Source organism: Rhea pennata, chromosome 7 (genome assembly GCF_028389875.1).
Source record: "Rhea pennata isolate bPtePen1 chromosome 7, bPtePen1.pri, whole genome shotgun sequence".
Lineage (NCBI taxonomy): Eukaryota > Metazoa > Chordata > Aves > Rheiformes > Rheidae > Rhea > Rhea pennata.
The window spans coordinates 11,859,031-11,930,133 of NC_084669.1; the positions used below are offsets into that span (position 1 = coordinate 11,859,031).

General features: G+C 43.8%; 1 protein-coding gene across 4 annotated transcripts; it reads left to right on the plus strand.

Annotated features, from left to right (window-relative positions):
* Positions 1-2,186: 2,186 nt before the first annotated feature.
* XPNPEP1 (X-prolyl aminopeptidase 1) lies at positions 2,187-34,225 on the plus strand. Of its 4 annotated transcripts, XM_062579687.1 has the most exons (21): positions 2,187-2,234; positions 2,715-2,814; positions 5,494-5,618; positions 11,278-11,341; positions 13,079-13,183; positions 13,476-13,568; positions 14,537-14,680; positions 15,074-15,169; positions 17,510-17,591; positions 18,545-18,755; positions 22,269-22,358; positions 23,667-23,717; positions 24,878-24,936; positions 25,647-25,724; positions 26,555-26,626; positions 28,644-28,704; positions 29,550-29,619; positions 30,757-30,930; positions 31,802-31,878; positions 32,580-32,678; positions 33,677-34,225. In XM_062579687.1, the coding sequence occupies exons 3-21, from the start codon at positions 5,502-5,504 to the stop codon at positions 33,800-33,802; spliced, it is 1,869 nt and encodes a 622-aa protein (XP_062435671.1). In that variant the 5' UTR covers positions 2,187-2,234; positions 2,715-2,814; positions 5,494-5,501; the 3' UTR covers positions 33,803-34,225. The 4 variants fall into 4 exon arrangements, with proteins under 4 accessions (XP_062435671.1, XP_062435668.1, XP_062435669.1 ...); XM_062579684.1 differs by lacking the exon at positions 2,187-2,234 and having other exon boundaries at positions 2,722-2,810; XM_062579685.1 differs by lacking the exons at positions 2,187-2,234; positions 2,715-2,814 and adding an exon at positions 8,933-9,041 and having other exon boundaries at positions 5,544-5,618.
* The last annotated feature ends 36,878 nt before the right edge of the window (positions 34,226-71,103 follow it).

Sequence of the window (71,103 nt, forward strand, 5' to 3'; positions counted from 1 at the left end):
CAGGATGCACAGCAGGCCCTGAACTAACACAGTGCTCACTGAGAGCCACGTCTTCCTCTCCTCTTCACCCTCAGCAGATTCATGGCTGGACTGGGTGTAGTGACAAAATGCTGTGTGTGAGTAGCACAGGTTGGCTGCAGCACTGTCACGGCGTGGGCCCCAGGGGGCTCTTGGGGTAGCCCTGACTGCTGCAAGCGAACCCTCTCCAGTCTGGAAGCAACTGCAAAGCAGCCTTTTTGCCTTGGTTGTAGACTCTCTTTGTGGCTACGGTCTCATTTCAGCATTTCTGTAACAGCCTCCCATTTTTGTCAACAGAGTTAACTTACAGACCACCAGTAAAAATTGCCAGGGGCAGAAGAAAGTGATGGAAAGTATTTTCATTAGGAAGAAAGCATGGAAAAATTGTCAGATTTTACAATAGTTGCACTTGGTATTTTTATGAATACAACCCTCCTCCCTCCCAAGCAGAAAACTGATGGTTATTAAGCTAGAAAAGTAGCTGGTAGTTTTTTTTCGAGGCATTCAGCAAAACAATGAGATGCTGGCATGTTTTTGGAGCTGTGCTCAACACCAGAAATAAAGCTGTGTATATCTAAAGGCCATCAGTTCATTGCTGCGAGAGCTAGTGCAAGTCCCCAGCAACTACTGAGGTGCTTTGCCAACCCTGGAGACAGCAGGCCTCCTTCTCCCTCCACTTCACACGGATCTGAAACAAGAGCAACTCCACTGATGCAAGCCGAGTTGTAGTGAAGCAAGGGAGAGAGGAGCCAGCCACATTTGCTAGGCTGCTTTCAATCCCCCTCAAGATGTATTTTTTTTTTAATTTAGAGTGAAGCAGATCAAAGAAATAGTGAACAGAAGCCAAAGCAGAGGTTTTGAGGATATTGCTCTGAATCAGTGCCAGGTGATTCGCTGAGCTCTGCTTTTTCACCTTGGGGAAGCATCCATCAGCCTTCAAACATAGACATTTCCTGCCCGTTCTAACATGCTCTGTTTTTTCCTGGGTTCACCAGAGGTTTTCTTAAACATCAGCCAAAAAACAGGAGCGTGCTCCCTCCAGATTGTCTTCAGAAGGCCCAGGCTGTCACCAGTAAAACAGATCTGGGCAACAACAGTGTTGGATGAGAAATCCCACAGGAGCAACAGTAAATGTGAAAAATGTGACAGGGTCTTCTTCTGCGCCAAACGGGCCCCACGTGCCCCCCAGTCTCTGCCACTGCTGCTGCTGCCCTGAGCAGGATTGAGGGACCACGCCAGCAGCACAGGCCTCAGGGGGCTACCAGGCACAGGAGGGTTTGGCCTGGGCAGGCAGTGTAAAGTGCACCCAAAGGATTACAGAGGCACATGGTGTGGAGAAAGCCAACTGCTACCATCACAGCACCAAAAGCAGCAGAGATGCAAACTGGCAGCAGGATAAATGAAAGCTACACCTCTTCCCTCGAGGGCACTTCAGCAGGTAAATACCCACCCAAAGTAGCTGCCTCACAACTCTGTGAGGTGGGTAGTGTGTGCAGAGGCTGGATGAAGGCATGAGGAGAGAGGGAGGCTCCCAGAGGAGGGCAGCTTTGGCAATCCCTAGAAGGACCAGGCTGGCCCACTCTGCAGAGGACACGTGCGGTCCCAATTCCACACCCTGCCTGTGGCTCCCCGCTCTCTGGGATGCATTCTGCGCACCTGGTGGCTCCTCACTCCACGAGGATGCTGGTCTGTGACTCACAGGTGTGCAAAGCTTCACCAGCCTTGCCCTGGAGGATCATTTCAAGACAGCCGACTGGTGGCGGAAGCCACCACTTGGGCAGCAGTGCTGCTCTCCTCAGGGCTGGGCACTAAGGGCTCGCCCGGCCCAGGGCACGGGAGAAGACGAGGCTGCAACACAAGGCAAGGGAAGCACTGGGGAGAGCCCAAAGGCTGGGGAGGGCTTCCGCGGACCCCCGGCTCCTCCTGGGTGTTTACACGGTGTTTACGTCTCCCTCCCGTTTCCTCTCGGAGGCCCCCGAGCCCCGCACCGCCCCCCCGGCGCCGCGCTAACGGCCGCCTCGGGCACGACACCCCGAGCCGCCCGCGCGCGCGCTCGCGCAACGTAACGCACAGCAACCGCCCCGCCCCGCGCGACTAACGGCTGCGCCGTGACGCCGCGCTGACGTCACGGCGGCCGGCTGGGCGGCCGCGGCGGCCCACGTGGGCGCGGACGTCGCGGCGCCTGCGGACGGCGGCGGCGGCGGCAGCGGCAGCAGGTGAGCGGCGGCGGCGGCGGCGGCGGCGGCGGCGGGCCCGGCCCGGCCCTGCGGGGCGCCGCGGCCGCCAGGCAGTGCGTGGCTGCTGCCCTCCCCCGCCGAAGGGGGGCGGAGGGGCCGCTGCGGCGCGGGCCGGGCCCCGGCGGCCCGAGGCGGGGGGAGGCAGCGCGGCTGCGGGCGCGGGGGCCTCTCGGGCCGCAGCGCGTCCCCCCGGCCCGCCTGGGCGGTGAGCCGAGGGGCCCTCCCAGGGCGGCGGCGCCGAGCCGGACCGGCGGCCTCGGCAGAGCGCGGTCGCGAGTGGAGGTGGGGCCGCGGGCGGCCCGCGGTGTGCCCCGCTGTGGCGAGGTTCACCCTCAGCGCGTCTCCTCTCGCCGGCGAGGCGCCAGGGCAAGGCGGCCTCAGCTCTTCGCTGCGGGATGAGGAGGTTTTGTGGGGGGCAGAGTCTGGTGTGCGCTTCAGTTGTGCCCTTTGCTTCCTCAGGCACGGTGGAGCTTTCCGAAGCCGAAGGGCGAGCTGGATGGTGTTCCGTGTGAGCAGAGGCAGGAGGAGCCCGGACGAGGGGAAGACGCTACAGAGGCAGGTAACAGGCCAGTGTGGGGGATGGCACTGCTAGATCCACTACCTTAATTTCATCTCTGCTTGGATTTAACCACTGAAGTGAGTTAATAATGATGGAGAAGCTGTTTTAACTTCATGAAGGTTTATAATTATGGCCAAGCAAGGAAAGGTCACCTGTTAAAAATTACAGGGGGACCAGACCAAATGACTGCTCAAGAGCTGGGAGGAAATAGCTCCTCTTTATGTGGAAATTAAAGGCAAATGTATTGCAAAGTTTGGGGAAGACTTAAGTGATTTCTTATGCTGTAGGAGATACCTAAAATAGAAGTCACGCTTAACATGGGTTTTATTGCTAATCTACTTTAGTGGTTTTTTTAATATTGCAAGCAAATCCTTCAACAGCAAGTGCTTTTTAATACATTTTTTTCTTTCTTCTTAAAGAGAATCCCTTCTGCTTGCTAAGAAAAACATGGCTTGTCAGCAAGTAGCTGTATTAAAAGGCAAAGCTTTATTATTCATTGCCTGTTTAAATGAAACATTCGGGCTCCTGGAGACAAAGCACAGGTCAAGAAAGGAAGCTGTGCCTTTATGAGCTTATGAAAAGGATTCTTTTCTGTTGGCTAATCACTGTGTTGTTGCTTGCTCTCCTCTGTCTGTGTGGTTATTCTTTTTTGCCTCTTCTCTCTGAACATAAATTGGCAGCAATGTAATGATTAGTTTGTTATAGAGGACCAACAAAAACAATCAAAATACAGTTAAGTTCAGTGTAGCATTCAAAAACTGTATAAACCTCTGAAATTTGTCCTGAAAGTAAATCCAAGGTGTAAGTGAAGTCATTGAAGTCAAGATAGCACTTTGAGGATGTAGGCAGGTAGTACCTTCTGAGTTTAGTTTGCTTCTTGCTTGTGTCTGTGGACAGGCAGTTTGTCACATGTAACCCCTGTGAGCTCTAAATTTTCTGTGATGAGAAGTGTGAAGGATGGTCTTGGGCTGAGATTTTTATACCTGAATGCAACAAATCTTGGTTCAGTTCCTGATTCAGTTACAGCATTGCTGTTTGACCTTGATCAAATCACATCATCTTCCTGTGGCTCTCTGAAATGCAGGCAGCCTCCTGCCTTCCTTTTCAGATGGCAGATGTTGCAGTACAGGACTGTGTCTTTTGGCATAAGACCACACTTGCTTGTGGCTTCTTGTTGTTATTGGAGTGTAAATAGAGTAAGTGCATTGATAAGCTCAAAATGTTTGAGACCTGTATGCTGTTTGTTTCTCTCATCTATAAAGTGTTTGTGGACATAGCTGGTAAGTGAACTGTGAAATGAAATGGTCAGAATAAAATATTGTACACAACTTCCACATCTTGTCCTGGAAAGTGATGACACGAAAATTGTTAGATCCCAGTGGATACTTCAAAATGTGAGAAGATGATTAGGAAAGGCATTATCCCACCTTGGGCACAAATTGGAGAGGTGGGTGAAGAAGTGATGGAGAGCACCTCTGAAGGAGTTCAGTTGCATGAGTTTCATAAGCTTTCAGGCCAGGCTTCCGCTGCAAGTTCAACATCTTTTGGACTGAGCTGGTGCCTGTAACTGCAGCCTGCATTTGCATCAGGGCAGCAGCATGGCCTTTTGTATCACTAGGTGTGCAGCTCATTATGGGCCCCCAGATATTGACAGTCACTGGGTGGTGAATTGAGAGATTGATGTTCATTGCAAAACCAAGTATATGTCCATAACAAAACCACAGCAAAAGAGTATGATTAGTCTATGCCCTTGTTTTCCCCTCTGATCTGCCATCTTTAATCCACCCTGTGCCCTTCTGCTCATCTTATCCCAACTGAGATCTGCAAAGTAGCTGCCAGAGGTCTCTCAAGAAGGGCCTGGGTGCCTCCCTTTTGGCAGTGACCTGAGAGGGCCCAATGGACTGTTCCTCCTGTACAATTGTTTTCTTGCTGTATGAAATAACATGCAGCCCAGAGGTAAATGTGCCCAGTGACCTCATATACACCCTGGGGAGCAGATTTCTTTTGTCCAAGTTAATCTAATCGCCAGTGCAGTATGAAACTTTGGATTGTAGAGAAAGCTCCATTTTTTTTGGAAAAAAAATAAAACACTCCCTCCCCCCCCTAATGCTTAACCACTCCATTTCTGAGTACCTGAAATGTATGACAAAAACAGCAGTCTATGTTCCTGCTGCATATAGGCCCCAGTATATCTGCCTCTGAAGTAAAAAGACTGAAAATTGTTTCCTGTGTGCTTAACTTATGTGGTTGCTTCTGATCTGTGGCGACTTGTATTTGAGACCTTCAACACCATGTGCGAACACCCTTTTTGGCTGCCATAGGGTTCCTCAAGCTGTGGGGAATATTTGAGGTGCTCTGCTTCTTGGTGCTGTCCATATACCTGAAGGGGTGGCATGTGTGTTAGGCTGGTGCGCATTACTGTACATGTCACTCCTTCACCGGGGGGGGGGGGGGGTGAAGTTTCTTTACAGAGTAGACCAAGCTTCTGGCCTCAGACTGATCTCAAGGAACATAAATGTCAAGCGACAAGGATGGCAAAAATTCTGTGCTGAGAGAGGTGATGCTGGCAGAGTTGTCCTCAAAGCAAGTTTCCAGAGGTGACAGCCTGCAGCTTGTGTGTGTGAGTGGCCCAGGAGGGCTGGGGAAGCTCTGAGGTTTTGTGCTTTGCTTGAATTGCAGGTACTAAGATGAGTCCGAAAATTACGACAGAGCTGCTGAAGCAACTGCGACAGGCGATGAAGAGTCCCAAATACGTCCAGGAGCCTGTCCAGGCCTACATAGTGCCCTCAGGAGATGCCCACCAGGTATGGATGGATTTTGAGAATAATTGTGCTATACTTCACAGTGAAATACAAGGCAGGAATAACTAATTTCATCCTTTGCTCATGTGTTTTAATGATCCTAGCATAAACATCAGGGTAAACTCTGAGAAACACCATATTGGAAAAAGTTTCTAGAATCCATGTAGGGGATTGAGATTTTTATGTACTTGTGAGAAATCAAGGTGGATGTTCCACCAGCAGCCTCTCCTCAGATTGTCTCCAGGGGAGCAAGAGCAATTGCCAGAGCAATTACTGTCCCTGTCTTGGCTGTTAGAGAAGATAGATTTACCGGAGGAGGAAAAAGCATTACTGGGTTTTAATTTCTCCATTAGTACCTCCCGATCAGCACATACTCTTAACTCAGGTGACACAGGATTGGCTAAGGCGCTTTCCCGTTGCCAGATCATGGCTATGTTTAGCTCTGATTGGAATTTGCTTCTTCATGCTAAAGCTCTGGAACCCCATATGGAGGAGCCTTTGGAGGGGAAGGGGAAGAGCAGGCCTCAGAGACTTTTCTCTTTCAAATGTTGCTCTGCACCGTTTAGTTCTGTGCATCCAAGAGGAGGACAGGCTAGGCTCATGGTGGTAATTTTGTTGCATACTGCTTTTAACATTAAGATTGTTGCAGTCCATGATATTAACTTTAATTTACTGAACTGCCTTTTACCTCCCCTGTCTGTTCATATGCAATTTTCACTTTTCCATTGCTCCATTGGGAGACTCAGGAACTGGCAAGGCTAGAGCAACTTTTTTGCTCCTCAGCCATTTTCAGGAAACAAGATTTGAAGCTTTCCTGGCTCACACCCAAAGCTGGCCTTTACTCCAGGGTGTGCAGGACTAAATGCAACTGAACTGGACTCTGCCCTTGGCTTGGCTTGGCACTGGGGTGAACTGGGTCCAGACTTGCTTGTGCCTGAGACCAAAAGTGCAGCATTGTGTCTCCTCTTACAGAGATCCAAACTCGGGCAGGTAGAGGGGAGGCATTTTTTTGCAGCTGCTATTGTCTGCTGCATTCCTGCCTCAAGCTGCCTCTGTCCATATATAATTCTGGTTTCATTTCACTAGACATTAAATGCTGTCATGTGAGTTGAAGAATGTGACCCTCAGGACTCCTGGGTTTTTCTGTTGCTCTCTTTTTCCTTGACAGAGTGCAGTAAAGCAGAGAGCCCTGTGTTGCTATTTCCTGCCAGGCAAGTTGGTCAGGTTTCTCTGCAGAGCAAATACATCTAAATGGGAATGATTACTAAAAGCTGCTGATTCTGGCATCTCCTGACCAGTCAGTGCAGGGTTTTGTCTGCGAGGTTTGGGAATTAGTGTAATTTTAGACATTGTAAACCGGTGGATCCCAGAACAGGCTTACTGATTGCAGGTAAATTATAATGAGCTGAGGTTTTCAACTTCCCCATGTTCCAAGAAAATTTCTTCCCTGCATGCAAATAAGAAATCTGGAGTTAAGTTTTGCTCTTAGGCAGCTCTTTCTTCCATGACTCAGAGCCATGGTTTGATGATACAAAGCTTTTGATGGCTTGAGCCATTTCTTCCCCATAGCCAAGCTATTTACTGCTGTTCTTGCCTCTCAGCTGTTCTCCATGTCAGAGAACTCATACAACAAACAGCTTTTCCCCCTGCGGTATTGACAGAGGATTTAGACTAGGGAAAACTTTATTCCCTTTTTATTTGCAAAGAAACCCCTGGATTGTACTGATGCTATGTTGCAACTTGCTGACTAACTTTTTTGTAACGTCCCTGGGAATAGAGGGTATCTTGGATATTTGAGCTCTGAGCTCTCTGATGTTTTTAATATTATTTTTCCTGCCAGAGTCTAAAGGCTTAGTTTTTTAATACTATGAGGAGGCTTCCCACCAATCATATCTCTTGCTTTCCATGTTTAATGGTGTAAGGAGCTGAAAAGACTTGCAGAGTCTGACACACACGGTCTGCTCTAACTCTGGCTTATCCAAGACTGTTAATAGCCTGGATTTGTGGCCCCTTTAGCTAGCCCTGAATGTTTGCTACTTCTGTTTTTTTATTTTTTATTTTTGGAACTTTTGATGCTGATGAAGTCATGAAGCAGTTGGAAGAAACTGCTCCCTTGGGAATCTAGGTGGTCCAAAGCCTGGTGGGCAAGAAGACCAGTCCCACTCAAAAGCGAGCTGAAATCTATGCAAAGAGTCCTGCTTACCTCTGTGGATGTTGAGGTCGATCCTGTAGCTGGAGTTATGAGAGGAACATGAAGTACTGGGTTCTTGGGAATGAGGCACCTAATTCTGTTATGATTCAGTTAAAAAGACCTGTCTAAGCATTTGGGGTATTGCAGTGGTGAACGCAGGATCCATTTTTATGTAGTGTCACCCGGTTCCCATTTAATCTGACGTTTGCTCATGTGGGGGCGTTCATAGATTGGAGGAGCTTTCCTCTTGATGGGAGGGAATGATATTTGGGTTGGAGGTTGGGTTTTGAGCCAGTCACAGCTTTACTGGGCTTGGCTCCAGCTCCTCAGGCCTTGACTCAATAGCAAAAATAAATTTGATCAAATGTGGCTGATCTTCCACATCCAGGAAACACTTGCTCAGCTCTGGGCCCCATATTTGGGTTGGCAGAGGTGCTATCTTCTGCTCATAATTGGCTGCTCTGACACACGCTTGTTCTGAGCTGCGGAATCAGTAGAGTTATAAAGCAACAGAGATGATGACTTTTGCACAGGTTGCAATGACCTGTTCCAGATCTTACTGATGCAGTTAGCTTTTTGGCAGCAAATACTGACCTCCGTCAAGTACGCAGCAGTGTTTGTTCTTTGATGGTAGGGCATCAGTGTCGTAGCTCTAAGGGCGGTGAGCTGCTCTTTTCAGTGCTGCTCTTGGTTGACACTAGAATGCCCAGAACATATTGAGCTGTGGCATGTTAATGGCCCAACCATACAAACTCCTGTGAGAAGCACTGCTGATCTATTCAGGCTCTTCCTGGCTTTGCTCAAGAGTTTCTGTGATGGAGCCCTCCAGTTTTGACTGCATGTCCCAGACTGATGGATGTGATGGAGAGCAGCCACAAAAGGCTTGGGGAGGACCTGTTAAAGGCTGTCAGGGCTGCGGCCTTGGGGAAATACCTCATTCTGATTGTGCTGTAGCCTGTGCTTTGTGTGGCGCCCACAGGTGTTCCCCTTGTAACTTTAGCCCATGCAAAATATGGACTTATCTTCACACAGTTGGAGCTGCTGTTATGGAACAGAACAGGTGGACAGGGCAGGAGGGGTGTGCAAGAATTCAGACTGATGGATGAATAAACTGTCTTCCCTCCAGATTCCTCCTAGGCCTCACTGACTCATTGTAAACTCTTAAAACAATCCCTTGTCTGTGAATGGGGCAGTGTGAGATATTTCCCACCAGATCAAGGTTCTTAGTAGTTCAGGTAAGCTTTTACCGGATATAAGACTGGTAGATTTTTTTTCTCCCTCTTTGTAGATTAAAAAATAAAAACAACACACTTTTTATAATGGCAGTGCATCATATCTCACTATTTTGTGTTGTTAATGCAGCTTGCTCAGCCTTAATTCTTCCTATGAATGTGAAATTGTTTATCTGCATAAGCAAACCAGCCTGCAGACTCTCTGCTGGGTAGATCAAGAGAAAGGGAAGAGAAGTTGCTGGTATGATTTCAGACGTACTTTATGATATGATTTACAGCAATTTCCAGCGTCTTTTAGGCATCGGACCCTGTGAGGTGGTTCCCCAATTGTGACCTGGGTGTCTGATGCAGTGTAGGGGAAGGGGAATTTTAGTGGTCAGCAGGCTGAAAATCAGTAGGAAATGCTGAAGTAGGAAATAATTCTCAAGTCTAGCCTTGCTGGGCCTTCGCATGCTGTCCTGCCGCTCTGAGATAAGCACCCGTGGGAAATTGGTGTTTGGATTTTGTTCCTGGAATAACTTTGTTCTCGTCTAGCAGCTGATGCCTCAGCTGCCCTTTAAAAGAGGGTGAGTGGTGATGGCAGTGCTGTGGTGGACTGCGATGGGTTCATCCTGTCAGAAGGAGGTGTGCAAGGGGCGGTCATCCCTTTCCAAGGTGGATATCTTGATCCCTATTCCCCCTGTGGGTGCTGAGTCGATGCTATGGCCCTGCAGGGTTTGCAGGGCTGGACAGGAAGAGCCATGGGGAACTAGACTGCTCTTGACACCTGTCCTGTTTCTGTCAATTTTCATTAGTGACTGGATAAATTAGAAGATTTGTTGGGAGCTGATCCTGGGCATCTTCCCTGGCAGCAAAGAGCAAAACCCCACTCTGCCAAGTCCTATTTTGGGCCATGGGTTTTGCTGTGCCAAGGCACAGTATCAGCAGGTTAGTGGGGAAGGGTTGGTGGCTGCTGCTTAGGGCTTCCTCTGGGATGGGAGAGACATGCCTCTTCTAGGGCAAAAGGTAGCTGTTGATCCCAGGTGACTGATAGCTACCACAATTTTTGCTTCTCATTCACTTCTGTGCTTTTAAACCGTCTTCCTTCTTTGTGAAGAGTAACAGATTTAAAAGGAGTATTTTCTAATGAGCAGGCAATTTTAAAAACAGCCATGGCCAGAGAAAGAAGTGCAGTATCCATCAGAGTAGGAACTAAAGCAATCTGAGAACTGAGATGATTTCTCAGCTCAGCCTCCAAAATGTCTCTCCTGCTGCAGCACAGCTGAACATGCACAGGGACAGACATTGGTTTGAGACCATTTGTAAGGTACTCTGCTCCAGGGGTTTTGCAGCTTGAACAGCAGTGCTGCCAGTCTAGATTAAATTGATTTGCTGAATTAATTAACAGGCCTGCTCAGCTGTCCTGGCCTCTGATCCTGTGGGAATGGATCCCATTAAAAAAGATGTGGGGACCATTTCAAGGTGTAGTTGTTATTCTTTTCATTTTGACAGCCTCTGTGGATATAGGATATCTGTGCACATTAACGCTGCAAACGGAAGTGTCCACAAACACAGGCTGTGAGGGAATTGGGATGAGGAAGGACTAGCAGTCCTTGATTCTCTCTCACCAACTGAAAAATAATCTGGTGATTTCTGGTGTAGTCTCAATTTGAGCAGGCAAGGAAGAAGTGAAAGGATCAGTATCTAATTATGAAAGGTCCTAAGGGCTTAAAGGTTTTATAGTTTTGCCACCTTGGTAGCACTCTTTTAACGTCATTGTTGTAGGAAAGTCAGAGAGGAATTCTCATAAATTCTGTTGAGGTGACTTCAGTGGAGACAGTGAATTTTACAGATTTGATATGCTGATTACCCTGGTCTCCAAGATCAAGGAGTGCTTCTGGTTTCTCTTCCTTTCACGTTGCAGCTTCAAAAGCAGTGTTTGTTTGTTGCCCAAATGGGAGGCTGAATGTGAAATAAACATCTGCAAGCTCTGAAACACTTCAGTATTTACAGAAGTCTGTGGGAGAAAAGTGCTGCAACCTTTTTAAAAAAAAAAAAAAAAAAAAACAAAAAAAGGCAGTTGGACATAAATGCAGTATAATCACAGATGATTAAATATTCCAGTGAAGTAGAGTTCAGCTTTTTAAACTCATTTATTTCTCTGCAACATCCTTTAGGAAAAAACATTATCAAAGTATTTGTCATCAGCTGAATTTTTTTTTCTGCTGCTATAAATAATTGCTGCCTCTTTTGTTTCCAGAGTGAGTACATTGCACCCTGTGATTGCAGACGGGCATTCATCTCTGGATTTGATGGCTCTGCAGGTACCTTTCCAGAACTTGGGTTCTTGCTGCTATGCATAATTTCCCTATGAAGAAAAGGTCCCTTTCATGGCACAGATGTAGGATGGAAAAGGAAACCTATCTGGTTTGCTTGGACTGTTCTCATTTCCGCATCTGCAAAATTATGTCTTGGCTACCCACTAGAATTATGTAATATCAGTGCAATAACAAGTTTTCAGAAAATGTTTGACCCCTGAATGAACCCCTCATGAAGTGAAATCCTGTTAACTCTTTCATGTGGCGCTTGTAGCCTATGTTCATTTCTTTTGATATGGAGACAGCATGATCGGCTTTTGTGTTGCCTGTTTGGCTTAGGGTGAATAGTAGATGACTTTAGCCCTTCTGTTTAAACAGACTAGACTAGAAGCACTGCATTTGGAAACAGAACTCTCTGGAAAAAGTTTGCTTATTTTGCAGAGACAGGATGTTTTCTTGGCTGTAGGATAGGTCTGCGTGTCAAGAGACCTCGTTTCTACCCTAGCTGTACCCTAAGCTCTGCAACTGATTATGCTGTGTGATTGTTGGCAAGTCACTCTAGTCTTTTTAGGCTTTTCTGTTCCCCTAGTTGTGTACTGGGATAAGTGCTGCTGTCTATCTCTTTGGAGTGTCCATTCATCAGCTCATAGGAGCTGTGGTGGGATCCCATGTGGAAGGTGATAAATTCAAGGCTGCAGGTTGCTGTTAATGGATAACATGAATCCTGAATTAATTTCATGCCTTCTACATGGCCTCTTCATAACCTTGATCTCTATTTTGGGATCTCATTCTGTACTTGGAAGGTCTGTGTTCCCAGTCCAGCACTTGATGAGTCAGTGAGGTTTCACACAGGGGCTCACCTTGTATTTCCTGATGGAAGACACTTTAGTTTCACATCTTGCAGGTTCAAGCAGCTTAAAATTGGAGTTTGCGTTGAGAATTTAGAAGGCAGTGAATTCGCGTTTGGAAATTCTGATCTGCTAAGCTGGGCTTCAGTCTCTGAACATAGATGTGGGAAAAATAGTCAAGATGCAGAGACTCAAAGACCAGAATTGAGTTTGTTTGTGCCCTGAGTTTCTTGAATAGCCAAGGACAAGGCACTTAGAGTGTGAGGAGCATTGCTGAGACTGCACCTCAGTTGTCTGCTTTCATTGCCTTGTGAGGGATATAGCTCCCACAAAAGAGTTGGTAGAATAGGACAGACACCAAAATTAGCAGAGGTTTATGTTCCTATTTCCCATTTAGCCATCTGTGCTACAGCTGCAACATTTGAGAAGGAGTGCAGCTGACAACTGGTGGTGACACCCAATGTCTGCTAGCCTAGTAAGAATTGTGGGTGACCAGAGCTTGGGCTTCCTACCTATAAGAAGGTAGGATGGAGTCTGATTGTGCTCAGTATGCGTTAGTGTGACAACAGTCAAGTGAAAACCATGATCTCTGTTAAACAAGACTTTTCAAACAGTCTTGAGTTGCATCCCTCAGAGTTGAGCTCTGTTAAGTTGAATTCATCTGAGGCAGTTCATTAAGCTGAGCCCTTGTACATGCTATACATGACGGGATTTGGAAGGTCATAGTATAAGGCAAATGGTGAATATTTCCATTGGAACTCGAGTAACATCTGAACAGTGAGCAGAGCTGCCTTCTGGGGAATTCAGGTGTTTCAAACACACTCACTGCTCTCTGTGTCTCTGGATGATGGCTGTCTGCCTCTCTCTAATCACATCTTTCTGCCTTCCTGCTTAGGTACTGCCATTGTAACTGAACAACATGCAGCCATATGGACGGATGGACGTTACTTCTTGCAAGCTGCACATCAGATGGATAACAACTGGACTCTCATGAAAATGGGTATGTAGGAGTCTGGGATACTGCTCTGCTAACACACAGACTGCAATCGTGGGCTATCTGGGTCACTTCTAACATGACACAACTTGGACTGTAGGAACACTCCATCGTGTGGGGGTTTAGGAACATCTCAGGTACAGTACTGCTCCTGCTTTAAGGTCCTGCAATTCTTCCTGCCCGTGAGTGTAGACCTACATTAGTAGACTTGTCTGAAATGTTAGCTTGGTCTTGACATTTTGGGTAGTGTGGGAACACTTCTGCGTGACTGCTGCTTTGAACTTCTTTATTCATGCAGGTCTGAAAGATACACCAACTCAGGAGGATTGGCTAGTGAGTGTCCTCCCAGAAGGTTCGAAGGTGGGAGTGGACCCTTCCATTATTCCGGCTGGTTGGTTTAACTTCATTGTATAACTCTGGGTTGGGCAACTGGATTTTACTTCCATACATCCCTGATCAAGCTATTGTGTGACACTATGCAGCTAAGAGTTGTGATGTTTCAGACCAGAGGTGATGCAGGGTGAAACTGTTGTTTATATAAACCAGTCTGGATTTTGGTTTTTAGGCATGTATCATGAGAGCTCCACAGCAACTCAGTGACATGCCCCAAAACACAAGGGGTGAGAGCTACTGTCTGGGTTTGCATTGACTTTTCCTGGTAAGCAGAGTTCCAGCCACCTCCTCCTGTCTGTACTGTGACTTGCCACAGCCACTTCAACACAAAGATGCTGAATGCATTGGCCAGCATGTGTGTGAGCCAGAACACTAAGGCAAAATTTGCCCTGCTCGGTGTGCTTGGGGAGCTCAGGATCTTGGCAGCTCTCTCTGTAGGAAGCATATTCCTGGAGAGGCACGATGTGTATCAGATAAATGTATATCCATCTGTTTGTTCATATTTTAGAACCTTTGGCTCAGTTCAGAGACCACTGGAGGCAAGGGAGGATCTTCCCTTGGCTCAGGTGGGCTGAAAATCAGACTTGTGGCTATGTGGAAGTCTACCCTAACCCTCATCTAGCTTAGGTCTTGTGTGATTCTGGATGGCCCTGAGGTGGGGGATGTCCTTACGGCAGCCTCTGGAGTGTCGTCTTCCGTGGATTTCTGTCTTCCAGCTGGGGCAGCAGCTCTGCTCAAGTGTGAGGCTTCAGGGCTGCAAGGACTCATCTTCTGTACCTGCTGCTGGCTGTAGTGGCTGCAGTTGTGGTTCTGTAGTTGCAATAGCATTTTCTTTGTTTTGAGGAGGATGGGAAGAAGGAGGGGGCTCAGATTCTTGAGGCCTCACCCCCACCGATGACTGGGACTGTTGTTCAGCCAGTGTGTTCTTTAAAGTCACGACTTTAATGACTCTTTTCCCTTTGGTAGATCAGTGGAAGAGGATGTCCAAAGCTCTGAAAAGTGCTGGCCACAATCTTGTGCCCATCAAAGAAAACCTGATCGATACAATCTGGACAGACTGTCCCCAGCGCCCCTGCAAGCCGCTCATCACACTGGACCTGAGTTACACAGGTGAGAAGCTTGAATCCCAAGAGTTGAGAGAGATTTCTACTGCCCTTTCCCTTTTGCTTTCCCATTACAAAGTAGTGAGAAAAAACATTACTGCAGCCCAGCATGATCCATTGTGATTCAGTCAAAAAGATGGTAGTACCTCTGCTAATGGCTTCTTTGTCCTCAGCTTCAAATAGCCATTTTCTGGAGGCTAGATATGTATGGATTTTTTCTGAAGCTGTCTTAGAGAGGGGAAGCTTGTTTGAGATGGTTCATATCAGTCAGTAGGCAAGAGGGAGGAGCGCAAGCCAAGCACGCTGTTTGCACACCTCCAGAATGCAATGTGTCAGTCTATGCTTCCATCACCATCCCAGTAAAGTTGGTGACTGTAGCTTTTCATGTTGTGTTTTGCAGGGGTCAGCTGGAGAGAGAAAATTGTAGCCCTCCGTTCAAAAATGGCTGAGAGGAAAGTTCTGTGGTTTGTGGTAACAGCCTTGGATGAAGTAGCATGTAAGTCTTTGCAGTTGGCCTGGGCTGCTGCATCTCCCTTCTCAGTTTTTCCTCCAAATAATGTTCCTTTCTGCCTGGGAAAGGAAGAACCCTGCCAGAGTGAGGCACTCATTACAGCCAGTGTATTTATTAGAGGTCGATTAACTTGTACCAAGTGCAGTCAAGAAATCAGGTCACAAGCAGCGAGTCTGTATTTCTGTACAGTGCCTTTTTTACACCGATGAAGCTCTTGAATACGTTTCTGGCCCAGAATATGCAACAAATCACCACCTTTGAAAAACAGCCCATGCAAAGGGAAAGGAAGGTCATTTATAAAGCCTTAGGTAGTTTGAATGAGGGGAAGAAAAAAACAAAACACAACCTGTGAGGTTTTCTGACTGTAACTTATCCAGATGCTGCCTCACCCTCTGGGATGATGGAGGCTGGGGCTGTAAACAGTGTAACATGTCACTTTATACATACATCTCTATCTGTCTGTGTGTGTGTGTGTGTATATGTGTATACATGTATGTATAAGGCGAGGGTGCGGTAAGCAGCATTCACAATCCTCTTAAATTTCATGCCTTTTAAAATCAGTCTTTACCTCTGCAGTCTGTCAAATGCTTGGTTTAAAACAAGTAAGTTAGGCCTTAGTTCGTATTTCCAGATAATTTCAGTCCAGGGGAGAAGCTGATCCAAGGGTCTGACTGGAGAGTCCCTGTGTCTGGGGCTCCAGTATAACCAGGTCTCTGCACCCTGGTTCGCTGCCCAATGTGTAGGAAGGGAGCGTAACCAGAAGAGCCAGTGGTTTACCAGGGACTGTTGTTGCTAGTTTTGTGTATTGATGCCTCTGAGTAATTTCTGTTGATTAAAGTAAACTAAGTCACCAAGGCTCAGAGTGTGGCGGTGGGAATGCCAGCACTGACCAAGTGTGTTGTTAATGCATGCACCTCATGTCTGATCTGAAATCTGAAATGGTAGAATTAAAGGTAGTGTGTTCTTAGCTCCAGCACAGCCAGCAAGGGGAGAAGCCAGCTTGCTGAGGTCTGTAGGCTCTTTTGGATCTGAGACACTGCGCACAGAACTTCTTTCATGAAAGAAGTACTTCCGAGAGCAGCAAATACAATTCCTCCCTGGGGAGGCCTGTGTGAGCAGAGATTCTGTCTTGCTCTTTCAGGCACATCTCCAATTAAATTAATGATAAATTGCTGCCCTGGTGTGGTTTCAGATTAAATGTCTCCAGCAAAGCCAAGTTTGGTTATGAATCAGGGTTTTTAAGATGGACAGGAGGAGGTCATGAGAGGAACTTACTGCCAAGTACCTGGTAGATTTCCTTTCCTAAGTTGATCAGGGAGATTTTGAATTTTATTAGATAAAATTACTATATTAAACTTTAGACAAGCTTCTAGAGACAGAAATAGAGGGCCGCAAAACTAGGCAGTTGCCCCTTTGCTGCATTGGGAAATGGATGAGTGAGGAAGTTTGTACTCGCACAGTAAAGAATTCTTTGTGGCTCTTTCCTGCTTTGTAGTGACCTACTCCTTCCCTGGGGAGGATCAAACTCTATTTTTTACTTTTGTGGCAGAATTTACACAGTTTGAATGCAGTGCTGGTTGTGATTTAGGGCATGCTGGTTCTTTTCCCAGCTGTCCTGCTGGCTGGCCTTATTGCCTCAGGTAACTCATTTCAGCTAATTGGGTACCCTGGGGTTTTTATTTGACCCTAAAATCTGAGGTTTAGAGACTCTGAACATACACTTCTCCTCTGGACTTTGCTTGGAGTTGTGAGAGAGAAAATCGTTGGAAAAAAAACCTAAGGTTGTGAAGTCTACATTTGAGATATTGGAGGCACCCAAATGAGATGCCTTTTTGGAGTATTTTGGTTTTGCCTATTGTGTCTCCTTTCTCACAAGTATCAAAAGAAGGATTAGATGAAGAGTTACCATCTTCTGTAACTTTAAATCTTTCTGGCTATTGAAGCAAGCTCTTATCACACTGCAGAGACTGAAAAGGGTAAATACTCTTTTTTTTTAATTTATTTTATTTTTTATTAAATGCACATCCATACCTTTTTTGACAATATCTGCTTTTTTCCAAGCCAGGCTCCTCCTTGGGAAGTTGGACCCTGATTTCCCTCCTGGATGGCAGCATTCAAGCTGCAGTTCTGGTGCCATCTGCTGTCAAAAGCTCAGGATTGCCTGAAAGGCAGCAGCATGTGGGACACCCGGGTGGGAGCTGGACTCATGACTTGCAACTGTACCAGCTAATTGCTTGACTGAGTTTTGCTGACCTTATTTTTAGCTTTCTGCAGTGTTACAAAGGATGAATTAGGACCTTGATTCTTAACGTTCTTCTTTTCCAGGGCTCTTCAACCTCCGAGGCTCTGATGTTGAGTACAATCCTGTATTTTTTGCATATGCCATCATAGGAATGAACACAATCAGGTACTTGTATTTCCTCCCCTCTTGTGTCCCCCAAGATGAATTCTTCTGTGGGAGGTCTGTTCTAGCAATGCACTCTGTCTTTTAAAACCGCCTACACCCAGGCTGCTTTAATGTCCCTTCTGAGCACTTTTGTCTTCAGCATTAGTTACTTTCTTCACCTGATCAGAGCTAGAAAAGGGGAACCAAGAACTCCACTGTGCTCCCCAGCACCGCAGCTGACTTGCTGGGTGATCTTGGGCAGGATGACTGACCCCTCTCTCTCATCCTGAGATACTGTGGAGGGCTCCTAGAGCCCTGGGTGAAATATGGGTAAGAGCCAACGCTGGCATGGACACTGAAAACTTCTCTCTCATGTCATTGTTGAATCGCTTCAAAACTGAAGGGACCATGTAGAAAGGTTTGAGGATTGGTTTATGCCATAAAGCTGCTTTTCCCTAACTGTTCCCTGTAATGAGCCTCAGCAAGCACAAATGTTTTAGAGGTACCTCAGAGCTGCTAGTTCGATGGATCTGGAGTAAAACTTGGCTGTGTGAGTACAGGCAGTATGCAAGTGTTGAGTTCAAGTTCTAATTCAGTGAAAGTAAGAACAGTGTAGTAGATTTGTCTCCTTCCAGATGTTTCTCTTAAAAATTAGGGAACAGCCATTATATGCCTCTGCACTCTCCTGGTTGAAGTGTGGTTATGGGATGCAGCTGTTCTGAATATGTCATACAAACAAAAATGATGTCAGTTCCTTTCCCCTCTGCAGGGTGGTACATCTTAATTTCAAAGCAGGATTCAGGCTGTGTGAATGCTGTGGATAAAAACAATCTAGAACAAGTTATAAAGCATAATTAACAATCTTGTCTCTCCCTTAAACATCACCAGAGCAATGTGGTTTCTTCTTCCCTCCCTTACTTGAACCTTTGTCAGATGTGGGCCCCCCTATCTGCTCTTTCTGTTTTGTTTCTCAGGCTCTTCATTGATGGTGACCGGGTGATGGACCCAGCCGTGAGGGAACACTTACAGCTTGACTCCACCCTGGAGCCTGAGTTTAAAATCCAGGTGGTGCCCTATGGATCAATCCTGACAGAGCTGCAGGCTGTTGGCGCAGGCCTCTCGCCCAAGGAGAAAGTATGGCTCAGTGACAAAGCCAGCTATGCTCTGACTGAAGCTGTCCCCAAGGTTTGTGGCCCTGGTGAGGGAAAGGACTTCTCTTCTTCCTCCTTTCTAATGAGGGCAGCTGCCCTTGGCTTCCCCTCCAGAGTGCACTGTAGGCTGGCGCCTGTGCAGCGATCCAGCAGTGCTGAGGTATTGAGGGGTTGTTTAATCCTGGGGTAGCTGTCACTGGAGCTGCCCTCCCAACTCCCTAAGCTGATTTACCCAAAGAATTGTCAGCTTAAGATGAGACAAGTGCAATGAGAGAGGGGGGAGAAAGGGAGCAGGGTGAACTCGGGTCGTTGTGTCTGAGGCTGGAGCATCAGCCGTGTGTGGAATAGCCGTAAGAACTGCTTCAGGAAATGCTCCCAGGAATTGAAGCAGGAAAGCAGGGCAGCACTTTCAGGACAGGACGCTGAGCTTAGAGTGTCTGAAGGTGGTCCTCTTATTTGTTTCAGTAGCTTGAGTATATGGAGCAATATGTGACATTTCGTACTGAATATAGGAGGAGCAGAGTGACAAGAGTTGTTACAGCAGGGAACATTGAGGATGCGGATAGCCTGCAGGCGCTTGTTGTCCATGCAGTGAGCGCATCTGCTGACAGACAGTCACAGCATCAGAATTTTTTTTTGTATAGCTTTATGTGATATATCTTACCTTTGTACTTGAACCTGGCTGTCTGAGAGTCCTGCAGTTGACCTACTATCTTGTTAGAGAGTCAGGAGAAGAGAGGGACACTCAGTGAAGGACACAGCAGCAACTACAGACAGATAAGCTGACTTCCCTGCATCTTGTGTACATCTCTTGTTTGCTAGAGATCATGTTCTCTCTAGAACTCCATCTAGTTTGGAGACATCTACAAGCAGACACTATGAAAAACATCCTAACAGATACTGTGAATAAATACACTACACAGTGATAAAGCTGCGAATCGAGGCCTAGTTGGCATTTTTCCAGATGTTGCTTTGGAGGACCAGACCTAACAAACAGAATTTTGTGCTCTTGCTGAGAAGCTGAAGAGTCCAGGCTTCTGGCCTGAGAATCACAGGGCTCAGATAAAGGGGACACCTAGAAAAAAACTGAATTATAAGAAGTGTTTGTCTGTAAGTCTGCATTTGCCCACCACCAGGTTTCTGCCTCCTCCAGATGGGCAGACATCCTCTTTGTTTCACACACTGCTGCAGGTGTGTTTAGGATACAGTCCTACCAGTGGCAACATAGCAGCTCATGGGGTTTGAAGCCCTTCCCTGTACACAAGAATTTTAAAAGTAACCTTGTCTGTTCCTTAAAGACGGTCTCAAGAGCAAAGTCTGTGTATCCCAGACTGCCACAGTCTGATACCAGTACTAACCTCTCCAGCTCTTGTTGCCAAAATAGTAGCAGGAATGGCTATTTCTTTTCTCCAGTAATGGCATTTGCTATTTACCTTGGTAGCTTCAATAGTTTCAATGTACTTGGAGCACTGGGATGGATAATAAAAGCAAAAGGAGGAGTTCTGGGAAGTTCTGTTGCTGCCAGCATATCCCTTTAATAAGGGATGTGACTCTCAGTGCCTGTGCACTGACTTGTGGGAAACAAACACAAGGCAAAGTAAGTTTAAACCCCCCCGCCAACAATCTCAAGACGTGAACAGGAGCAAGACTGACACAATCTTTGTGCCTGTATATAGTTAAACCTCTTGACAGCAGCAATCCTTTGGAAGTACAAATGGCTTCTGAACATACACTGCTTAAATGTTGCCTGCTGCCTTTCATTCAAAAAGCATAGTGGCTATGGAGCACCCAGATTTAATTGTTGTGGCTCTTCAGACTTCAGAGTAAAACATTGCTTGTTGTATTGTGGTTGGAGTCAACGAACTAACCCTCAGTTTAAGTAAGCTGCTGTAGCTGACATAACGCAGAGCATCCATGTTGAAAAGTACAGCTGGTCTGGCCTAGATAAAGGACTGTAATGTGTTTGCCCGTGTAGCTCTGGAAGTCTCTGCTGATACTGAGTCATTTCAGTGCTATGGGCTCTCTGTACACATGGGGAGAGTCCCTGCCCAAAGGAGCACTGCGCAGTGGAAAGCAGAAAGGGAAGAACTGGAATGTCTTGGTTAAAAAAACACCACACGAATCAGTGGCAGAGCCAGAGTTCCTCATGTTGGTTGTTCTTGTCAGCTCTACACTACAGCAACTGAGCAACTGGCCAGGGGTGCTTTAAAGAACACTGGTGCTGGAAGTCTGTCTGTTGCCTGTTTCCATCAAAGCCAAATATTGATGTTGGCAAGAATCCAGTGCATTATTAAACAGACCTGCACACGCATTATAGATTTGCCTACAACTGCATGTAAATATGCTTTTTGCAGATTAATAGATCTGGGCAGTGTCTGTAAAAGACAGCCAATTTAATATAGAATCTGACTGTGGAGCAATTCTGCACTAACTGATAGTTTCCTGTGGCTTTTTCAGCACTTTATTTTCTTTTTAATGTAGTGTAATTGTCCTGCTATTTTAAGAATCTGGAAATTGTAAGTCTCTAGGATTTGTGAGAAATTGGTCTTCTCTGAGGGTCTAATAGAGGCTGTATGCATTTGGTGGTGTTAGTTTGTGTACTGGTGTGTTGAGAAGAAGAAATCAGTACATAGCTTAGGCTGGACTTGTATAGGAGCCCTTCAGTCCCCTAGAGTATAGCAGTTCAAGAAGATCTCAGTTTTATTCCTTCTTCTGTGGACTGTGACGAAGCCTGGGCAAGTTACCGGTGATGGCAAATTTTTGAAGGGATGCTCAGAACCAGCCAAGCATTCCTGCTAATGTAAAGACAACTGACATCTAAGGGAAATGCACAGTGGTAAGGGATCAGTTTCTAGTGCCTAATGCAAGGCCACATCATCCAGGCACAGGAAAAGCTTTTCTCAAACTCATGATGTAAGCCTCTTTTGGAAGAGAGCAGCATGTAAACCTCAGCTTTGCACTGACCTTTCATGGTTTTGTTGGCTCTTGATCTGTTTGACGGAGCTGCTGCTTGTTATATGTGGGGGTGCTCAGTGCTGAAGGAGCCAAGCCTTTGGGGCCCAAGGGAGCCTCCAGGTTTGAGTCCTGTGCTCAATACTTAGGCCCATTCCTTTACCTGTTGCTCCCTGAGAGTAACAGTAAAAATGACTCAAGGTGACTTTTTAGATCCATGTTTCCACAGCTTAAATTTCACTGAATTTTTAGTGTTTCTTGTTGGCTGTTCCTAGGCCTTTATGTGCTGCACCAAGCGAAAACCCATAGCTTGGACATTGATGTGACAGTCAGGCTGTTCAGATTTTGACCCTACTTAATGATGTGCTGTTGGCACTCTAGTTCTCTGGATTCCCCTGATAACTCTGTCTTCTACAGGCAGGGAATACTTCTTTGTTCCCCAGTGTGCTTAGATAGCTACTGGTAACCAGTATCCCACAGTCTTGAAGGTTCAGAGAGGCTGCTGAAGCACAAATTGTGACCAGGCTGGGTTATTAAACTTGTAGGATTATGTTGTTTGACTAATCCACATGTAATCCCTGTCCTTCTGCTGCAGGCTTACCGATACCTCACCCCGTATACCCCCATCTGTATTGCAAAAGCTGTGAAGAATGCATCGGAAACGGATGGCATGAGAAGAGCACATGTAAGTAAAGCCCTGAGAGCCTTATTTTGCATGGCAAGAGGTTTGCTTTACATCCAAGGAAAAAGAGACTATGTTTTCCTTTAAATTTTAGTGTTCTGGATTAAAAAGCAAGTATTTGGGTGGCAGAGTAAAAAAGGTTTTGCCTCTTCTAGCCTTCTGTTGAACATCAGCTGTTGTTGAAGCAGGTTTTTTTACTTGTTCAGTGAGGAACAACATAGATAATAGTGTGAGTAACCAAACCTCCTCTGTTGGGGACTGCACAGACTTGGAAGTGTTAGAGTATGAGCCTTTAAAGGGATGTTCTCTCACTTTGGTAAGTACTGTTTTCTATCTCAGTGGAGTCTTTAAATTGTTATCACCTGAATAAACGCAGAAAGAACACAGATAAGTCCTTTGATGTGTAATGCAAAACATGGGCCAAGATATTCAGCCAGTGTCCTCAAAGGGCTATGTTTTTGCATCATCATGACACTCTGCAAATGGTACTGATTTCTCAGAAAAGTTGCACGTTTTTTGGAAAAGAAGAAGCCTGTGTAACAGGTTCACAGTGGAGCTGAAAATTTCTCTTGTTTGTTTCCTGTTGATTTTCAAGCAGCAGGTTTCACATGAGAAATGTGCCAGTTAGAATAGGGCTGACAATTCTGGGCTTGCCTCATATTTGCTCCTAGTTCCTTGGGATCTACTATTTACAAATTCAAAGCTTTTGTTTCCCTATCAGTTATGAAGGAGTAAAAATGCTTCACTGAACACAGACCCCTTATTTTTTGTCACCTGTGGAAAAAGCTGTGCCTTGCTCCTTGTGTCTCCTGCTCCTTGCCCTTTGGAGAGAAAAAAAAAAAAAAAAGGAGGGGGAAGGGATTCATCAGGCAGAGAGAAGCTGGAGTTTGTATGGCAGAGACAATATGGTGCCTCTGAGGCTCGGCGCTTCAAAGGCATATTCCCTTGTTGCAGGCCGAGGTACACTGTTGTCCTCTCCCACAATCTGAAACACAGGATCTTCTGTACTGAAGCAGAAGAGACTTGAATAGTGTGTGGTAAAGCCAGTGTTTACTGAGGACTTGGTAACCCTTTGTGATGAGATACTTCCCAGCAGCAAACCTTTTGTTAATGTATGTTTAATTGCTCTGATAAATTTCCAGGGCTTGTGTTGATTACAAGATGCAGAACCTGGAAAGATCTCTTACATCACCTAGTTTGTCTATCTGAAGCCTGCAGGTCTAATTGCTTTGCGTTAAAAGCAGTCTTTCTGCTGAGGCTTTGTAAATCTTACTTGTTCTCAATTCTCTTTTTTTGTACCTATTTTAACAGATTAAAGATGCTGTTGCCCTGTGTGAGCTCTTTAACTGGCTGGAGAAGGAGGTAGTGTATTAATTTTCTTTCTTTTTTTCTTTCTTTTCTTTTTTTTTTTAACCTGGGGATTTTTTTGCTAAGTAAAATTCTTCATTAGCAGAAACATTTTAATATATTCATAGTGCATTTGCTAAGACAAGGGGAAAATCTGTTTGTTTTTTGGTTTGGAGGATTTTGATTGTGCTTCCATCCAGGGCTGAGTTAATTTATTTGAAAATATAGTCCCACTTAGTTTGCACAAACCAAAGTCAGAACAGCTGATGAATGACCTGAACAGACTTAATATAGACTTAATCTTGTCTTGTGCTGCTTTGTCATGAAATAATGTCCATCTTAGTGCAATATTGCAGGAATATTTTGGGGATAATCGGTGTTGTCCAGCAATATGGACAGATTTGATGTTTATGAATGGAGACATGCAATCAGGCTTATGTGCAGTGAAAGTGGCATAAGTCAAATTGCTCATATTTGCTCTGGATTAGAAGTGCATAGTGAAGCAAGTCTTGCACAGTACCTTACTAAACTGTGTTCCTTCTGTGCTACTGAATGAGCCCATTGACTTTACTTATAAAGATACTTTGGTGACTTCCAGAAGGTGCTTTTTTCCTGTCTGAATACCTCAAGAAATCTGCCCTGGGGGATGAGAGACCCGTCTCTAGCTCCCACCTGCCTGTTGTCCAGTCTTGAGGAAGCCAGTTCAGCAATCTGTGTCATGGGTTTTGATTTGCCAAATGCCCAAGATAAAATTCCACACCCTTCTTTTCCCCTACTCACCCTCAAGTGCTTCCATCTCTTTATAGAAGCAGATTTCAACTAATACCACAGACTGTTGAAACAGAACAGTTTAAATCTAGTGTAACGGGTCTTTGTGAAGAGATGCTACCATAAAAGATGCTACTTTTGTGCATGCCTTAGTGAAATTGATACTTCAGTAACTGTTCCCCAAACAGGGTTCAGCAACCCTGACATAACCAGTTCTGCTTCCTGCTTCTCACCTGCTCTGCACAATGCTACTGAGTTTTGTTTATCATCGCTAGGGAGTGAGGACAGAAAACCTGGAAAGAGGCCACTTCAAGACTGGGTTTTATAATGCTTGAGCATCGGACCTTCTGTTTAGCGTTTACTTTGCCTATTGGCATACTAATTCAGCCTAAATGTTTGTCCCCTAGGTTCCGAAGGGAACAGTGACAGAAATAATTGCTGCAGACAAAGCAGAGGAATTTCGCAGGTAAAAAAAATAAATCCCATGTGTGAGAATGGCTTTCTGAGTGGGATTTTTGCCCTTTGTTTATATTTTACTCTTTAGAAATCCAGTTCACTGTTGGATGTGTTTTATTTGAGGACAAACTATTGCTCCATTATTTTTTTTGAACATTTGAAAGAGTTGAGGAACAATTCGGTTCCTTGGGAGGTACAGATCCCAGCCCACTGGATCCTACTTGCTTTCCTTTTGAGATAGTGTTGAGGAATGCTGTGGGTTAGGGCACTTGAATATGGGATAGTTGCTTTCTTACTATGGAGGAGTTAAATTTCCCCCTCCTCTGATGGGCAGTGAGCATCATTTGTATTGAGGTATTCCGTGTGTATCTTAATAGGTCCTCTAAAAATGCATATGAGTAAATAAATAATAAGGAAGTTGTTCAGGACATCTCTTCTCTGTGTTGCCTGGGTGGTGAGCTTCCTACTGGGAAAGAGTGCATAGACAGCAGATTTTCATGTGGTTGGGAAGATAGTTTGGATCTACACTGTTCTACCAAAGTGTTGCTTGCCCAAATGGCTTTCAGGGCTAACAGGAGGCTGAGGTGAAGTAAAATAGAGAATGAAGATAAAGCTGCAATACTTGCCAGGACTCCTCTCTTGCTTGATGTATGCTGGGGTGCCCCAGGTGGCTGATAAGCTCCTCATTTATGCTGTAGTGATCACAATCTCTTCTTTCAGCCAACAGAAAGACTTTGTTGAATTGAGTTTTGCTACCATTTCAAGCACAGGTCCAAATGGAGCCATCATTCACTACAAGTAAGAGAAACACAGCTTCTCCTTTTGTCCTGCAGCAAGCATACATGGAATGAACTCTGTAGCTTCTCTGAGGAGTCATAGCAGAGTACTCCAGAGACATAATTGCTGTCAATTGCCATCTTGCTTTGTCCCTCAAGAGCTTCCACACTTACTAGATTAAAAAAAAAAAAACAGCCCACAAACTTTCTCTGCCAGCTGGAATGTATTTATTATGATGCTGTTTTTGTGCTCTATTCTTTTTGGCCACTGAGGGACCATCTGTCCCAAGTGATGACCAACTCAATCGTAACCAAGAGTAAAGGTAACGTTTATATTGGAACAGAGACTTAATCCTTGGCCTGACGCTATCTAAAAGCGTTTATGTCTGTTAAGAGGATTTTGTTTGTTCCCTTCATTGCATCTACCACATGCTGACTGGCAGAGCTTGAGATGGGCTTGACTTGGTCTCTCTGTTGTGTGGGACAATTGCTAGTTCAGTGAATCAAGAAGGATCCCTGTCTGCTCAGGGGCATAAAGAAGGGCTATTTTGGTGGAAGAAGGCTAGCAAGGCTGAGGGTAAAGTGCAAACTACACTGAAGTAAGTCCAGGAGCAGGTGTTGAGGATTTTCCTGGAAGCAATAAAACTATTCTCTGCACCTAAGTTTTATTTGCTGTAGACAGATAGGCTCTTCACTATGATCCCTGGCTCAGCATGTGTGGGATTTCCCTCACTGCTACAAGAAATCAAAGCTGACATATCTAAGCTTGCACTTAGTGTGGTTTTTGAACCACAGACTTGGACTGAAGGCCTTGAAACTATGGAACAAATAACTCTGTGTTTAATTGAACAGGCCAGTTCCTGAGACCAACAGAACTCTGTCTGTGAATGAGATCTACCTCCTAGACTCGGGAGCACAGTACAAGTGAGTGGGATAAATGGTACTGAAAACACTGCATTTTCTGCTCCTAGCGACTCCCCTGCAGGGTCAGTTCATAGTTGCTTTGGCAAGCATAGCAACGTGTCAAGGCTGACCAAGCAGTTCTATGAGTGCCATTTCACAGAGAGCCTGTCTATTGTACCTCCTCTGAAAGGCGTTTGTAGGATTTTGAGTATAGCTGTTGGAAGAAATCTGCATGGGGCTATTTAAGCATTGGGGAGATCTAGATGGGTGGTTTGACTTCAGTTGTGAGACCTCTGAAATAAAGGTGGCACCTTAGTGCTTTGTTACAAAATGAGTTGGTGGTTCTCATAGACACATGGAACTGAACAGGCCCTTACTACTGAAGATGGCAGAGTATGCAGAGGTGGATTTCTGCCTGACAGATTGTGCAGTGAAAGCACTGGATGACTGATTCGTGGCAGCAGATTTTGAGCTAGATTCAGGGTAGCAGATGAGCCTTCTTTGGGTTAGGGAACAGGATCTAAAAGTGCAGCTCTTCTTTGAGTCCCAGCACCAATGTTGCCGGTAGCCATGCTCTGGCTAATGGCATGTGTCTCTGTCTGTTCCAGCTCTGTTCAGTGGTGTATTGCTTAGAGCTGCAGGCCTGGCTGCCCTGGTTTAGCTTTGGACTGTCTATGCAGCAACCTGTGCAGCTGAATAAGATACCTACCCTGCCAGGGTGCCAATTTTTGACTGATTTTTAGGAGGGTGGAGGGTAGGTGCAGGGAACAGCCCTATCTTGTGATAGTCTCTCTTTCTAGAGAGACTCAGAGGCAGGGTTTCTCATCCCAGTGGCCTCTTGAGTCTCAAATATGTTTTGAAGAAGGCAAAATATCAGTTTGCTCACTCAGCACTGTTTTGACAGCACCATTCAGTGGCCTCAATCTCTGTAGTTTGTTGTGGAGCTTCAGCTCCACTGAAAATGAAAGAAGTGATGTTTTAACCAGTGTAAGTAGATTAGGAGTGGTTTGTTCCGAAAGATAAGGGGTGATTCTGACTGCTTCTTTGAGACGAGCTTCTTTGAGATGAGCTTTGTCTCTAGAGCTATGCCTTTCTGTTACGTCAGTCAGGAAGAGCTTTGAAGAGGAACCGTGCAAACATCCTTTGATAACATTTTTACAATGAGATCTTTTATTCCCCCTCTGATGGCCTAATTAACAATTTCCTTAGTGTCACTATGAAAAACAGCCCCTGGAATAACATATAAGCTGGACATCAATGGCATTTACTACAGCATTGTGACAGGGATACTCAGCTTGTCACTGGCGAGAGGTTAAAGCGTGAGTTCTTTATGACTGTGGTGTGCATGTGCATGCTAGGGAAAAGCATAGGCACAGGAATGACTGTTTCAAAGGGAACTTACTATTTCAAGACCCTCTGTGTTTTTGATACCAGGCTCAAAATGATGTTTGTAAAGGAACTTAGAGCCATTCTCTGATGTCTCAGACTAACCCCTATCTGAATGATGGACAACTTCTAGGAATTTTAGTACAAGGCATCCTGAGGGTGACTAATCTCACCTGTACTTGCTTTCCAGAGCTGACAGCCATCATTTGTGCATATATGTGTATGTATACATACATATACACACACTCATATTTCAGGCTGCTAAAGAATCTCTTTTTTTAAAGCAAGTAGACTAAACTCGACCTTCTCTGTCCTCTTCTCTATGGGCTGTACCTATTGCTAATCCTCAAATTAGCTTCACTTTTACAGGTAGTCTAGATTCTAATTTGAGAAGAGCTGTGGGATTCTTATGGTTGAAAGTTAACATTTTGAATTAAATCATTATGGTTAAATCAGAGAGATCTGTGTTCAGGAATTTTTAAGATTAGGAACTGTTATCACTGTCTTGTATAGCACAGACCAGAGAACTTTACCCAATGCTTAGTTTGCTTGATTTGTTGCACTGTAACTGGCTTTTTCTGTGCTTTTTCACCTTGGTCTCTTCCCCTCCCACCATTGTTTTGCATCCTGCTTCTTTGTTTGCCTTTGGAAGAGATGGAACAACAGATGTGACCAGGACGATGCATTTTGGCATGCCATCAGCCTATGAAAAGGTAACTTGGCATCTCAGTGTGTTATGTGATCTGATCCTTTTTACTAGAGATACTTGAACAGTCACTGTGGTGCTTAAAAAATAATGATGTTCCTTACTGCTGTATAATCAAATTGATCTATTGAGTATCACGTATTTACTAATAAAACAGGTGACGGTATTCTCATAAAGACTATAAAGGAAACTGTCAGACTTCAGATTTTCAAAATATAAACTAAGTGAATTAGTCATACCTCGCTATCTTTAGATGCACACCTCTTAGCTGGAAAGTGACACATCTTCTCCAAGAAATAATAAAATGAGCAGGCTGAAGATGTGCGTTATTGGCTTTGGCAGTATAGGAGCTAAATTGACTTAATTTAGTGTAAAACTTGGTGTTTAGTGTAAGGTTGTGGTAATAGTTTGTGTCTAGCTTACTGTGCCAGTCTCAAACTGCTATAAGAATGTCCATGTTGGGAATTGAGCTATGTAATTTTATTTATGTAAAATCACTTCATTAATTAAAACTCATTTCATCATTGGTTCACTCAGTGATGAAAAATATGCCAGAGGGTATACTTGGGAAGTAAAGCTACAGCCACAAAGAAAATCAGTCATCTGGGTCAAGTGAATATCCTGTTGCTATGCTTGCAGTCTGAGTTTGTGACACACTCCATAATTAGCTGATAAAGATCCTTCTAGTAATTTAAACTCTGCTTTGCTTTGGCACTGCCAGTTCAGAGAACATGAGCAAATCTTACAAGAGTCTCTGCAGTTTGCTGCGAAAATGCAGCCTTGCTTTCCATTTCTAGGGAGGGCAATGTTTTATCTCTCCTTGTTTACCTGTGGCATGCATTGCTTTGACAGGAATGCTTCACATATGTCCTGAAGGGACATATAGCTGTGAGTGCAGCCATCTTCCCGAATGGAACCAAAGGTAGGTTGGTGGGATGGAGGTCTCTGGTGTTTTGACCACAGCAGTGACCTGTGAAGAACCATTAAGTGGTCTGAGAATAATGTTATGGTTGACATGTCTGAATGTGTTAGGCAGATGTAGCTCTCCATGTCTGTTTCTGTTGCTGCGTTTTGGATTCTAGATTACTAATTCCCTCTCTTTTAGCAGCAGCTGGTGCTGAAACTTCTGAGGGAGGAACTGAAGAGTTTTCAAAATGCTCCAGTTCTAGGATGGCAGCAGCTTTCATCATTGAAATGCACTCTAACACATCTGTGGCGCTTTTGAGCTTCAAGGTCTTTATGCTTTACTCATGGCCCTGTCAAAGGAAGAGGTTACTTTCCAGCTTCAAAAGGACTGGCGATTTCTCTTCTAATTAATACGCAATCTTTTTTTTATCTACAAGCAGCATGGGAATATGACACACACAGGAGCTGTTTTGATTTTGTGCAGGAGAAACTGTGATATGCATTTACCCACAGTGAATTTGTTGCAGAGCTGTCTTTTCCCCTGTTTGGGGGAGGGTTGCTTCCAACTGGCATTCTGGGGTAGGTGAGGATAAAGCAGCTGAGTAGTGATACGAGAAACCTCAACAGAAATTGCAGAGTGTCTGAAATTGCAGATATGGGCCCAGTGTTCACATGCAAATGTTATAAATTCTCTGCATTCAGGTGGGAACAGCCTGAAATGATTGTGCATCCCAACATGAAGTCTCACTGGTTAGTTCACCAAATGCAATTGCCAAGACTTGCACTTGGAGTTTACTTAGTACAGTTACCTTTAAGAAAAGTGCTGAATTTTCTCTGGGCATCTAGTCCCTAGGTCCTTTCCTGAAAATCCCAGTGGAGTATGCAGCAATGCAATGTTTGTGATGCAGGCCACATTCTGAAGAGCTGTGTAACTAGAGAGAGAGAGGGATTCTCTGGTTAAGAAGGGGCTTGAATGTCAGACTTGTTAAGTATGGTAGCATCTCTCCTGCAACTTGTAACAAACTAATAACTTTATATATTTTTTTTTCATATTCTCTAGGATTGAGCCCTCAGTGTGATTATCAGAAGCTCTGAGGGAGCCTGGCTTGATCAAGTTCTCTGTCCACATCTGTTTCTTCCCCTTGACCTGCAGGTCATCTTCTAGACTCCTTTGCCCGCTCTGCCCTGTGGGACTGTGGCTTGGATTACCTGCATGGGACGGGACACGGAGTTGGCTCTTTCCTAAATGTACATGAGGGTCCTTGTGGCATTAGCTACAAAACCTTTGCAGACGAGCCCCTAGAGGCTGGCATGATTGTCTCCGATGGTAATTGTGACTCTCTGGCTATTGGGGAGGGGAGTGTGCTCTAAAGATGTGGAGAGAATAAATCTGACAGTGGTGGAACAGGAGGGTGGGATCACAAGCCCTGATCCTACTCCTCAATTTGTCACTTTAATTGTCATTTAATCTCTCTTGAAAAAGACCTTCTGATATTAGGTCTTTTACCTCCCGTAAATCATCTTTGCAGTCAGGTGCTGCAGGCCTACTCTCTGCTTTGTACAGTGCAAACTGTAGCAGAGCTGTGCTGATGAACATCTTGCCTCTGCCATGCAGCCTTCCATTCTGCAGTGCAAGACCTGGCTACAGTTAAGATGGACACTAAGCTTTCAGGAGCAAATCTGTCTTTGCTGTGGGCTATTTGAGGCAGCTGTTAAATATCTACATGCCTTATTTCTCCAGCAGTACATTAACTACCTATTGGGGCTTGCTGAGAAACTTAGATTCCTTCAGGGCTGCAAAGTCCTTCCAATGAGAAAAGCTAAAGCCAGGAAAGCAGCCCCTAAAATAACTGTATTGGGAGACCTTCTTGTCATAAATAGATTAATTTCTCCTGAGATTTTTTGGTACTGTGAACACATGCACTGTCTTCTCCCTTGACTTAGAAGAGGCTCTGTGAGCTTGAGGGCTGTCTGTCTGGTTTCTCCTCTCTTGTTGAGGACTTTTGCTGTCACCTTGCTCAGGGCTTTTGTGCAGATTAAGTAGAATCAGAAAACTGTTTGCCTTTCTGGATGCCTGATGTAAAAATTGTTTAGCAACCTCAGTGGCCTAAAATCGTGTAGAGGAAGTTTGCCTATAAGGAATAAATATTTACATAGTGCATCTGTGTGGCTTAGCTGATTATTATCTGTTTCTGCAGAGCCTGGGTATTATGAAGATGGATCCTTTGGGATCCGAATAGAAAACGTTGTCCTTGTGATCCCTGCTGAAACCAAGGTGAATGAACTGCTCAAGTTGTGCTTTTCTCCATGCATCAGTGCTTGTAAAACTTAAAAGTATGGAAACTTGAGATGGGACCGTACTGCAGACATTTAAATGCTACTTATGAATGTTGCTCTCCAAAACGCTGCCATGGTGACGATTGATTCTCTGTCTCCCATGTTAACAGAGACATTGAAGATGGTTCTACTTCTGCAGTTTCCATAGGTTGAAATCTGTATGTGAGAGTTGTTTTAAAAAGTTTTCTCTTGGGATATCAAAGACCAGAATAATCTTTAATGCAGCATTGGAACATTGCTGTAGAGTATCTTCTCAAATGGGGTTTTAATTCTCTGAATGAGAACCTGTAGTGACAGTAGAACCAACACCAAAGTCAGATTTTGACGTGCTAAATGCAAGTCTGGCTGGGTTATGCTTTTAGAAAATGTAAAACTGAAAATGACCATGTAGTCATCAAGCCCAATCTCTTCAAGTTGTGACATGGGAAGTGGCCTTTTAAAAATGACTAATGAAGGAAATAGCTATGGTTTATATTGCCTGAAATATCCAGAAAAAAAAAATATAATTTGTTACCTTCTGATCTGAATGTTGCAAGGGTTGTTCTTTAATGACCTGTGATATGAAGAACTGAGGAATAAATATGATCTGGCAAGGGTGGTTTCTAAGAACTAATGACCCCTTTTGTCTTTTTGCTGCAGTATAATTTCAAAAACAGAGGGAGCCTGACTTTTGAACCCTTAACTCTGGTTCCAATACAGACAAAAATGATTGATGTAAACTTGTTGACACAAAAAGAGGTAAGAGAAATGTAGGTTTACATTCCCTTCTTTAAATAAAACAGAATGAGCTGTTTGTAGCGCATGACAACAACTGTACTTTGTTCCAGTTTGTAAATTCAGAGAGCAACCCTGAGTACTCTGACTTGATTCTAAATTTGGTCCAATTTTGGATGGGAGGATGGACTGGATGACCTCCAGAGGTCCCTCCCAATCTGAATTATTCTGTAATAAGTCTGTGGGGATCACTCCGATGTCGTTGCTTTGGAAGTGCCTTTGATATCATATTTAATGTTCTTTCTTCTCCTCTCTTCCTACCTCTGCCTTTATTCCTGTCAATCTATCATACTGTCTCCCCAGAAACTTAAACTAGTGACTGTCCCATGTTGCTGTCACTGCCTATTTGTGACCAATCACGTTCAGTCATGCATGTCCTGCAGGACATACAGACTGAGCAGACGTCAGTGGCACATTTTGATCCTGTTTTTTTAGCACGCTCCTCACTTTGCCTCAACCCGTCTTCCTTCTCTGAATGATGATCCTATTTACATTTCCTTTTTTTTGAAGAGTACTGTGAGGTGTACTAAGATCTACCTTAAGCTTAGCTGTTTGGATCAGTAGGGCAACTTGTGCCTCAGGACTGCATTGTTCAGAGTTGCAAATCTGCAAAGTTGTTTACTAGACCATTGCAAGGTAGTTTCTGCGGCTTGCTGGAGGCAGTAATTTGCAAAGCCTTAATACACTTCAGTCTCACTGAACCTTAACTCCTCTGAAAACCCAAGGCTAATTATTTCAGTTCCCATTCCATCAAACTTACAAGTTACTTCTGTTGATCAGAAATCTGTCTCTTTGGGGCAGGAGTTTATCCCAGGAGCCAAAGAGCCCAGTTGCAGAGAGGTTAATGGCATATAAATGTCTTTGGCTGTTCACGAGAGCCAAAGATTTTGCTGTGTCTGTAATTTATAAGAGTACCAACTCTTCTCATTTATACTGAATATCACGCCCTTCTCTTCCTCTAGTGTAACTGGGTGAATGACTACCATCAGAAATGCAGGGAAGTAATTGGAGCAGAACTGGAGAGGCAAGGCCGACAAGAAGCTCTTCAGTGGCTGATTCGGGAGACGGAGCCCCTCAAAGTTCAGTAGCATCGTGGTTGTCTCCAGTGGAACATCAGGGCCACGAGGTGTCCTAATGATTTCAGTGCCACTGGGAGAGTGTTCTTTGATAAGCTTTTGGAAATCAGGAGAGAGATTTCATTTAGTGTCTCCCCCATCCCTGTGTGGAAGTAAGGAGGGTTCTGAATGCTGGGTTGCTTTTTTTGGGGGGAGGGGGAGTAGGGGTGGGAAAGAGGGGAGGGAAATAGAAAGCAAACAAAATAAAGAAGCATGTTGCCTTTGAAACGGGTGTCTTATTGAAATAATGGCTCTAAGATACAATACTGGAATATTTTATATTGTCTGATTTTTTCCACTGTGAAAACTCAGTATTTTTACATACCTGGGTTCCAGTTGCTAATATGCTACCCACGCAGCAGGACTGATCACTGAATAAAAGTTTCCAACCCCTTATTTGCTCCATCTGCCTTCTTTTGCAGTCAGTCATGTGTTGGGTTAGCCAGCCTGAAGAAAAACATGGGAAATGCAGAGCACCAGACAATTCCATCTTTATGTATGTATCCATCCAGCAAGAAATATGTATAGAACTGCCCTGTGCTTGGGGTTGGACAGGTCTTTGGAAAGGTCTCATGGGAGCAGTCAGTTCTGCCTAGGCTTTGTGACAGATCGTGGAAGGGCTGCAATGGTTCTCAGCAGAGGCTTGTGCATGCAGAGCATCCAGGCTAGTACTTCTGTCTTGTAACTCACTGAATACCTGCATAGCTCTTGGCAGTGCAAGGGTAAGTGGACAGTATAACAGAATTATAGTTTTTCTTGAACGTAGGACAATTATGAAGTTCGGTGAATACACTGTACAAAAGATCTGTGGTACAGCTTTGGTTCAAAAGGAGTCTGCCCTTCGTCACCAGGTACCACACTGGACTGCTAGACAGTGCCATGAAGACATCTAGTGGTTAAGCAAACTATTACAAACTAAACATGTAGGTAGTCTTCCACCTTTTCACCCAGGAAGGAGAATTCTTTGCTCCAGTCTTGTGGTCTGCCTTTTTTTTTTCTGAAAAGTCACTGTGTGCAAGCAAATCAGAGCATTGCCTGCAATGCTAAATGTAAGAATATATTCACTAAAAGAAGTGCCCATTGTTACATTTATACTGGAAGCATTTTGATTAAACTATACCTTAGCTTTAAATCAAAAAGGAGTAATCAGGTCAGTCGTGCAGCTGCCTGATCTTTTAAAGAAATGCCATGTACAAATGGAAATTTCCATTTTTTTTCCTAAGAAATTCTAAGAGTGAAATACTAATCTGTGTTAAATGACATGAAGTTAATATTTCCCTTGAGTTTTAGAAAGTAGAGAAAGTATCATAGAGCAGAACAGGCATGATTTGGGAAGAGAAACTTTCCAGGGAATTGAGTTGTCCAGGCTTCTACTTATATTATCCAAAGAAGTGAAAAAACAGAAGTGCAATGGGCACTTTAAAAGTTCATTTGACATTTTTAAAATATCCAAGGGGTTTCCTGCCACCACTTGCAAGTATTATGTTTTATCTTGAGTGCTTCTACGTGAAATTAGGGTCACACACCAACCAATCCGTTGTCTTGCATTGGTATGTGCCATCTGCTAAAAAGGACCAGGGAAAAGCACTTCTTCCGAAGATGCGTGTTGCCTCTCTAGATACTGCCTGTGCTACAGGGATCAGAGAACGTGTGGGGGATTTCTGAACAGGTTGTACAGTGACAAAATAGGGATTTTTCAACAAAAACAACTCACGCAGTGAGGCTGAGCGGTTAGCGAGTTACCTGAGCGCCTGAAGCCACAGAGTTTCGTCAGGCTGTGTAAGCTAGCAGTTGTGTAGATTTCTAAGGCAAAAAAGCAGCTACTGTGCAGGAGGACTGCGGAAGTTTAAGCAGGTAACTCTGCCGATCAGTGCAGGCCCATGGGGGCTGTAGTGCCAACAAGCAGGTGTCCAGATCCTAATGGTTTAGCTCTACTGGTTAGAGCGTGGTGCTAATAGTGCCAAGGTCACGGGTCCAGTCCCTGTATGGGCCACTCGTTTGAGGGATGCACTGGATGATCTCCAGAGGTCCCTTCCAGCCTTTACCAATTCTATGATTCTGCTTTCGATCTATGATTCTAAAGGCTGCAGGTGTTCCCAAGGATGGCCTCCTGGATGTCCTGGCAAAGTCCCAGCCTGGGTAGGTTGCTTCTCACACAAGAACAAATGCTTCATGTTTCTAATGGAAATTAAAGCTGCCTTTTTTTTTTCTTCCAGGTTTTTTGATTTATTCTTTTAGTGGCTGCTCTCTCTTGATGGTCTCTCCCTCCCCCTCTCCTGAAAGAAGGAAAAAAATACGGAGGAGAGAAGCAAGAAAAAAAATGAATGGTAGGCAAATTTCTGTCAGATTTGGGTTTTATTTTAAATTAAAGGTTCTATCCTCAGAACTGACCATAGAATAAGTGATTCATGTGAAAGATGTCATTTTACTTGATTTTTTTTCTTTTTGATTTTCTTTTTTTCTTATGAAAGCTTTTTTTTTTTTTTTGGTGCAGGGAGGAAGAGGCCTTTTCAATAGGAAAATGCTTAGTGGTTTATCTGAAATCCATTCAGTTTTACAGGTTTCTAACCCAGTGAGTGTCTAACACTTTCAGTTGATGCTGCAAGGCATATTTCTGGTCTTTATACAGCCAAGAGGTGGTAGCTGGAATATGGCTGTCTGCTTATATCACTTCATTCAGCCCAGGGATTTCGGGGCATAATCGTACTTCACCACCACCACATGGCTCAATTTCTACCCATTGGGCCAGAATCTCAGCAGATAACAAACTGTACCCAAGGTCAATGCAGATGCTCTGATTTATGTTGCCAGAGCAATTCACTTGCTCTGCCTCCTGCTCAGCTCTATTTGGTAGCATTTGTCCTAGAACTCTCCAGCTCTGCAATTACTGTGTTTGGGGGCTATAAAGTTCTTTGTTTCTCTTGGAATAAAAATGTTACAGCAGGAGACAGACCCTATTTTTCAGTGAGGGAAATCCACATCGACTTCACTATTCAATCACGAATCATGACGTGTGTATTGATAATGTGCCTGTTGGTGTACAAGGCTTTTGAGACAAATAGACTATTTCTCCTTGAGTAGAAGGATTCATATTCATTTATCACAAGCAACAAGTGCTCACTCTCTCCATAGCTTGGGTGATTGGTTGGCTTCTCTGTAGTCACCCTTCCCTTCCTTAATCTGTGGATATTACCTTAAGTGTGCTTGGCAGCAGTAAAATCCAGCAGTTGTTTGTTAACTTAAATGGCTCATAATTCACCTATAATGGAAACTCCACTATTTGTTCAAATGACTATTAAACCCATCACTTCCCGCAACAGCTATTGGAGAAAGTTTTGATTCAACCCATCAGGTCTTAGAAAAGAAAAAGAAAACTCTTGAGAACACCATTGTTTAGGACCTCATCAAACTCATCAAAATCAGTGGGATATTTAAGCTGCTGATAGCAAATCATAGTTGCCCAGTAAAAATCAGAGACCACGGTGTTTTGTAGAGCATGGACACTTATTCCTGTGGTTTCCTGAGGGGATAGTGGTAGTTTGAATCAGGCAGTTGGAGCTGCCAAATATTAAAGCTCTCCTAGGAACCAGCTTAGAGGAAAAGACACTTTTCCTTTACAACTTATTCTCTCTCTGTTATGTAGGGCCTCTGGAGGACTGTCATCTGGGCAGTGCATGGCTGAGGACAGTGTGGAGCAAGCCTGCATCTTGGAGATGCTGATGAGGAGGCTACTCATCCATTCAGGCTCCTGCCTAAAACATCAGTGTGTTTGTACTTAGTGCCTGGAGAGAGACTGTCTTTGCTGCCAGCAACTTTTAGCACTTTGGCGGGGTGGGGAGGGGAGGTGATAGCACTTCTGGTGCTATGGATTTTGCCATTTATTCATGCTTCCCAGTAGAAATTCACCTAATTGAGAGTCTGTTCCCCGCTCCTTTTTCCTGCCTAATGGGAAGTAATCTGCCTTGAGCTGTTCCGTTCAAACTGGGGCAGTAGGACTCCTTCCTGTGGGGCAGCAGAAGGAGAGAGATCATTTTCTTAAGTCTACTTTTTAGGAGAAAATGCAGACTTGGGCACTTGGCTGTGGTGTCTGGAGATCAGGAGTTAAGTTGCCTCATGTCACTGCCCTCAGCTTGTTTTACATGATTAGGACAAAACTCCCTATGGCTTTGGCTGTAATAAGGAAAAAAAAAATGAAATAAGAGCCTCTGGAGGGTAGAAATATGAACTGGGTTAGTGCTTAATTAAGTTGCCTATTAACAGTTGTGTAGCAGCCTGGAAGAATTTTAATATACCAATTAAAGTAAGGAGCTATCTTCTCAGCTTTCCACCTGGGGACACTGTCAAGAATGGGAAGCTTCTCAGATCAAGTGCTATTTATTTTACTCTTTCTAGCTTGTTAAAAATGGCTCTATATTTGGGATGTGGCAGATGCCCACAGACATATTTATTTCCATACTACAGTGGAGGTATGGTTGTCTGACAAAGCTTAGCGTCAAAAAGAAATGGGAATGTAATGCCATTCTGACCCTGTAAAAGGCCTCCTATTTCCTATAGTTTCTCTGTGTTGCTCCCTGAGAAGGAAGGGGTTTGTTGGTTGAGGCTGCAGCTCCGTGCTGAAAAGGTGTAGGAAGTAGAGATATGGTGGTTTGACACACAGGACTGCCAGTAGGTGTGAGGTCACAGCATGTGGGTTTGGAAGTGATGCCCTAGTGGTAGGGTTTGGGGATGTGGGTTGGAAGGAGATTATATATTGAATAAGCCTGCTAGAGGCTTAGCTAATGGACAAGTTGGTCAGTGCCATCATCTCTCTTCTGTCGGCTGCTCAGGGGAGGACTGCCGTTAGAGGAAGCTTGATATCATCCAATTTCAACCCCTGGTAAAGTTCTTCCAGCTTGAATTGTCCCTCTGGGGAAATGGAGGCAGACCAAACCATGCTGGTTTCTCTAAATGCAAAGCAGATCTGTTGAATGTAAAATGCTCAAACATCTGCAGAACATTCGGCAGAAGGGTTTCATGTCTGAGTTCAGTTCACTGAAATACTGCACGCACGGCTGGGGCTGAACCAGCTCCTGTCAGTACTGGGCTGGGCTCTCAGTGCCCCTCTGACCCTGCAGCTCTCTCGGGGCTCATTTTGGACTAACGCTTCCTCGTCTCCAGACAGATAGTCATCACTCAAAAGCTCAAAGCAGTGCTCAAGAGTAATGTCAGCTGCAAATGGCAAGATTCTTTGCATCCCACAGCTGACTAAGCCAAACACAGTCTGCAGTCCAAATGTGTTTTGTCCAGCTTGCTTAATGCTTTCTCGGCAGAGATGATGCAATCAGTAAAAGGAGTAATTTCTTTATTCAAGAGAGTGCCTCAGAGAAACCCCCAGTTAATCCCCACCCAGTAGAGGTACTTTAATTTAAATAAGTAAAATAGAAAACTATTTTATTTTATTTTGTTTTAGCAAGAGACTCCCCGTTAACATTGGGAACACTGTCTCAATAAGATTTTTTTCAGGTTGTTATTGAGATAACCTGGAAATTGGTTGGATGTTCACATCAGACCATTTGAGACAGCAAGGTGTAAAACACAGAACAAAATACAATTGAAAGGTTTAGAAACTGGACAGGGGAAAATGGTAATGACAGCAGTCTAAATTCATCTAACAACCTAGCAACTGGTTTGAGATGGGACCCTCTATCTCCTGATTCCAACCCAGTGCCTAATCATGAGGCAAATGTGTTACTAGTGAGTGTAACTCTGGAAGTTATCCTGACTGCAAATAGACAAGAAACACACAGGGGCCAGCAGAGAGCAGCCTAAATCATAAGAGAGAAAAACTTTTTTTTTTTTTTTTTTTTTTTTTTTTTTTTTTTTTTAATAATAAGAAGAAATTGCTTTTGTTTTAATGGCCTGGGGGCTAGTGAAGGCTGAAAGGAAGTTCTAGTTTCTCAGCCACGAGGCTGCCTGTTCCTTTTGTGGCTGTGGTGGGATGTTTGGTCCTTGGCGCCACCTGCCTCAGTGCCGCTTATCACTGTTTCTTGCGGAGAGTAGGCTCCTGGGGCACCCACTGCCTTGCTTCTGCTGGTCACCGTCTGCCAAGCCATTTCTTTCCTCAGAGTGATTTTCCCTTTGGAGACAATTTACACGCCAAGTAACATGAGAAGGCATGATGTTTGATGGCATTTGAAGAAAAAGATCAAATCCTTTGTCCATTTTCCACGTACTATCAATGGCTTGCGTTGGCTCTTGGTGTCCCTGGAGTCTAACCTTCAGTAACTGATGACAGTTCCCCTCTTGTGTGTACATTCAGCTCTGAGCCCTTTCTTACAGCAGTCACTTGGGCAGTTTATATGGAACAGCAGCTAAGTGAGCACAAAGCCCTGTCCCCTTGGAGTACAAGTGTTTTGTGCTTAAAAACAGTTTGGGACTGTGGCCCACTGGATCCAGCTTGTCATAAACACCTCCCAAAATGGAGCACTAGCTGACTGCAGAGGGTCTACTACAAACCTTCAATATCTCTCTTACCTGCAGCAGCAGTGGTATCAATGTTCTGCAACTTCCAGCATGCAATCTTAGTATTTCTTTTCAAGAAGGGACATCATGTTAGGCAGCTTTGGTTGGAGTCTCAGAAGCTGCACTAAGTACCCTGGTCACCATGTCCCTGTCCCCCTTGCACAGCTCTGTATGTCCTGTCTCATGTACAGATGCTGTTCTTTGCTCTGCATGTGACAGAGGACTTGGAGAGCATCCTTTGTTTCCATTTGCATTTGGATTGCATCTTCCAATAAACATCACCATTCCTCTTGAGATTTGAATAGAAAATGAGCTGGGGACTTTCAGACAAAGATAGCATTAATTTAGAGCACAAAAGACTTACGGGAAGGGTTTAAGGAGCTTGGAGCAGTTGTGAGAACATCTCTACTCATATCTGAACAGGCAGCTTAGCTAAGTGCAAAGTTGAGAAAAGTGTCCTCTTCCCTTTGTATGCTATTAATATTTAGCCTGGTCTTCAATTATTCATTTCTTCAGGGCGTGCTTTTATCATCTCAATGCTACAAGAGTAGCTTATGTATCTTCTTTGGGCATTCAGAAACCAACTTTTCATAAATGGTCTGGTGCATGCGGCTGGGCAAGTGGGGATGGCAGCATGAAAGCAGGTCCTTCTAAGGGGTCTGGGGCAGGAGGCCAAGTCTGTCTGTGTGTGTTGGCAGCCTCTGTGCCACCCAACCACCCCTCCGTCATGGCATGATGGAAGCAATGGATTTTTTTACAGGCAGATGAGCAGAAAGTTTGGACTGTTTCTGTTCTCCCTGGAGCATGTGCAGAGAGGGGATAACAGGCAGGAATAGGTCTCTGATGCATGGGGAGGAATAACAGTCTTACTGCTTCATCCAAGCAAGGTCAGGGCTTATCACATTGGTCACATTCAGTTTTCTAACCTAAGATGCAAGATGCAGTATCCAGATGAGATGTGCTGTTCTCTGGGCCACCTGCCCCCAGCAGTTCTGTCATAACTGCACAGTTCCGCAGTGCAGCACTGGCTTGTTCCCAGAATAACAACATCTGCTGAAACTGGATGGAGAAGGGTGTTAGCTTAGGATGTAACCGCCTCTCCTTTCCAGTGCCAGTTCTCTGTGTAAGCTCATGCAAGGTGGAGAAGGTTGGGTAACTTTGCTCTACATCCTCCCCAACAGTTTAGAGATGAGGACACGATTTCGTGTGTAATCTGATTTTTAAAAGGCCAAGCACTGTGCTGTGCTGTTTCTCTCCTGATCGCGCTCTTGCACTGCTATGTGTACCAGGCTATTCCCCTGTTTGCTGAGGGTGTACTCGGTGGATTGTGCCAGTCTGACACAACAACAGAGACTACAAAGGGGCCTGGCCATTTCCTGCCGTCAGAGCTACATAGGAAGGTGTGGGCCTCAGCAGGATGATGTGTTAGTGACGGCTGATAGAGAAGGGATGTAGTTTAGGTGGTGCACATCCCTGCACCTAGCTTTGTAGATTCTAAGTTCAGAGCATGTGTGTCAGGGAGACCAATGGAGCCTGCAGCAGTGGTTGGAGGGGAGAGCAGGTGCTAGATGGAGCTATAGGGCCAGCCACCCTCATCCTTACTGAAACACTTCCCCTTTCCCCCAAAATATATGAGGGTCATTTCTTCATTGAACAGTCATGCTGAGGGATGCGAGGAACAGAATCCTCCTCTGAGTACCAATTAGACCAGCATCTATACAGAGGTGGATGGTCCTTCAGAAACTCATCATTAGGTAATTAGGTAATTATAAGATTTATTAGGTAAATGATGCAATTGCCTAATGAAGTCAGAAGTCATATATGCATGTAGTATGTTTGGCACAGGTGTTTGTTCCAGCAACCCCCAGTACTTGCTAGCTCCACACTGATATGGTGGTGAAGTATTAATTCAGAGTGAAGAACAACACTTGTTACTTCAACAACAGGTTATTTCCTACAGGTTTTCATAGCGGTCTCCGGTCAAGGAATAGTGACTCTACCATGCTGCAGTGACTGGAGGGATGAAGTGAGAGAACTAACACACTAACTAACAGATCTCAGCTGCAGGTATTTTGGCTAAGACAATCAAACGTTATTTTGAAATGGTGGAGCGTGCAGGCTCAGAGCACGTGTCCTTTTCTGTCAAATTTCAGCTCAGGACCTCACACAAAATCTTTGCTGTGTTTGTCACAAGTTACCACCTTTTGTGCAAATGTGTTACATCTGATGAGGGGCTGCACAATAACAACTCTGAGAACAGGGACTCCACTAAACTACTCCACGAAGACAACGCTACTGAATTTGTTTAAATGATGCAAACTGAATATCAGAAAATTGTTTTCTCTAGGGTTGTGGTAGGGAGAATGAGAAAACCCAACAGGCATGACTTGTCTTTGATCTGCATTCAGAAGAGGTGACCAGGCTACTGCGACTCCGCAGCCCTTCTCTTCTTTCTAGCCTAGATGCCCTAGAACCCATAACAGGCATCAGCCAAACAGGACATCTTGTGGGTTTTAATGAGACGGTCAGTGCCTGAACCATGCATGGAGGACCTTCACTCAGCTTACTGCTTAGCTGTCCTCTGGAGCTGGCTACGCCTGCTCCACAGTGCTCCGTGTTTGCAAGCTGAACAGCATTGCTGGAGCAAAAACACCAGATCAGCTCCATATGCTTCCATTAACCTTGGCACAGCCAGCTCATTTGTCTGAGTTGTGGACAAATCAAAGTAAGCTGTGATTAAATACTCAGAATTATTGACATCTGCACTATAAATACCTGACTTGTTAATAGCATGTCTTCCTGTTGAATCACAAAGCGTGACAGTCATTTTGCTAAAATTTGCATATTTCTGAGCACAGCTTGATCAGGTCAGGGTCTGGGAAGAATTCTCTTTTAGTTGCCCAAATATTCTTTTTATTTAATTAAATAAAGTCAACTATAGAATTGTCATCCTATTTTTCCCTTCCGAAGCCTGAACTATTTTAAGAAGCATATGAGCACTATACTGCAGCAGTCACTGCAATTTCAGAGTTGGTCAAAACAAGGGACGGACAAGAAATCTTCATTTTCTTCTTCCAAAAATATTTGATAGGGTAATTCTTTTCTGTCAGTTTTGAACTGAGATGAGAAAGTAAGGCCATGAGAAGTTTTGCTGTACCTGTAAAAATACCTGTAAAAAATTATTGTGCTGAAAAAAGTGACATGAATCAAAACACTTCATTTTCATTGTTTCAGAAAATGTGTAAATATTGATATTTCTAACTAAATTTAGCTGGTAGGACTAGTTTTTAAAACAAAAAAGATTTTATTTAGAAGTTGGGAATTTTCCATTTAGGAGTTGTTGAACCAAGGCATTCTGACAATTTTTGAGACAATATTAAAGTACTGTTTTGACACAAAACTGATCAAACCTTGTTCTATCCTATGTGCAGTTTGAATGTCAAAGAAATGGAATTTCTCAGTTAAGAAAACAAAACCAAACTCAAAAGTTTTGCTGGAAAATTCCTGACTCAGTAGTCGTACAATCCCTGAGAAACAAAAGTAGCAGCTAATACAGATCAAACTATGTGTTCATCCTACCGAACCAAGCCACTGGAGCTACTATCTATGTTTGTTTTCTAGTCAATGGAGAAATCAGCACCTCAGAAATGATTTAGCATACCAGTGATTTGAAGTGTCCTCCTTGATACCGATACTTTTCAATAGGCATCAATATCTTTTGATCTTGACAGCTTTCGGTCTCCAGACTGATTTTGCTGTCCGTAGGAATCCAAGCCTATTGGCATTGATCCTGGTCAATATTGAGAGGCATCAAATCAATACATATTGATAGGTATTGATTGTTATCAATACCTATTGACAGGTATGCTTATCAGTAGGGTTGGCGGTTATTGCGTTGTCTTTTTCCACTGACTTGACAAGCAGACAAGGCTTCTCTCTCAGTCATACTGAGGAAGTCGTTAAAGCTGAGGGAAGTAGATAAAGTCATATTCAAGTGACTAGCTGAGACCTGAGTGGCATTAAAACCCCTCCTTCTCTTAGAGCAATGCTTTCCACCTTGAGCCTTCACCAGTCTTCCTTTGCCAGGAACATCGTGTTACCCATACCATTTAGAAAGTTCTCAACTGTTCATATTTAAAAAATGTTTCAATACAGATTGATTCACTCAAACTATAGTCCCGTTGCCCTTAATCAGATTTTGAATACAGCTGGATTAAAAATGCTACTGTAACTGTGGGCTGACCCAGGCTTTGGCATCCGCAAGCCAGCAGCACCATATGCCAGTTCTGATTAAATTCCCTTTCTGCTAACATAAGTTAGCTATTAGAATACCCTTTTCTTGTAACCTCTCATCTAGATTATGGCAAGGCAATTTAAAAGGGCTTGCCATCTGGGGCAGAAACATCTGCTGATGTTACTGTCTTGGGTGTTCTCACAGGGGGATGAGAACAAGGTTTCCATCTGGCAAAGCAGGTAACCCTGGCCACTGATGCTTCTGCATTTCCTTCCCTGAAGGCCATGGGTAATCATACCTGCACACCTTGCAGCGCATGGGATGTTAGAGATGTCTCGTAGTGTTAATTGTTCCTCACTGCTTGCTAGTCAAATGGCATTGCCCTGCTTCTGCAGCAGAGCTGAGGTGACAGGTGCCTGTGCTGCACTGCTTAATAAATGGCCCTTTTTCAGAAGTGTGCTGTTTAAAGAGGCCTTTTATTATTCATTCCACAGGCACAAAGTTAGCCGTTTCTGCAATACTCCATTGCATAGTTGCCTCGCAGCCACCAGTGAGTCAATGACACAAATTCTTCCTGGGCAGGAAGCAATAGGTAAGACAGCCTTTATTTAGGGATAACCAGCTCCTTATGAAGTCCAGGCTGAAATGTAGCACCTCCTGGAATATACTGCCTTGAATCCATTGTTAACTGCAGTACTGTAGGCAACCCTACTGAGAGACTTACCTGGCTGCCTTGTCCTTCCTCACAGGGTCAAAAGCTGTAGACCCATTTTATAGTAAAGTCTTAGCACAACCACATGGAGGTTAAGCAGGATTCAGTGCTTAATTGCTAAGTATTGATAGACACTTTTTTTTGTGCTGCCTCTTGCTCCTGGAGTACTGATCATGATTTTTTATTACCTGCTATTCATACAAACATGGGAACTCTAGATTCACATCCTTTCCTTGAACCTGGGAAGGAATAGTAGTTCATAAAACCTCTGGCTCTCCGGAAAAAAAGATAATCTGGCAGCCTTAAAAATATGAGTGCAGCAAGTGCCTCATTTTGCCTCTAGAATGCGATCTGCTGAGCCAGTGCATTGAGGTAGAGGACAGGGAGTGAGGCCATGGTGCTCCATTGCAACCTGCAGCACAGGCTCCCCTGATGGAGACCTGGAGCTGAAGGAGCCTGATTTTAAGCATCCAAACTGATGTGATGTGCCTGACCCAATGGGCTATGGGACCAGATCCAGCCCTGGCACTGACATAAAGCAAGATCTTCCTGGGATCTGGCTTGCTGCTGTGGCTGAAGTGCAAATGCAGCCTGGAAAGGGTATAAAGCCTGGCTGGCTGGAGGGCTGGGGAGCATCCAGTGAGCCAGAGGGCTGGCAAAAACGTGCTAGGGCTGTGAGCTGGAGGGCACAACTGCCTGCAAACCTCCGAGCAAACCTCCGAGCAAGGAACAGCGCTGAGAAACTCAGTTGGGGTAGACCCATGTTGAAACCATGTATTTGGCCAGCTGCTGGAGAGTAGAAGGGTGCTGCTGACCAGCCTAACCACGTGTCCTCTGCTTCATGAACAGCACCAGATCAAAGTGCCTGCAGGAAAGCAGAGTTCTGTTAGGGTTTTACTGTAATCTGTATTCCTTAATCGGCTACTCCTATGTCCTGAAGATTTTCCTTTCCTGAGTTAGGATTTTTGGCTGAGCCTTGGTCTTTCTATGTATTTTTTTTACTTCTGCCAGATGCCATCACTTCTGCATTTTGAGCAGCCAGGGGAGAGTATCTGGCTGTGGCACACAGTTAGCAGAGTAGAGCTGGGGAGATCCCTCTGAACCCTGCAGGCGGTTCAATTTCCTGGTGAAGAAAGAGAAAAGGAACAGCTCTCACTCTGCTTCCCATCAGCAGAGGGACCCCTCGGATCAGTCATGGGGCTTCCCCAGCACAGCTCTGCTGGGGGAACTGGTGGCAACTTGGGGAGATTCCTGTGAGGGGCCCAGGGCTGCCAGGCCTTGACTGTGCTTCCTGGAAGCCCTGCTCTCCTCTGGCTCTGGCCTGAGCTTAAAACTAATAAAGGAAGGCTGGCACAAGCAAATACAAAATAACAGACTTGATCTGAAGGTGTCAACTGAGCTGGTTTCACTGCCATTCCTCCGACCCAGCGCTAATGCATATCTGTTAGGAAACCGCTAATAATTATGCAGAGATGTGTTGTGTCTGGGTGTGTTGCAGTGACCCAGCATAAATCACCAGCTCTTTCCAGTGACAAGTTACAGTGGGAAAGAGTTATGCCTGAAGGAAAAAAAAGATGGAAAAAAGGAGGAGGAGAATAATTAAGACTTTCTGCTCTGCTGTGGTTTGCTTGATACTTTTTGCTACTGACAGGTGTTTGAAATTATGAAGGTAGAGGAGCCTTGGAAATAAAGGCCTGTTGCTCTATGATAGTTCTGTTTATGATCTTATGGGCACTAGCACACTAATAGGAAGTCATCACCTGTGTTTCTAGGTGAGAGCAAAGGTTTATTCTCTTTTCTAGGGTGATTTTGTATGCTTCTACATATGTTGATAGCTTAATACTAAAGGTAGATTTATATATATAAAAAAAGAAGTCTCATGAATTTTTCTTGACAGAGTCACAGGGATGATATGCTAGCAATAGAAGAAAGTAGAGCAACCAAAAGGCATCTGTTATATCCTAAGAAACCGCAGGGCTCCATGATGCTGAAAGCTGCAAATATTAATGCAGCAGACAACCCGGCTGATTTGAAACCCTAGTGAAGTCGACTGTAGCATTTTTTTCACCATTAACAGGACTAAACTTTGGATTAGGTTCTTACAGATAGCAGCTTTCCTTAAAGCGAATACAGGTCTTGGCTCCTTTGAAGGAGTACGCAAACTCCCTGGTCTTGAACAGAACAGCCCACTGGAGAGGAGTTTGCTGAGAATCTACATTTGCTGTGCAGCTCTATGACTCGGTGCTCGTGTTGAGCAAAGAGCTCCCTGGCTACCCATATGAATTTTGTGATTGACAGTGCTATAGATCCTGTCTTTCTGATGTCCTTCAGAACCTAGCAGCTGGGGCGGGAGGACTTTTTAGGGCATTGATAAAGATTTTGTCAAGAAATCAGACAGGCTTTTGTATTCTTTGCTCCTTTCTTCTTGCAAATGATTTACTTTCCTTCACAATTACCACATGTAGTGCTATAGGAGCATCTAAGGGGCACCAAATATAGGCCGACAGCCCTGCTGCAAGAAGTGTTACACCCAGCTGAAGCGGAAGGTCAGGGCTGTGCCTCAGCTGCCTCATAGTTGTCTGTATTCCTCTTTGATATGCTAATCTTTCCTGCAAAGTCAACCATATGCCTTGGGTACAGCTGCATGATTAATACTGAAGTTACCATTCATCTGGTGAGTTTCATATCTCGGTGTGCTATTTGTTGGCCCATAAGTATACGTTTTGAAGAGGGCAGACTGAAACTTCAACTTTCAACTGAAACAAAATACTTTCAATCTGCATTTCCTAAGGTGAGGGATCTGGCCCCTTTGCCATCCTTCTCCCCAGCAGAATACAAGAAGCACATGGAGGTGGGTATGAAGAGATGGGAACACAAGTCAAGAAGGTGAAGGGTCTCTCAATGCAGTTGAATGGTGGACCTTACTTGGGAGGAAAAGTAAAGTAAAATAGTATGGGGAAGGTTGTTCTGTTTGATGAGGACCTGCCTGCCTTAGGACAGTGGAGTCCCAGAGCTCTCTTTGAAGTCATAGCAGGAGCCACTACAACAGATCTCACTGTGGGATGGTCTGTGCCTAGAGAACATCTAGGCTTCTCTGTTTGATGCTAGGTAGTCCATGGCTACATTGTGCTGTATGCAAGCATTTCAAATCCTAGTGAAAGGTCCAGGCCGTGATCTTTCAGGGTGCAGATCTTTAGGACATAGGTATCTCCAAGAAGTCTTGTAATTGGAAAAAAGGAGGCACAGGCTCTATGTTCACCATTACTGATATAAATGCACCAGAAATTTGGTTGATTTTCCCATGCATTCTTTCTGGGTCTGGGTAGTACTCTGTTGGTGGTCACTTATGAGTCTTGGCATGCTGGGAGAGTGTAGTTTAGGCCAGAAGCCTCTCTCTTTTTACAAGCTGTTATATCATGAAGGGGACAACACTGTCAATTATTCTTTTATGGATTCTAATATGAATAATAGCTCTATCTACAGCCAGGTCAAATTCCAGCAATCCCCATGGAAGCGAAAACCTTCCATTTGAACATAATGCTTTAATTTTTATTTATTGCATAATTCCAATGGAACAATCTTTTTCAGTCCAGCTTCCTCTTAGTTTTTCACTTAATGTCTTTTTTGTTACTAAAAGTAAGCCTAGGAACTCAGCTACTTGAAGGATTTGGTGCCTGCAGTTGCTGGGGCTGATTCCTCTCTCTGCCCTGCATTCCTAGACATGGTTTGATTTGTTGGCATAACTTTCCCTTGGAATTTTACCTCAGAGAAAATTCAACCCATTGCAAGACTGGATGCTATAACACTTGGTAGATCACCATACCAGGAGCTATTGATGCAAGAATATCCTACATTTTTCCTCATGCTTGGTTAAAGATTTTTTGACAAGAACTCTACATGTTTGGCATGAATATGTATGATTTGGGCTTCACGAATTAGCAGAAAGCTCTATTCATTCGATGGTGACAAACGATAACTCCTGTGGGGAAGCCAAGGGGTCTTTTAAGAGAAAAGTTAAAAATAAAGCTATGTTTTATTCAGCTCCTGCTTACGTCAGCAATAATATTTGTCACTTGAATTTTGGTATAGTGATGAATTTCTAGGTGACAATTTTATTTGGAAAGTCAGAGGAAACACTTCCAAAGAAACTGGGTGCCACAAAATGCAGAGAAAACTGGTCTGACTTTTTTGTCCAGTATATAAAGGGGCCAAAACTTCCAGACTAGGCTGAAGGTATGTTCCTGTATGTTCTGGCCAGTATGTGACTGGTGCTAGAACTTCAGGTTGCGTCTCCTGCCTATGGGACATCTGTGACTCCTGAAGTCACCACTAGATGAACTCCATCAGAGAACAGCGTGTGAGTATTGATCCTTGGTCCTAGTCCTGCCTTAGCTTCCTGCAGTGCTAACCACTATGCTCATGCTTTGGAAAGCTGATCCTGGAAGGATTGTATGGGAGAAGCAAGATGAGTGTGAGAAGCAGATGCACCCAGGAGCAGATGAGATTACAGTGACCACCCTTGCAGACCAGCAATCACCTCACTGTTGTGAGGTGCTTTGGGGGTCTTGCAGCCAAAGCAATTTTTAGAAGAGATTGCATGAGAACAGCACCGTAGCTGTCTACGTGACAACAAGGATCTTCCTTGCCTGAGAGAGAAAATTCTGGCAGGAGGTATTACCCAAGAGCACAGGGATTGACTCCAGCTCTCTGAAGGACAGAAGAAACAGTTATGAGGAGCAGTCGAAGTGAAGGTGAGGGGGCTGTGTTTCACGCAGCGAGAAGGACAGAGTTGAAAGGTAGCTGATTGTCCCAATGGCTTTTTGCAGCTGAATTTGTGTATGAATTTAGGGGAGCCTTTTAGGAGCTGCCATGAATTTACCCCTGTTACACCTGAGTTAAGCAAATAATCCCAGGTTGGATGGAGACAGTATGATTTGCCTTGACTGAGGCAGTAAAGGGCTATTAAAAGGGCACCATATGTAGTTCACCTTTGGAAGCTTTCAGTCAACCTCCTTAGCACTGCCGCAGCGACAGAAAAGGAAGCTAGTTCGAAGGAGGACCAGAATCTGGATGTCTGTTGCAGGAGCATTTTCAAGGCAATGCAAATGTTTCTTTTTTTGCATTCTAGTTCAAGCTGTTGTGTAATTCTGTCTAACTTCTAATGCTTCAGAGGAAGGCAAGAAAGAATGAAATGAAACCTCCCTGAAGACCCAGAACATTCAAGTAAACTGTGGTTTTGCTTGTCTTAAACAAGATTAGCAATCATTAAAAATAACTCACAGAAGAACAATGCTGGTTTATGGTCATTTCCATGATGTTATCAATATAGCCTTAGGCACGAAGTATTTATTTTCAATGTCTTCTATTAAACACTAGCTCAACAGGGTTATCGTGGGGTCACTGACATTATGTGAACCAGTTAGTTTGCCCAGCTGATGTGGCTGCCTATTTTTGGCTCTGCCCTTTGGCTTGCCTTTGGCACTTGAACTATATTAAATACTAGCAATATGAATCAGTGCTCAGGGCTGACAGTCTTAGAGCCACTGAGGCAAGCTGGAGATATGCCAAATAAATAAGCAAAGCTGCTAATGAGGCTGGATAATGCTGGGGGCTTGCAGGGAACTTTCTTGCAATGTGGTTGTGACTGTCACAGTCATTTGAGAAGAGGAAAAACATAATGCTACAGCAGAGAGAAAATCTGGCTAGAATATTTTAAAATAAGTGAGTACCAGCTAAACTGAGGTTTAGATTTTCTTGCAATATAGTTGGGTATGTTCATTATTTATGGTAGCATTATTGAAGCTGCAGTGATGTAACTACATGAGCAAAATGAGTTTTGTAGGGAGAAGTGATAGTATTTAGATGATCTAAGAAAAGCTATTGCTTCTCCCTAAAAACACTTTTCTGTTATTTATAACATCCAAGCAAAATAAGTTATTACCCACTTAATGTGCACATCTTGGGAGTGACCATATAGGTCTCAAGCAGATCAGCTGCTTCTTTGACTACAGGAATTACCTACCAGAGCATTAGCAAGCAGGAGACTCACCTCCTCCAGGAAAGCAACTGAATTCCCTATGCTAAACCATCAATTATCAGCTGGTGACTTGTGGCAACCTGGTAACTGCAGAACCCACTAAGACCCAGAGTTACAGGAAACTGCTGCCTCTATGCTTCAGGTTTACAGGGAGAGCAAAAAGAAGGGAGATGCAGAGTCCACAGACAGCATTAGGAACACGCCATAGTGATCCTGAGCAATCCTTGCCACTTCATCGTGCTGCCCATTTTTCTGGCTGTGACAGTAAATAGCACGCTTTATGTAGAGCAAACATTATTGACTCTCTTGACTGGGTATCACAAACCACCTCTGAGTGCATCGTTCCGTATCTGGCTGTCCAGCTTATCTCTGCCCGTCCCTAGCCTCTCTCGCTTTTGTGCTACCATGCTGCAGGTTGTGGCCAGAGGAGGAGGGTGAGTGGGAAGATTGTCCTTTTCCTGCCAGTGCTGTACCTGTCCTCTGCAGAATTTTTTAGCCTCTTGGATTCTTATCTAACATCTTCCGTGAGGATGTCTCTGTTTCTACTGAGGTGAATTTCAGCTCAAACTTGATGAAATTTTCAGAGATGTTGGAACTCTAAGATAAAAAATTTCTTTATGGCTAAAAAGGAATCATCAGATAGTGACAGGATGATTGTGCTTGGGGTCCTTTGCTTGGTAGCACCGATGATCACGCCTTGGTTTGAGTGCCAATGTCCTTTCTTGCATGATGGCACCTGAGAAAGCCTACAGCTGCTCCCAGTGGCATTTGTTCCTCCTTCATGTGGGTAACTGCAATGTCATCATACAGAGCTCGGTCCTGATAGCTCAGTGATGGCCTTTGCTGATTGAAGGGACACTCAGAACTGAAGGGGAGGAGGAAAAAATGTAGTTTGTTAGAGATAATCAGAATGATCTTTCAGATCCAAGACTATGGATCTACTAGATTGCAGGATCAGTTCACTACTAGTTCTCTGTAGCAACTTCTCACCACATTTTGATACTTATTTTTGAATATCCTTTTCCTTTCTCTCACCTTTTTAAGGGTCATATTTGGGATTTGTAGGCCCTCCCCTCCCCCCCCCAAAGTTGTGCAGTATTATCCCTTCTCTGAATCTTTTACTTTTGTTTGGCAAAATTTGACCCTGTAGAAGAGCAGTGTTTTTCATAAGATTTTAAGAAAAGATTGTTGAAATTCAGAAATGTCTCTTGGGAAGAGTTAAAAAATAAGTCCCATCAGGAGAAATAAGTCTTCTTTCTACCTCTCTTCTCCCCAGTTCTTTGCAGGGTTTGAGGAAGGAGATCATTTCTGCTGGGTCAATACCAATAGGCAGTAAATTATTTGGTGAATGGTGAGGTAAACTGATTGAAAAATCTCCCTGACTGTCCAAGGGATCAAGAAGTTTCCAGGGTGCCTGACCCTGGGCCAGTGTTCCCCCTGGCAGGGGCAGAGTTTGGAGTGGGAGGAGATGGCTGCAGTCTCCATATATTGCAAGGGGACAGAGAACATGGTGTCTGGGACAGGGATCTCTGGAAGTCTTGCTCTCAGAGGGCCTGGCTAGATTTTGTCTTGCTGCCTCAGGAGTCGTGGCCCCCGGGGAATTTCTTGTGTGGCCCAGCCAAATGAGACAGAGCTATAGAGCACTTTTAAATCCTCAGTCATCTAATGCAGAACTCAATTCATTATGCCTCAGCTTCAAAATCGTTAGCCAGCAATGATGATGATGTTGCATGATGGGGTTTAAGGGATTACTGTGAGCCATTGCTCTGAGGTGTTAATACCTACCTGAAATGGGTCAAGTCAGGAGGTGATGGTGCAGTAGCTGCACCCAGGACGGCCGGGAGCTGGGAGCATGACCCTTTCGTTTAGTCTTCAGAGCAGAACCGAAAGAAAAACCTGCTCTTGTGTTAAAAATGCAGCTCGTTCCGAAAGCTTTTCACTTTGTCTCTCGAGGGGTCAATTAAAGCTTCACGGTCTTTCCTGCCACACTGGCAAAAAAAAAAATCTTCATCTCCTCTTCCCTTGATTAAATATGTTGTTATAAACAGGCAATACAGCTCAAGCAAGGGAATCTAATATGTTTTCCCCCCTAGCTGAGGTCCTTGTAAATGAGTCAATTAATTTGAACAAGTGCACCCTTGTAACTTGAAAAGGTGCAAAGCCGGCACACAGCTAGAATCCTGCTGAAGTCTCAGCATGATGGAGTGTGTAAGGTCTCAGGCATGGGAACACACCTGCACTCTTACATAGGTGCTTGGACATGGGCTTGCAGAAACTGTATGAATCTGGAAGATCCCTCCCCCAGTTTAAGAGATTTCCTTGGCCTCTGTGCTTGTACCAGGCATTTAAATTTTTATGAAGTGCTTGCTTTATTATCTTAATAAATCCTTGTTTGGTTTGCAGAATGTGTTCCCATTGATGTTAGGAGTTTATAAGAAAATTAAAATGGCACTATATCTTCTTAATTAGACAAATGTATAGATAAAAAGGATCAAATGTTAGCTGGCTGTGGAATTTAGTTTTGCTGGGAGGTCTCTTTCTCTCCCAAGACATTTGCAGTGGTTAATTCTGGTGCTACAAGCTACCTGCATTGAAAGGGACAGCAGAGCCAGCCTTACCAGTAGGGAATACGTGGGCACGGCCCACTCTTCTGTGTTGTGCATCATCCTTGCTGAATTATTTACCTCCAAAAATCAGTTGCATAATTATCACCATATAAAAATTAAGCAATGTTCACCTGTTTTTCATAGGTGAACAGCCAAAGCTGAGCCCGTAATATCTTTGCTCTGGTGTGTCTTTTAAGCTACAGTAACTTACAGACTTAACTGGTGAAAGATGATGGGAGAAGATTGATTAATGGTTTTTTAATTCAGACTGTCTTTTGGCTTTCAGAAGCAAGGAGCTTCTCAGGTCATTATTATTTCTTACCTCTTCTAAAGACTGCAGCTGCAAATCAAGGAGACCCGTCTGGTATGTTCTACAAGACTATATATATATATATATATATATATATATATATATACATACATATATATATTTGAAAAGACCAAGAAACAAATTTTAGCTTAATTGTGGGAATACTTTTGTTCTACCTTGGAGCTAGCTGCAGAATAGGCCTCAGGTTGCATTTGCTTTCTTCGCTACACATGGCAAAAGAATTCCTGCTTCACACCACAAAGTGCAGCAGGAAGGTTTATGGAGTTTTAAAGCAAGTTCTTGCAGCTGGTGGCACTGATGTCAAGGGTTATTTTCATGGTAGAGCCATGTCATAGCCTAGGAAACTACTGCTCTGCAGAAAAGGTAGCCTGGCTCTAAGTTTTACCCAGAGCTCCTCTGATCACACTTATTTTCCTTCTTACACTGAGGTGGATGGAAGACTTGTCATGAAGCATCAGACTGGAGCTCTCCTAACAAAGTGTTTCAAGAGGTATTATATTTTTTTCATGACTGTAGCATTGATGTCTGCAGCAGCTACCTCTTTTATTTTCTTAAACAGGTTAGTGTGCATGAGAAAGTACCTGCTTTGAAACTGCAAGGAAAATACCAATTTCATAAACCTGCCCCACAGCAGGACAAGTGAGACCTTACAAAGCTGCTACTGAAGTGGCTGGAATAGGGGTGGAAATTAGAGGAGGAAAAATCCAATAGAGGCTCTAAATGTCTCTTTTCAAGGGAGACTGGTTACTGTCTGTATACTGCACAGCATAAAACACAATTGCAAATGAATTGTGTTTAAAAGATTTTTCAGCTTGAGTTCTCATACTTCTTTCTAGCTAGACATATATTAGAAAATTGGTGCTACTTTTAAATGGAAGATGACAGACTTGAGAAGACTTTCACACTTACCAAACAGAAGCAAGATAATCAAAGCAAAATCCTGGGTTGGGGTGTTCGTCTATCCATGGGATATCACAGCTGGTCACTTCAAAGGAGTGCTAGTATAGGAAGAGTGGGAGGAGATCTGCACACTTTGCATTTCCATGAGGTGTGTTGGTAAACCTTTAGCCTCTTGAGAACAAGGACCAATTCTACGGCTATTTCTAATCTGTGGGCAGCTCTAATTAATCTGCTGGGGTCTTGGTGCTTACTTTGCTGAGGAGTTCAATCACTGCAGAGTGCTGAGCAGGGGCTGGTTACTGGTGTGCGTCAGCACAGTTTTGGTATAGGACATGCCACCAGGCTTAGGTGTGCATTTGAGTGACTACGTAAATATACCGAAGGGGGTTTTGCAGGAGAACTGCCCAGTTCAAATTCTGATATGTCAGCCCATGACTGCTTGAGGTGTGGGTTGACTGGGGCTGAGTAGGAACTGAATGTATTTGCTGCCTGCAACAACTGACCATCATCACCCTCAGGGTAGGCAGGATAGGATCAGCAGGTTTCCTAGTAAGAACAGGAGAATTTCTTTCCAAGACACACAGCATCAGCATCATCAGTTATGTTGCAAGCATAACTGATATCTTCCAAATGCAGAAATCAATTCTGAATATTTTATGGCTTTAATTACACCTCCCTGCGTGTGCTACAGGGAAGGGGTTATTAGGCTGCCAGATGCTAATTTCCTTCCAGGATGATTTTTTCCCCCACTTTTCTTGCTTTGGATGGCAAAAAATTGCATGCAGCAAAGTCCATGACAGCATTTAACTAGCAGTTAGGTTCAAAGCAAAAGCTTGGCAAAATATCTCCCCATCCTTTCCAGTGAGATTCAGTAGCTGAGCAGGCTCCATGAGTAGGTTATCAGCAGTGTACGAATTTCAAAGGGCAGGGAGAGTATTTATCAGAAGGTTGTTCATATTTGCTGGCAAATAGGTGTTTCTACAGTTAGATCAAAAAGTTTCTGGAGTCAGTTGGTTTCGGTCTGATGCCCAGGATATGTGGATGAAGTTCAAGAGCAGGCAGTGCAGACCATGAGTGTTGCCTGGCTATCCTGTGTGTGATTCATATAAAGCAATCGAACTTACTGAGGCAATATGCCAACAGACTCGCTCTTACAGACCATAGTCAAAGCCTGAGTGTTGAAACTATGTGTGGGGTTTAGTTTCTGGTGGTGGTATAACAGAACTGTTATTACAGCTCTCATAGAAGGGATTTGGGCTATCTCTTCATATTTTCTATGCTCATCTGCACTCTCTACACAGGAAAAATATTTGAAAAGTCAGGTCTAAGGGAACAGCCAAGATAGTAGGAGCACAAATCCTTGAGGAATAATTAGGCTTTTCTCATCTAAGCCATCCATCTCCCTCTCCTCTGGTATCTTTTACAAGTATTGATCTTTACAAGTAGTTTATTTTGATAGTCTGCACAATGATGATGTAACAGATACTGTCTGCTCCAGCACGGAATGAGTTCAGATGTTTTACTTCATATATGGATGCAAAAAACCACTGCCCTGAGGTTGTAAGGTCTTGGTCTATCCTCCCATCAAATCTCATAAATGAAACAGGATTGAGCTGATTTCTTCCTGGTGTCTTCCAGTGAAGTGGAGCTGGTGAACGAAGGAACAATGTGATCCCTGCTGAGACCAAATTCCAGGCCCTCGGTGGCCTGGGAGAGGCCATGCAACCACTCATGTTTGTTCTGAGATAGAATATATCCATACATCTTAGAGCAATCATGGCATCAGCTCTTCCCTGACATGTGAGTGTCTGAACTACTCTGCTCCCTAAAGCAGCTTGTGTTTCTGTACTGGGCTGTTTAAAAGATCTATTCCTACCTGGGCAGAGGCTGCATTTCAGAGATGGTCTGCTTCAACCATGTGTTGCAGCCAACTGCACTCAGAGGAACTGGGAATGTCTGGAAAATAGCTCTCCTCACTTGTATCACTTCTCAAGGATAGAAAGCACAGAGATTTCACTTACCTTCCTTAGGGTTGGATTTATAGTCTGATGAAGTCAATGGCAGTTTCTTCACTGACTTAAGTAGATTTTGGGTTAGTTTTTCAGCTCTCATCTAGAACGGTGAATATATATTGCTTTCTCAAGGCAAGGAAAAATAAGCCATGTTGCACCAAACTTTACTCTGCATCCCTTTTATGACTCTATTTCCCATAACAGCATCATCTCTGGAAGGCTACTTTTGATATGGTGCAGAGGAAATAGTTCTCTTCCTTTCCAAATAACTTCCAAATATGATTTGCAATTGTGTTTTATGCTCCTCTTTTTGTGCAGCTGATGATTTAATGCGGTTGGGCCCATGTCTTTAGCAGATCTGCCTTTTCAAGACCTCTCTCCGTTCCTTTGCAATTATTCAATATGGGTCAAAGAAATGACACTTTTCTTACATCTTCTCCTATATCAGGAATTTCTCTGAAATGTGGAGTTCCTGCCCCTTTCCATTAAACCCTGTGTGCTCATAGACTTGTATGAACATTCAGAAATACTGCATGTAAATCAGGAATTTCTCATTCGCCTCATAAAACCCTCAGCTTTTTTCTTTTTCCGTATGGTCTTTTCAGGAGTACTTAACACGCTTGTACAAATTTTCTGTGCATTTGGAAGGTGAGTTTTTAGTGAATAAATCTCTAAGAACGCCCAGTCTGAGGTTCGCATTGTAGTTCTAACGTTTGTCGGGGAGAGATTGCAAAGAGTTTTAGTATAAATCTGGGAAGTATATGGAGGAGTCTGCGCTAGTCTCTTCTGCCATTCTTTCATCTTACTGCCCTTTTGTGCTGGCGACTTTCCTTGATGTCCATGTGTAAGCTGTGGCTATTAATTCTTATAGATAAGGAACCTAAGAAAAAGGCTGGTCTGGTAGTGTTCCCCATTCCCAGAATCATGTAATTTCTCTTGCGTGTAAAATAGAAGATTCTCTCTACGTATAATTCTTCCCCTCTCTTTGCCAGTGTCCTGTTGTGGAACAGCAAGGGGAAAAGAACAGCTGGATTTGCATTGCTGCAGCTTGTGTTTTTGTATCTTGAAGATTTTCCCACCCCAGCAGAAAAGATGAGCTCCATCTATGTTTATCTTTAATCTCATCCCATTGTCTCTGCTTCCTTATGTGATTTCATCATGTCACTTATAATCTCGGAGAAATTTAGAAAAACATGGATAGATACGTGTGATGAGAAAGTGTGCTCCCATAGGTACCTTGCAGGTAGGAAAGAAATAACAATTGCAAGATACGTGAACATTACTGCTATGGGGGTCAGAGTTAAGGTTAATTAAATGTCTTCACTGTGCATTGTCTTCCCCTTAAGGTGTTTGAGATTCTTCTAAGTGAACCATTAACTCTGACTAGCCAGGGTTTTTAATGAATATTTTTATTGATCGTGCTTGCAACAGGTTTTCTCTTAATTTACCTACATGCCCTCTACATGTATTTTGCCTTGAAATTATGTTTAAAATATTCCCAGTTCAGCATTACTAACTGGTGATTTTTTAATCAGACATAGCATTTAAATATTCCTACTTTTAAAAACAAAGGCATCAAAGTGTATATAATCCATTATTTTCAGTCTTTCTACAAAAATAATAAGAATAAAATAGTCTGAAAATTGTATCAGCTGACAAATGTGGCTCTTACTAAACTAGGCAATTAAACCATCTCAGTATGAATGGCTTAGTTATATGCAAAACTCTATGTTTTAAAATTTCTACATTACATATTTTTTAAGATTAGAAAGAACACTTTTTACATCTAGATAAATGTCTGAAAATTGTTAAATTTCTTGTTTATAACCTGCACGCTAGCGAGGGAGATTTAATCAGAAATTAAGTATGAGTATTCATGATTCATTCTTTCTATATGTATGAGAATTTCCTTTCAACATGCCTGCAACTGCTTCTCAGTGTGCATGAAAACTAATGTTTCACTGCCATGAAAATGAGAAATTGTGAGAGTTAATGGAATGATGAATCTCATTGCTTGAAGACTTTCAATCAAGGCTGGCTGTCTTAGAGAGTTCCTGTTCTCGATGCAAGAGGGACTAGAGAAGGTAGTGATTTGTGCCTTTGTTTAAGGCCCTTTTCTGGCCTTAAAACGATGTCTCTCTGATGCAAATGACTTTTTTGTGCTCAGTTCAGCCAGATCTTCCAGCAGTCTCAGTTCCTGCTGGAGGTGCTGAATGTGTCTATGGGAATGCTTTGGATCTGCGGTTGGTTAGGTTATGGATTGCTTGGGGCAATGCTATGGAGCACAACAGTATTTTGGTTTCTCACTGCAAATCTTCAAATACTTGTAGGCTGTGTTTAGAATATGGTGTAGGTGAGCTCTGCAGAGCTCTCCAAACTCCTGGTCTCTGATTCCGCAAATGGGGGGACAGCTGGAGTGAGGCCCAGCCACTGGTGACAAGAAGCAGTTGTCCATTCCCAGGAGCGATAATTATTCTTGCCTTGTTTCTTACACTTTCCTTGAGTTATCTGCTGCTGGCCACTTATAGATACCAGAAGCTGAGGGAGAAAGCTTTGTGATCTGGACTGGTAATGGCCTTTCTTGTATCTATGCTGGGAATATCGCCACTGCTCATAAGGACAAAGATTTAAGATTCCTACAGGTCATGACTCATTTCACCTTTGTTATGTGATATTAAAATTTCAACTCTAATATTCATGCGGCTAGGAAATGTCCAGCAATTTGAATTTATAGCTCAAGAGCATCTTGGGAGTCAGTGCCAGTATTTGGAATAATGACCCACATTTTATAAATAACACATGTGAAGCAGTGGCTTATCCAGCCAATATTAATTAACAGCTGGAAATGGAGCAGGCAAACTTGAAAGGTTCAGGAGTCCCACGTGCTTTAAAAGTTCAGCTGGACTTCAGTGCTGTTCTGACAATGTTTCCTGTGTCAGTTCACAAATGCACTTAAAAAAGACTTAAAACTCAGCAGGGGTCTTATGTGTGCTAGCAAAGCTCATTACTCATCTAACAAAACCTCTCATGTCTCTGTTTTTGTTTTTATGAAGGAAAACATTCAGTCCTAGTCCTGCTCAAACAATCAATCAACCTAGTGTTATAAAATACAACGGCACAGATCTGAAAGCATTAGTTAAAGACATAAAGAATCAGATCCGAAGTGGTAAACATAAATTTTTGTGAATTATTTTTTATTTAAGTACATTTAGGAATTTACATATAGATTAAATCCTAAATATACCAAATGTCTGCTTGTTTACATCCAGGTGCCTTTGCATCACTGCTGTGTATAGATTGGGTTCAAAGCTGGAGCATTTTCCTCATTACCTCTAATGAAACCATGCAACCATGAGGGTTAAAAGAGAAGCCTATGGGCCACAGAAAGGCAGGTGAGGTGTTTCACTAGTTTGGACTTTGGTATGAACTTGTCAGAATTTTAATGCATGTGGCCTGAAAAGCTAATGAGCCTCCATCTGGAGAGACGTAACGGATTACAGGCTCAATTATTTCTCGTACCTGAGCGGCTCGGTTCTTCGTTCATACTCACTTCTGCAGAAACAACAGCGGCAGCGACTTCTCCTTGTCAGAGGGAGGTAATCTTTGCTGAAGGCTGTTATTCCACAGTCAGGACTCCATGCAGACAAACACCTCATTTGGTTTTGGCTTTGTCTTTTTTTCCCTTTAAATTTTATTCCTTGGACATTTTAAATGCCTCCTCCATCAGAGTGATGTTGTAGTAGTTAGTGGTTCATCAGGATGGATATATAGATAATATTGATATTCTTGTCTTCACATATGGGGCAGTATAGTCTAATAGTGGAGGCACCCGAAGGGTCAGAACAGTGCGATAATGTAGAGTGATCACTTCTCACTAAAATAAGATAGCACTGAGGGAGAAAATAAAAGCTTATGGAGCAAAAGAAAGCAGAAGGTGTGTCTGAATTGTTTGGCTATTGATACAACACAGCAGGAATATATCCACAAAATCTAACCAATAAACCTTGGTGTCAAGGCAAAGGATTTGAATTCTGCCTTGTAGACTACACTATTTCCTGCTGCAATCCTCCTTTTATTTTTCTGTCTTCATCTGGAAGAAAAGAAATTGGGTTATAATCTCTCTGAATAGAGATTATGCAGAGCTCCTAGGTACGTGCAAATTCAGCACAGGTTGGGTCTCCAGGCCGCTGAGGGTAGGCTAAGCAGAGGGAATAGTTAGCACCCTGACTATCCAGAGTGATTTGTTGCAGAATTTGGAAACCAGAGGGAATAGAGGAGGTTCCTAAAAATGGAATAACTCATTAGTGAATTTCTGCTGATGAATTTATTCCTCCATCAGTTTGAGGGCTCAGTTTTTATGGGTACTTTTATTTTACAGAACAGCACTGTTGTATTTTTCTTCCCGTCCCTTTTTACTTTATCCCCATGAGCTGGAGCCTACCTCTCGGGGCTGACTAACATCCTCTCGAGTTCAGTGGGGGCAGAGTGAAATCAGTTTGGTAACGGATTGGGCAGGGTTTATGTCAACCTGCTCTGCGGGGTGGTACCAAGATCGCTGAGCCGTGGGTGATGAGTTGCAGTTAACATTTGCTTTTAAGTCGTACAGAAAAGATTAGAAGAGCTGTGTCAGTAAGGCAGCGGGATCTAAACCTTAATGAAGCAAGAGATACAGATATTGGATGATTAGGAAATTAGGGTCTGTCTCCTACTTTGCAGGAATGCAAAAGCAGCAGAGAGCCTGAAAAGTTTTCCATACTTGGCTAAAACTTCCATTTGGTAATATAACTAACTATGCCCTGTTCTTTCAGGCGGCAGGAGAAATATCTCCAGGTCTTCAAGGCAGCTGTGAAATAAAAACTTTCTTCTACAGATGATACATTCCCCTTATTAGTTACAGCCTGGTGGCCACTGTCAAACACTTATTAATTATTCCTCTATTTTTTTTGTTTTTAGCACCTGCAAGAAGCTTTTGCCTTCAATAAACAGCTCTTTATTGACCAGCAGCTTGTTATTGATTTCTGTATTCAATGAAAAGAGTAGTAAATGAGGACAATAAATTACTCCAAAGCTCTCACTTTTAAAAACTTGTGAGGGAAAATAGGACACCACGACACATTAGCACACATAAGGTAGTGGAAACTTGTTGGAGAGGGGGAGAATTGCCTGAAATTTCTCTGTTTCAGTTGTACATAGGCAAAATTTGGTCTTTCACATGCATATATATGCACATGTGCACACACACACGTACCCCCCTGTACATACATGCAGACATAGGTGAAGTGGAGCTCTTTTTCCTGAGAGAACCAGTAGCTCTTTCTCATCTGAAGCCCAAGCCCATTAATTCTCATTTGAGCAAAAAATTAACTGTAAGGCCATGCTATGACACTCTTTAGACAGCACTTTGGGAAGAGTCCCTCTCTCTGCCGTAATCAGACCATTCACAAAGCATGATGCTCCTTTCTGTGTGGAAAGCCTCTGGAGTATATTTAGGCTCACCTAGGAAGGTAGGGCTTGTGTGAATCTATGAAAGCTGGTCTCTCAGCTGGTGAAGTGCTTTTCAACATTTCTCTCAAATGAGTCCACGTGCACTGAGCTGTGAGCTGAAGCTGTGGGGGCTGGATCTTCAGTTGCAGCCAAGGTTGTGACACATATGAAGTGGTGGGGTTTCCACTATTGACATCAGTGTCATCCACTTTTAAGAGGTTTCTCCTTTCGGCAGAGGGCTTTGGAGTTACTGCAGGCAGATGTCTCTGGATTAAGCATCCTTCCCTGCCAGAAATAAATATATACCACATTTGCTCACATACAGCTTGCCTTGACCTGCAACAAGCAAGAAGTTACAGTAGCTTTAGAACAAGCACATGTGCTTATAATCTAGTTAATGGGGTGAAACACGGTGTGAGGAGAAAGGTAGAGGGGGTTAAGTCACTGTGAAAGCAGATACGACATCTGGGGAAGGTGAAGTTGCTGTCTTCCTCAAGTTTCCTTACAATGTAATTCACATTCCAAAGCCTTTCTGAGTGCGTCTGGGCTGTGCTAGCTTTTCTGTATGATTTTGTTTTCTCTTCAGACAGGGAGATGAAAAGTGGGTCAGGTAGCATAAATGCAACTAAACAATCTGCTCAATGAGGAAAGCAACTGCAGGACTCATGGGTCTCTGGAAGCTTCCTTGTATGCATGTCCCAATAACTCCAGGGCTAGAGAAGGAAAGAAAAAGCCATTGCTCTACTGTCTGCTTTGTTTCTTCCCCTTTTCAGGCTATAATACTTAGATATGGGACTCCTGATTCTCCTTCCACTTGTGGAAATTAAGAGAAATTGATTTTGAGCTCCATGAAGCTATAAGGGGTGAGACTGGGACAAATGAAAAGCTGTTTTGCTTTCTGCCTGCTTTGGTGTCTGCAGCTCTCCTTGGTCATCATTGGATTCTTTGGTGTGGGTTAGGGAACAAGCTGGAGCAACCTCTCTTTGCTCCTACTGCTCTGCTGTCTGCAAAGAGAACTGGCCTATCTACTGCGAGTACAGCTGGGGGCTGCTATCCAACAACATGAGCTTCTCATAGGCATGTGCATTTCTAAATAGATCTAAATGGTGGCCACAGTCATTTATCCGTGTGTGTCTGTAAAGTGCCTAGCACAGTGTTACCAGATTACTGATAATAATAAGGACCTGTCCAGTCTCATGCCTATGAACAGTGATGGTATTGAGCCTATAAATGCATCAACACTTTTCACATTCTTACCAACATACAATGCTTTATTTACTTATTACCCACACCCAGCTATATCTCCTCTAACAGCACCTCGGCACCTTTCCACTTCAGGCAGCTACTTTCCCGCAAACACAGAGGTTTCTCGGCTGCAGGCTGTGCAGGGGTTACAGGTGCTCAGGGGGAGCTGGTAGGCACCACAGCTGCAGACATCTGCCCACTTTGCCAAGTTTCCAAGGGCACACGCTTCCCCAGAGCGGTTTTGCCCTGGAGCAGCCGCTGATACCAGATGAGAGGGTCAGGGTGAGGCTGAGCATGAGGGAAATGGGTCTTCCAGGCAACCCCTCTCTTCTGGGGGTGCTCTCCAAGGTCTCAGAGGTCCCCAACGCTAAGCTTGGGAATGACATTGTCTGCACCGTCACATCATGGAGGGATTTATGCTCACGTTGAGACTCCTGTTATCCACTCTGTGTGTGTGCGCTAGACTTGGCTTTACAGCAGTCACTCAAAGGACAAGGAGGAGAAGAGGGGAGGGACTGGATGACACTGAGCTCTGGTTGAATCCTGGCCTCTACAGGCAGTAACGATGCAACTTGGCACTGTGATTCCCTGCCCATCCTTGGGCACAGAAGCACTAGAAACAAAACTATCCCTCTGAAGCTGTAAAAACTGAGCTGGACCCCAAACGGCTATGGGAAGGGAGAGGATTGGGGTCCCACAGCACCACGACTGCTGTGATGTTTGTTGGTACCACTCATCTAGGGGAATGTTTGCCTCACGTTCAGGCATCTTCTTCCCCTGGAAGTTGTGAAGGGAGAGAAACAGGCCACAGTTTAGTCTAGAGAAATGCATATGCTTAGGCCAATGTCTGCATAGATGAGGGGAGGAAAAGTGGGGTCAGTGCCCTGGTAACCCCACAGCTTCTGCAGCCTCAGTACACTGTAGAAAACCTTCTTGGAGCTTGTACTGCTTCTCCATCTTTTGTGAATGAATAAGGATCTTGAGTCTTTTGGTCCATTTATATGTCATTTTTTCACACAGACACCAATTCACTTAAAATTCTCCCACACTGTCTTCCTCGTGTCTCTCACTCGGTCCATTTAGTTGATTGCTGTATATGCCTGTTAGTGCTCTGTTGGGCTCCTGATGTATATTTAGTAACTCTCCATAGTAGACTACTTTTTAAAAAATACAGTGCTAAGAAATTTTGACATGTAGAATTGAAAAGCCAAGGTTGTGTATTGCAGGGTGAAGCCCTGCTCTTGATCTCCAGCCTTCTCACTTACACTGCATGAGGAGAATGAAAAAAAAAAAATGTTTGGTCCATGTGCCTGCATTAAAATAAGCAAAACCTTTTTTTTTTTTTGGGGGGGGGGTAGTTAGTTAATTATACTTTGACAATCATGCTCTAAGATGATCATAGCAGCTCTGCATAGACTGGATGTACTCAGGTAGTTACCTTGTCTGTTTGAAAAGGCCTCGCAGACAAATAAGTTTGCCATTTTTCCCCCTCTCTGAGTGGGGGAGAGGACTGCTGAGCCAACGACGTGTGCATCCTAGCAGAGCCCTAACACACGCTGCCCGAGCACAGACACGCGCAGCCGCTTACGCAGGTCTGGCTCGCTCTCCCGCGGTACGGCGGTGTAGTCGGATCCACGGTTCCCACCCTTCGATTGCTGCACTCTTCAGCTGTGCTAAAGTAATAGCAAAATCTTTTAATGGGCTACACTCGGTGCTTTCGTGATACGAACCTGTCAGGCTCCATTTCCTTCCCACATACACTGTGCTGTTTTACAGCTCTCTCATGTCTTGGGTGAGAAAAATCTTCCCTTTGCTCTCAGCTCTGGCAAGAGAACAGTTTTCTCCCCCTCCTGCCTCTCCCCGCACAAGGCTGCTCGGCTTCTGTAGACAAAACCTGCTGCAGCAAGAAGCCTCTCGGCTGCAGCTTGCCCCGATGCCGGCGGGACAAGAGCACGAGGATGGGATCTGAGGGACTAAAACGGGTCACGTCACCCATTACTGCGCCTGCTGCAGCAACCGCACCGCTGCTGGACGAGTGAAATTGCTCCAGCTCGGGCTTAAAAGAGAGTTTGGTTCCTCACTGCCCTAGAAGGGAACAGAGCACCTAATCTGCAGAGGTTTCCCCAAAAAAGGCCTGCCTCTCTGGTCAAAAGTTCGGCACTTGGTCACATTTCTAACTGTTGGATAAAAGGCGCTGCTGCGCAGCACCAGCAGTCGTTCGCAGCGTGTGGTTTAGCACCCCAGCGCTCGTGCTCATTGCAATACCTGTGGCTTACGCCTATGGCACCAGACATGCGGATTGCCAAGCAAGGGGATCAGGTGCAAAAGCTTTCACTAATCGCTGTAATATGGCCTTTTCTACATATAATAGGGTCACACATCTAAAATTTTATGTCTGTGGCAGAAAGAACTCTTCAGTGGAACAGAGCATGCACCTATGTCTGAATGTTCCTAACCATAAGAATATGTATTCTTAATAGGTATGAACATGTAAGAATATGAAATGCTGGACTAGCATTTATTTCTGTAACAATATATTTCTATAGGATGTATTTTCACAACAATAGTGAAAAGGCCAGATTCACTTTCTCCAAGACCTTGTTTTAGATATATTTTCTTTGCAGGAGGGGAAATTTTAATTTGTACACACACACACACACACATGCATGCATGCATGCATGCATTCCAATTTTCTATGTATATAATGTTTCAGACTGACCAAAAAATTGCCAGATAGAAATACCAAGTCCTCAGGTATCTGCCGCTGATGTATGATTTATACAGGATCTTACAACACATCCTTTTAAAACTCACATTCTTCTTATCTTTATAAATGATCCATTCATCTCCATGTGGGCAGACAGTTCACGAGGCCTCTCTTACACCCTGGGAGAGCGTTGCACAGAGCCCCGTTGACCAGCAGTGCAAGGAGGATGTTGCTCTTTCATTGCCAGTGCAGCACTTCAACTCCTTGGTTTAGAGCAGCTCTCGGAGAAGACTGGACACAGATCTGCAGGGAAGGCTGGGGAGCAGCCAGGCAGTTCATTCTCCATGGATTTAGAACTGCATCGACAGCCTATAATGAGAAAGATTATGCAATTCTAGCAATTTTTTTTGTCTTTTGGAGTGTTATTTTATTGCTATTATATATCTATATTGCAGTAATGACTAAATACCCCTTAGTACTGGGAGATGACCCAAGCAATTCACGTTCTAATAGGCAAAACAGACAAAACAAAATATCGTTATGCATCTTTTACAGATGGCAAACTTAATCATAGCGAGTTTAAGTGTTTTCTTCCAATATGATGCCTGAAGTAAGTAATGAGCCAGGGAGTAAGCTGAGGTATCTAGAGACTTGGGCTAGAATTTTAATCACAAGATTGTCTTTCCTAGCCTGGCTAGTCCATGGTCTGGCTTGTCCCCAGAGGTAAGAAACTTCTATGCTTGTATATTTAGACAGTTCAGGCCAAATTTGTCCTAGGTGTCACTCTGCAAAGGTATGTATTTACACTCAAGGGCTTGTCTTGTACATGGAGGAGGAAGGTTTGACAGAAAGAGGAATCCCAGCCTAGGAGTATTTACATCCTCTCCCCTGAATTTCTAACACAGAGAAGACTCAGGAGCTCTAGCGTGTCTTGCTGCAGGTCTCCAAGCTATTGTTGCTCTGCTCATCCTCCCTGTGCAAAAGTAGCAATACCTTTTCAGCAGAAAAGTACTCACCCCACTCTAAGCCAAGTTGTTGTGCTTGGACTAGAATGGCATAGGTCCAGGATTTTTAGTCTATCTCTTACCTCAGGAAAACAAAAAATGCTGCAGGCCTTCCTATTACTTCTCTCACCAGTTGGGCCGAAAGGACTGTGCTACAGCTTGGCCAGCTGCTGTGTTTGAACTGCAAATTGTTCCATGTTTTATTAGAGCAGATATCCTCCAAGTGGGAAACAATCTTTCTTCAGAAGGGATTAATACTTGGGCTTGAGAAGGCTGTAGTCCTGGGTTCATTGGTAGATCGTGGCGTAACTTCAAAACACCTCCACGCTTCCCCAGACACCCTGAGCGTGAGCACGCTGTGCAAATTCCAGTTTGTAGCACTGGAGTCCCTGTCCCCAGCAGTATTCAACAGGCGTTTATACTCACAGGTTAGCCTTGAGGGGGTCCGTGAGAAATGACTGCGACTAATAATTGAGACCAATTGCTAGCAATACCGGAATCAAAGAGGGCATCTGATATTTGGAAAGGTTCCATGAGCTGGGTCCTTTTGAACTGTGAATCCTCAGCCCAGAACATGTCCTCTGCCCTGGGACCACTGCGGTCATGCTCAGGAGAGCCCAAGGAATAAATAGAACAGAATGCCCTAACTGCTTAAGCAACAGAATGAGAATGAATGTTATTTTGTGCATATTCTACCTGGCTGACTTCAGATTTTCAGCTCCCTGTTTTCAAACTTCTAAACCGAGGCCTTAGACCAAATGACACAGACCAGAAACTCAATAGATTTAAAGTGATGCAGAACTCCTGAAGTCATTGAAACTCTAAGAGTTTACATCTTTTGAGGTAGTGGCCTGAAGTCTTTTTTTTATTATTTATTTTTATCAAAGGCTGTCTTGATCTAGAGGCTATGGAAATCATCATTCATGCAAGGTGGCACCTGGTTTGTTGAGAAAAAGTTAAAAATAAACACTGTTCCTGCAGGCAAAAATGCTTTGGAAAAGACAAGAGAACTATCTGCACCTTAATATGATTAAGGTCCTAGATAGGTTATCTTATAATTGCCCACTTCACAGTTTATTTCACCTTTTTCTGAAATGGCTTTTATTGGAGATGGTGATAGCCAGTAAAGGCATTCCTGTCGTACCTGTTGTTTTGCTGTGCCTCTTTCAGCAAACAGGGGAGGAAAGTGAGATAGCTTCACACACTAACGATCAAGAGAGCAGAGAAGCCTCAAGTTGGAGCATTCTGGGACTCAGAGAATGGTTGTAGCTTTTGGGAAGGGCTGTAAGATGTGGATCATCTCATTTTGAGCTTCTCTGTAATTGACTCAAGTTGAAATCTACTTAAAGTGTTGCTGATGCAAGGACTTTTTACTGAGAGTGCTCATACTGGTTTTTATTATGAAATAATTTTATCTCGTTTCTGAGATGACCAGAGTTAGGACAAGAAAAGCACTGGGAAGGTGGTAGCATTTGATCCTGCTTGGTGAAGTTAGCTTCCATGTCCTGAGGTGCAGTGTCAGAAATCGCTTGCCTAAGAAATGCTGCCCGGGTCTTTCAGCCCTTCTCTTTGGGCTCCGAGAGGGCACGAGGCAAAGCGCGTGCACACGTTTGCGTGCAGAGGCTGAGGGAAGTCCAGCTGCAGCTCAGTGCAGCTCCTGACCTTCTGCTAAGGTATTGGGATACGTAGTTTTGCCAGGGGTCTCCTGTGGCTCCTGAGAGGAAGGGGCTGCTGCCACCATCTCTAGCTGGAGAAGTGGGGGTGAGTGGACCTTTGGTCACTACACGGCATGCTTACACAAAGGTGGAGCCACAGGGGGTCTAAAATCATAGTGAGACTCTTGGGATACTATACTGCTTTTGGCCAGTGTTAGAGACAGGATTGAGCTCTGCCACGGTAAAGACATCCGCGGACTGTCTTTCTAGGGCAGTTATCAATTCTTGTTCAATCAAGTCCGTTAGGATTGCTCAGATGATAATGGTCCTTTCTGCCCTAGGAGATGACTCGTTGCCTCCCTGTTTATTGTTTTTCTTCTTTTATAAAGCAGAAGCCAGAGACTAAGCCATCCGACCACTGGCCAAAGTCAATTAGTTGGGGAAAGCCAGAAGCCTGATGAGAAATCTGCAGTGCTAAGACAGCGTAAAGAGAGTACTTTGATAAATTGCTGAATCTGCACTCATTAGCACATAGCAAAAATGCTTAAGAAGGAGTTCAGCCGTGGTAAGCTAAAGGGACTTTTAAAAATAACATGAAGTCTAGTATTTCACAAACTGTCTCTCTCCCATGAACTGTGTCCCATGACTATAAAGATAGCAAATAGACAATAACATAGAAGTTCATTTGTTGCTTAGTCTAGCTTGTATTGGCCTGGCTATTTCTTGAAATGAAAAAAGAGAGATTTCAGGACCTTTGTTTTATATTTTTCACACTTCAGAGGTTCAGCATTGATTTTCCAAGGTAAAATTTTGCCTTTTGAAGCAAAGTATATGAACAAAAAGATAAAGACCAACACTCAGGATTTACGAAAGTCTTTTGAGGACATTGCAGAGCTAATAACAGGCCCAATGATCTTTGATTTCCAATACAGTTTTGCAAATTGAAGAAATGTGAGTAGTTCAGAGATGTTTGAAGTCCCTGCACTATTGCATTATTATTTCACCTGTAACAAATCTAAGACCTTTTTGAGCTTCTTCTATTGCTTTCCTCAACCACCAGGAAAAGCAGATGGGAATGGTCTGAGGTCTGCAGTTACATTCTTAGCCTGTCTGTGCCCCTAGATGGCCCCAGGCAGGACAGTGTGGCCTGGAAATTAGGTGGGTCTGTTAACATAAGGTGGTATCCAGTGAAATACCCTCACCCTTTTCCTATTTTTCCTGTGAAATGATATTATTTTCTGATCATAAGTGAACAGATCAGTGCATCTAGATCATTGTCTAGGACAGTCTTTATAAATGAAATGGTCTAACTGCTGCTGTAGTTGATAGGGATGACCCATGGGATGGAGCACTATGGCTTTGCCTGAGTTGACCAGTCCCAGGAGCAGTATTAGTACTTAGCTTCACAAAAATATTGCTTTGTGTCTAAGCTTATGGGGCTATAAAAAAAGTATGAAAAATAAATATTTCTGAAATAACAAAAAGAGACAACAGAACTGTTTTTCCAAAACACAATGAAACAGCTTGCAACAGGGAAATATATTTTTTCCAGATCTTTTCAATATTACCTATTGTTCTTTTGTATGCCTATTCCTCTTGTATTATTCTCTATCATCTGTGCTATTTAGATGGTGATATGAGATTTCCTCAAAGAGGAGTATCAAAAAACTTTTGGAAGTGACCATGAGAATCTCAGCATTCTGTTAGGTTACTGTTCTGAAGGCAAGTATATAATAAAACAGGTAGAGGTGTGTGACTTCAATTTTCTCTTTAAATTAAAGGAAACATTCATGGAATAATATTTATAGGTTTGCAATTTTATCTTATTTCACTGCTCTCTTTTTGA

What these genes read in the sequence shown, in the direction of transcription:
- XPNPEP1 (XM_062579687.1), top strand. Translation starts at nt 5,502, where the DNA reads ATGAGTCCGAAAATTACGACAGAGCTGCTGAAGCAACTGCGACAGGCG. An exon ending in TGACTGAAGCTGTCCCCAAG is followed by an intron (nt 18,756 to 22,268) that starts GTTTGTGGCCCT and finishes CTTCTGCTGCAG; the next exon opens with GCTTACCGATACCTCACCCC. An exon ending in TGGCATGATTGTCTCCGATG is followed by an intron (nt 30,931 to 31,801) that starts GTAATTGTGACT and finishes CTGTTTCTGCAG; the next exon opens with AGCCTGGGTATTATGAAGAT.